At 34.2% G+C, this 69,019-nt stretch overlaps 10 protein-coding genes and 1 pseudogene across 12 annotated transcripts in view; 2 read left to right on the top strand and 9 right to left on the bottom strand.

Moving 5' to 3' along the window:
- The first annotated feature begins 103 nt into the window (after nt 1-103).
- Nucleotides 104-7,409, top strand: LOC125811420 (auxin response factor 6-like). 2 transcript variants are annotated; one of them, XM_049490898.1, is made up of 14 exons: nt 104-250; nt 396-511; nt 1,225-1,323; nt 1,417-1,473; nt 1,548-1,706; nt 1,840-1,924; nt 2,691-2,781; nt 3,380-3,544; nt 3,615-3,737; nt 4,392-4,467; nt 4,612-4,759; nt 4,857-5,950; nt 6,094-6,284; nt 6,899-7,409. In XM_049490898.1, the coding sequence occupies exons 1-14, from the start codon at nt 208-210 to the stop codon at nt 7,104-7,106; spliced, it is 2,655 nt and encodes an 884-aa protein (XP_049346855.1). In that variant the 5' UTR covers nt 104-207; the 3' UTR covers nt 7,107-7,409. The 2 variants fall into 2 exon arrangements, with proteins under 2 accessions (XP_049346855.1, XP_049346856.1); XM_049490899.1 differs by having other exon boundaries at nt 399-511.
- Nucleotides 7,410-8,711: 1,302 nt separating this feature from the next.
- LOC125811650 (protein DETOXIFICATION 41) lies at nt 8,712-12,639 on the top strand. The gene is made up of 8 exons (XM_049491175.1): nt 8,712-9,017; nt 9,359-9,903; nt 10,513-10,599; nt 10,694-10,750; nt 11,082-11,320; nt 11,676-11,794; nt 11,960-12,046; nt 12,555-12,639. The coding sequence occupies exons 1-8, from the start codon at nt 8,712-8,714 to the stop codon at nt 12,624-12,626; spliced, it is 1,512 nt and encodes a 503-aa protein (XP_049347132.1). The 3' UTR covers nt 12,627-12,639.
- Nucleotides 12,640-12,891: 252 nt separating this feature from the next.
- Nucleotides 12,892-34,866, bottom strand: LOC125811417 (polyamine oxidase 2-like). Of its 2 annotated transcripts, none has more exons than XM_049490894.1 (10): nt 18,450-18,950; nt 17,133-17,248; nt 16,937-17,025; nt 16,723-16,836; nt 16,430-16,517; nt 16,196-16,281; nt 15,987-16,089; nt 14,812-14,909; nt 14,283-14,712; nt 12,892-13,612 (listed from the first exon to the last, which is right to left on the bottom strand). In XM_049490894.1, the coding sequence occupies exons 1-10, from the start codon at nt 18,487-18,489 to the stop codon at nt 13,310-13,312; spliced, it is 1,467 nt and encodes a 488-aa protein (XP_049346851.1). In that variant the 5' UTR covers nt 18,490-18,950; the 3' UTR covers nt 12,892-13,309. The 2 variants fall into 2 exon arrangements, with proteins under 2 accessions (XP_049346851.1, XP_049346850.1); XM_049490893.1 differs by lacking the exon at nt 18,450-18,950 and adding an exon at nt 34,610-34,866 and having other exon boundaries at nt 12,997-13,612.
- LOC125811418 (1-aminocyclopropane-1-carboxylate oxidase homolog) lies at nt 20,120-22,256 on the bottom strand. The gene is made up of 3 exons (XM_049490895.1): nt 21,439-22,256; nt 20,743-21,064; nt 20,120-20,374 (listed from the first exon to the last, which is right to left on the bottom strand). Exons 1-3 carry the CDS (start codon nt 21,954-21,956, stop codon nt 20,120-20,122), a joined length of 1,095 nt encoding a protein of 364 aa, XP_049346852.1. The 5' UTR covers nt 21,957-22,256.
- On the bottom strand, nt 24,014-31,652 carry LOC125811539 (TMV resistance protein N-like; annotated as a pseudogene).
- Nucleotides 34,867-36,283: 1,417 nt separating the features above from the next.
- Nucleotides 36,284-38,770, bottom strand: LOC125811419 (1-aminocyclopropane-1-carboxylate oxidase homolog). The gene is made up of 3 exons (XM_049490897.1): nt 38,178-38,770; nt 37,477-37,798; nt 36,284-36,549 (listed from the first exon to the last, which is right to left on the bottom strand). The coding sequence occupies exons 1-3, from the start codon at nt 38,693-38,695 to the stop codon at nt 36,295-36,297; spliced, it is 1,095 nt and encodes a 364-aa protein (XP_049346854.1). The 5' UTR covers nt 38,696-38,770; the 3' UTR covers nt 36,284-36,294.
- A 2,771-nt stretch (nt 38,771-41,541) lies between these two features.
- LOC125811841 (1-aminocyclopropane-1-carboxylate oxidase homolog) lies at nt 41,542-43,990 on the bottom strand. Its single transcript, XM_049491391.1, has 3 exons — nt 43,476-43,990; nt 42,647-42,968; nt 41,542-41,793 (listed from the first exon to the last, which is right to left on the bottom strand). The coding sequence occupies exons 1-3, from the start codon at nt 43,988-43,990 to the stop codon at nt 41,542-41,544; spliced, it is 1,089 nt and encodes a 362-aa protein (XP_049347348.1).
- Nucleotides 43,991-52,919: 8,929 nt separating this feature from the next.
- Nucleotides 52,920-56,227, bottom strand: LOC125811424 (UDP-arabinose 4-epimerase 1-like). Its single transcript, XM_049490904.1, has 9 exons — nt 56,097-56,227; nt 55,668-55,781; nt 55,463-55,570; nt 55,117-55,208; nt 54,623-54,764; nt 54,298-54,392; nt 53,877-54,006; nt 53,311-53,455; nt 52,920-53,229 (listed from the first exon to the last, which is right to left on the bottom strand). The coding sequence occupies exons 1-9, from the start codon at nt 56,220-56,222 to the stop codon at nt 53,012-53,014; spliced, it is 1,170 nt and encodes a 389-aa protein (XP_049346861.1). The 5' UTR covers nt 56,223-56,227; the 3' UTR covers nt 52,920-53,011.
- Nucleotides 56,228-58,614: 2,387 nt separating this feature from the next.
- LOC125811842 (serine/threonine-protein phosphatase 7 long form homolog) lies at nt 58,615-59,735 on the bottom strand. The gene is made up of 3 exons (XM_049491393.1): nt 59,598-59,735; nt 59,058-59,495; nt 58,615-58,965 (listed from the first exon to the last, which is right to left on the bottom strand). Exons 2-3 carry the CDS (start codon nt 59,418-59,420, stop codon nt 58,615-58,617), a joined length of 714 nt encoding a protein of 237 aa, XP_049347350.1. The 5' UTR covers nt 59,421-59,495; nt 59,598-59,735.
- Nucleotides 59,688-62,760, bottom strand: LOC125811843 (protein MAIN-LIKE 2-like). The gene is made up of 3 exons (XM_049491394.1): nt 62,722-62,760; nt 59,872-60,665; nt 59,688-59,783 (listed from the first exon to the last, which is right to left on the bottom strand). Exons 2-3 carry the CDS (start codon nt 60,661-60,663, stop codon nt 59,688-59,690), a joined length of 888 nt encoding a protein of 295 aa, XP_049347351.1. The 5' UTR covers nt 60,664-60,665; nt 62,722-62,760.
- A 1,171-nt stretch (nt 62,761-63,931) lies between these two features.
- LOC125811423 (protein PAT1 homolog 2-like) overlaps nt 63,932-69,019 on the bottom strand; it is a 7,210-nt gene continuing 2,122 nt past the window's right edge. Inside the window, exons 3-5 of the mRNA XM_049490903.1 lie at nt 68,185-68,241; nt 67,462-67,537; nt 63,932-66,804 (exon numbers count right to left, since the gene is read on the bottom strand). Of these exons, the coding sequence (XP_049346860.1) occupies nt 64,712-66,804; nt 67,462-67,537; nt 68,185-68,241 (2,226 nt within the window). The 3' untranslated portion in view covers nt 63,932-64,711. The remainder of the gene's footprint in view (nt 66,805-67,461; nt 67,538-68,184; nt 68,242-69,019) is intronic.

Below are 69,019 nucleotides of genomic sequence, written 5' to 3' on the forward strand. Positions count from 1 at the left end.
TGAAGGAGCTGACATTGGTGGTGTTAAGTTGTGGAAGTGGGGTTGGATGAGAAATATGTTTGCCTGCTTCTTGGTTTTTGCTTAGGGTGGTGGTGGGGGGGCTAGACTAGTGCCAAAGTTTTCATCTTGGGCTTTCTTTTTGCTCTTTTATACATATTTGGGGCTTTTCCTTTTTAACTTTTTTTTTGAGTTAGTTGATTTGAGGGAATGAAGGTGTCTACTTCTGGCTTCAATTCTCAGCCTGAGGAAGGTGTGTTTTGTTTCTGTCTTATTTATTTTTGTCATTTTTTGTTTATTGAGCTTGAATTGAAGTATTCTTTGTAATGTATGATGAGTAATTTTTTTCCTTTATTAAAACTTGGGAGTAAACTTTTTTTGATGTTTGATTATGGCAGCAGGGGAGAAGAAATGCCTGAATTCAGAGCTGTGGCATGCTTGTGCAGGGCCACTGGTCTCTCTACCACATGTAGGAACCAGAGTAGTGTATTTTCCTCAAGGGCATAGTGAGCAGGTTAGTAGTAGAACTTATATTTTTATGAAATGGGGATAGAGGAAGGGAAAATGGAACCAACCTTAGTTTATGCCATAAACTCATTAAGTTAATTAAAGCATAGGTCTTTGACATGGTTGGTAGTAAATTCTTATGTTCTGGTTCTTCATGGTGATGCTCCATTTGAACTTTAAACTTCTTTTTTTCCTCTCATTTAATGGTGGGCTATGGGTATAAATAACCATCAAGATTTAACCTGTGCCTCATGAGGTATGCTACTATTTTTGCACTTCCAGGCATGTTGTGCTTATGTTATTCTGTCAGGGTGATGTCCATACGTGTCGGAAATAGGTATAGGACAGAAATCTTTCTTTCTAACTCTGGAGAACTAAGTAATTCCAGTGGCGATATTAATCTTGGTGAACAGAGCTGAGAAAAAAACATTATATGGTTGTTGGTATAGTTCTTTTTTATTAATTTGTGAGATTCTTTCGTTAAGCTATTTCCTAGATTTGATCTTTCTCTTGATATAAGTCTGCATTATTTGGAAATTAAGATGTTGTTTGGCTAATTTTCGATGCAACAAAGAATAGAATGATCCATTGGATTCCTAGAACTTCTCTTATTTATTGGTGAAATGACGTTAGTTGCAATATTTTGTACTGAATTTTTTTAGTTTTGTATAGCTTGTAGACTACTGGTTGGCGCCTTTAATCTTTATGAGAGTCTTACAGGTTGCTGCATCCACAAACAAGGAAATAAATGGTCATATCCCTAACTATCCTGGATTACCGCCTCAACTTATTTGTCAGCTTCACAATGTGACCATGGATGTAAGTTTGACCCTATACATTCTCTTTGTTGTGACAATCATATGTTTTGGAGTGTTACCAGTGGGTAGAGACTGAAGAATTTCTAAATTACAGGCAGATGTCGAGACTGATGAAGTATATGCTCAAATGACTTTGCAGCCACTAACTCCAGTATGTTACATTCATCAATTCATTTGTTTTGTTTCGAAATTATTTGTAAGTGTTAATTGACTATTTCTCCATAGCAAGAGCAAAAAGACGTGTGCCTTCTACCGGCTGAACTTGGGACCCTGAGTAAACAACCAAATAACTATTTCTGCAAAACATTGACTGCAAGTGATACCAGTACCCATGGTGGATTCTCTGTCCCTCGACGTGCTGCAGAAAAAGTTTTCCCTCCTCTTGTAGGTCCATCAGTTGCACTCATCAGCATCTTTTTCCTTTTTCTTTTTGCTTGAGGTGTTTCATGAGCATTTGGTTTTTCAATATCCTGCTAGTGGGTGTTTGACTGACTTAAATTTTATCTTTCTTTTGCAGGATTACTCGCAACAGCCTCCTGTGCAAGAGTTGATTGGTAAAGATCTTCATGGAAATGAATGGAAGTTCCGGCATATATTTCGCGGTGAGTTTCTGTTCAGAGAGTTGATAGAGTAGTATTACAGCGAAAGACTTTGTTACAATGTTGTCATGGTGGTTGGTACCTTGATTTAAATTGGCTATCTTGAAAGTTCTTAGGGATTTTATATACTCTGCATTATTGTATGAAGTTTGAATTCACTACATTGTGGCGGGAAGTTTATGATGCAACCAATATACTTGCTGACTTCTGATTCTTTCTAAAAACAAATTCTGAATGCCTTGTGTTACCATTCGAAAAACAAAAACAAATTCTGAATGCCAATTCCCAGCTATAAAACTGATCTTACTGTGATAAATGCAATGACTACACCAATGGGTGAGTGACCCAGTTCCCTGGCCGAATAAACCTTCTGCAGAGTGAACTAGTGACTATATAATACCTTGTACTGGCGGTTAAAACTTAAAACTCTGTTAACCTTTTTATATTTTAGAACTGAGAAGCTTCACTCTTTTCATTTAGCTTCTAAAGCACTGAAGATGACATAAAGAAAAAGTTGAAAATTGAGAATTCTTGTTTATCTCTTAAATTAAATGAAGAACCTAGTTCAGTAGTGTATGACTGTTTTGACTTAGGTTCTGTTGTCTCTTTCCTCTGACGTGGATTCATTATGGATGCAATCTGATCTTTTTCCTAGTTATTATCCTTTTGTTGTAAGGCAAGAGGTTCTGGATTCTAGTGTTGAAAATTTCTGATTGCAGTGCTATGATTTATGAAATTGGACACTAATGATCTAATTCCTCGTACTTAGGCCAACCAAAGAGGCATCTCCTGACGACAGGATGGAGTGTGTTTGTAAGTGCGAAGAGACTTGTTGCAGGCGACTCAGTTATCTTTATCTGGTAGATAAATATTATCCTAGCTATTGCAGTTCCTTTAGAAGTTTCTGTAAACCATTTAAGACTCACAGTTGATGTGTATATGTGTTTATAAATTGTATGTATCTGAGCTGCAGATGCGATATGACTGTTCTGTTGCTTGTCTTGTATACCCAATAAGGAGGCTGCCAATTAAATGGATTTGTTATTTGTCTTTCCTTAAAAGGTGCACATTGAGTAGGTGGTTCTGTGGGGTCTAATGCACAAACATTTGAAATCTCCACGTTTGTGTTGTATACTTGGGAAAGTTAAATATTTACTGCTTGAAAATTTTACAGCCAAGTATAATATATTAAGTTCATGAAGTTTAGGACTATTTAACAATTTTTACCTGTCAGCATGCAGTCTATATTGGGTGATGGGTGCTGATGTACTTCTTGGGTCATTTTGCAATTAAAAAACTCTCTTGTTTCACCCTCTCAATTTTTAAGATCAATTTTTTCTACCTTCACGAATGTAGGGGTAAGGTCTGTGTACACAGCAAACCCCACTTGTGGGATTACACTGGATATATTGTTATTGTTGTAATTTTATCTGGCTAAATTCTGTCATCTCCCATCAGGAATGAAAATAATCAATTGCTTTTGGGGATACGACGTGCCAATCGTCCGCAAACTGTTTTACCTTCCTCGGTATTGTCAAGTGATAGCATGCACATTGGTCTTCTAGCTGCAGCAGCTCACGCAACTGCAACAAATAGCCGGTTTACAATATTTTTCAATCCAAGGTAAAGGTTGCATTTCTAGTTAACTAATGGACTTAAGTTCACATTTGACATTTTAGCTTTGCAATTTCAGGGCTTGTCCATCAGAGTTTGTCATACCTCTCGCCAAGTATGCTAAAGCAGTGTATCATACACGAGTTTCTGTTGGCATGAGGTTCCGAATGCTATTTGAAACAGAAGAATCGAGCATCCGTAGGTAGGTATAATCTTCTAGAATTGTTTTGCAAGTATTCCAAATTACAAGGTCAGTTGGAGAATCAAATCTTTTATTGATAAAGAGGGACATTATATTGAAATGGGAGGGGGTGGACCAGGGGCTAGTACCAATTTCTCATTGAGTTTGGTGTGAAAGTATTTCAAGGGATCTTTGAAAATTAAGCCGATTTTGTCTAAAAATGTTCTTGTTAAAATCTTAGTTGCGCGGACTCTTCAGTTTTGATGCCGCACCCGTTTCGGATTCTTCAAAAATACACTACTTTTGGCGAATCCGACACGCACCCGTTGGCATTTTTGAAGAGTCCGAGCAACATAGGTTAAAATAAGGGAAACATTAGGAGTAGGAGATCATAATTTGGAGGGAGCTGCTGCCTAAATCTCTCCTCCTCAAAAACGTTGTGGGGAACTTATCTTGTTTGAAAGAAATGGAAATGCTTATTGTTAAATAAGTTTCAATCTAGGACGATATGAATTTCAGAGTTGTTTATGATTCAGTTTTTTCTGCCTTCTATTTTTGCCACAGTTCGTGATAATTTCCTAAGAGAAAGAAGATAACTGTCTTTTCTGTTTGCTATCCCCTTTTTCTCTCTAATTGATACAAATAGTTTAATCATGTGAATATCTTTGGTCTCAGGTATATGGGCACAATTACTGGCATTGGTGATCTAGATCCTGCTCGTTGGCCAAATTCTCATTGGCAGTCTGTAAAGGTTAGTTCATAGCAGGTGGTCATTTAGTATTAAATAATACATTGAAAGTATGGTTACTTAAATCCTTTTAATACTTGTGGATTTCTCAAGTGCATGATGTCCATTTTGGTTTAGAATTTCATCGTCGACCCTCTTAATATGCAGGTTGGATGGGATGAATCAACTGCAGGGGAGAGGCAGCCTAGAGTTTCACTGTGGGATATTGAACCTCTGACAACCTTTCCAATGTATCCATCTCCTTTCTCCCTTAGGTTGAAGCGGCCATGGCCACCTGGACTACCTTCATTTCCTGGTCTGATATATTTTTGCTGTTGTTACCGGGGATATCTGTATTCATCAATTTGATTCAGTTCTAATTTTAACTGTTCACTATCTTCTCATCCATTCAGGTCTATCAAATGGTGATATTACTATGAGTTCTCAACTTCCATGGCTGCACGGGGGCATGGGTGATCAGGGGATACAATCACTTAATTTCCAGGGATTTGGTGTTACTCCATTCGTGCAGCCAAGGTTTGATGCTTCTATGCTAGGTTTGCAGCCTGACATTTTGCAAGCAATGGCAACATTAGATTCTTCTAAGCTTGCAAATCAGCCACTTATGCAGTTCCAACATATCCCTAGTGGTTCAGCATCTTCGATTCAGAATCAGCTTTTGCATCCATCCAATTTGCAACATACTTTCCTCCAAGGCCTCCCGGAAAACCAACTAATATCTCAGGCACAGATGCTGCAGCAGCAATTGCAGTGCCACCAATCTTATAATGCTCAGCAGCAACAGTTGCAGCGCCAGCAATTGTATCATGATCAACAACTTCAGGAACCCCATCAAGTACACTTGCAGCGTCAAGATCAGCAGCAAACCAAGGCTCAACTGTGTTCAGCTACTCGGTCACAGCTATCTCATTTACAGGTCTTAGGTTCAACAGGTTCTCAACAAACATTTTCTGATTTAGTTGGTAATCATATTAATACATCTAACAACAGATCCACCATGCAAAGTCTCCTGAGTTCATTTTCCCGTAATGGAGCATCCACTTTCCTGAACATGCCTGAAACCAACTCTCTAGTGTCTCCTTCCTCATCATCAAAGCGAATTGCTCTAGAATCTCAGATCCCTTCACAAGCTCCATACATAGTGACACAGGCTGAAGTTTTGACGGTGCCTAATACTAAGGTCTCAGATTTTTCCACTTTGTTATCGCCAAATCCTGGCAGACAAGTTTTGGATTATCAAGCTGTAGCAGTTAGCCAAAACAATGCGCTATTTGGAGTTAATGGTATGTCAAACCTGAAGGGTAACGGTCCGGAGAACAGATCTTTACCTGTGCCTTATGCTACCTCTGCCTTCACAAGTACAGTAGGTAGCGAGTATCCCGTTAATTCAGACATGACGACATCAAGTTGTGTAGATGAATCAGGTGTCTTGCAGTCCTCAGAAAATGTGGATCAAGCAAACTCACTTACAGAAACCTTTGTTAAGGTGAGTGTAAAATTTGCTGGGAAAAATATGGCATCTTTTATTTACTGATGATTTAATGGCACATCTTTTTATATTAAAAAAATGTCTAGAAGTTGGGAATATTTGCCAATAATTTCTTGATTCACGTTTCTTGGTTCTGGCAGGTTTACAAATCTGAGTCCTTTGGACGATCACTGGATATCTCCAAATTTAGCAGCTATAATGAGCTGCGAAGTGAGCTTGCTCGCATGTTTGGCCTTGAAGGCCTGTTGGAGGATCCTGAGAGATCAGGCTGGCAGCTTGTATTCGTTGACCGTGAGAATGATGTTCTCCTCCTTGGTGATGACCCTTGGCAGTAAGTATGCAACCACTTGTTTTCTGTGGCAGGCTTGCTCCTACCACTAACATTTTTTGTGTGTGTTGGAGAGGGGGCAGGGTGGTTCTGTGTAGATTCCACTTAAGTCAAATTATTGTCCTCGCCAATAGTTCAATATGTGAGGTTTTTGGGATAGTCTTCTGATGTTTTCTTACAGCCTACGAAAAATCAGTTTGGATTGGACCACCTCTAAAATGACTCGGAGGAAAAAGCTACATAGGCAGGTGACATCTCCAGTAACTTCGTCTACGGAGAGACTCGTAGTCGCTTCCTCTTTGGTTTACACTTTTGAACTTCCACAGATTATTAGTTTCTGCTCCTCTTTAGACATTATGAGCAGCTTTTGGTCAAGTGGAAACCAATCGTAGTTTCCACTTGAAATACTACCGATTGCATTGATCAGCTACTTAAAGATATCAACTCTATCGTTTTATATCATCATATTTCCCACTTACACATTTTCAAGTATGCTTATTTTACTGTATACACCAACAATGTAGATTTGTTTTTGAACCGTTACTCTGTCAATGCTATTGCGTATTTGTTAAACCTTTTAGTTATCACATTTTTAACTAATCTCTGTCTTGCTGCAGTGAGTTTGTGAACAGTGTTTGGTACATCAAGATACTCTCTCCACTTGAAGTGCAGCAGATGGGCAAAGAGGGCCTCGACCTACCAAGTGCTGGCAAAACGCAGAGAATCACAAGCAATGGCAATGGCAATGGCTGCGATGATTTCATGAACCGGAACCACTCGTGTAATAATATGAACGGAATCCCCTTGGGGTCACTTGACTACTAATTTATGTTGCTTGGACACACTCAAAATGTTATTGCACCTGTGTTGGATCCTCTGAAAATGCACTACTTTTGGAGGAGGATACGACACACACTCGTTGGCAATTTTGACGAGTTTGAGCAACATAAACTACTAATGAACAAGAACAACCAAGTGATCCCTAAGGTAAATGTACCATGTAGCTGCTAATATCAGCAATTCTTTGTACCTTGTTCTATCAATGTTATTTTGTCATGTATCTCTTCTACCTAAAAAGTAATGGGGTCAAGTCTCATTTGAACCTTGTAAACCAGATAGTTTTCAATGTAAATTATTTAATGTTTATTGTTGTTATTTCTGTGGAACTACCTCAAGAGACATCTGTACAAATAGTGTTACTAGCTGAAGCAATGTTTTTTCTACCTGTTGTAATTAAGAATAGACTGAATATTTACAAGCTATTGTGCTCAAATTTTAAGACTGGTGAACTTTAATTTGTAAGTGCATGATAACATATAGCTCGGTCTTAATTTGTTTGTCTTACTTTTTTTTCTTCGGTCCGCTTAAAAAAAGGAAGTCTCGTTATTTCTTTTTGACAACTCTTTAGTTTAAGACTACCAAGATTAAAGAACATCTTGGATAATACATAGATAGACACTTCAATTTGACCTCAACTAACAACTAAACACTTTAACTTTGAGTATACACATTTAGAAATCTCAACTTGTGTCCATTGTGTGACACATTGTGTTAGTTGAACACTCTAATTTATGAACTAATCATCTATATACCTCTTAAAATTATGTGTCACGTTATTGTTGGGTGTCTACGAGACACAAGGAGACGAGTTTAATTGTTTAATTGCCCGTTGCAACTAAGATGAGATGTCCAAATGTGCACTTTTAAAGTAAGTGCTTACTTGTCAGTTGAAGCCAAGTTTGAGTTTCTATGTGTTATGCCTATATTCTACATTTCTGTAGTTTAAGACCATAAGATTAGAAAAATCCTTTTTATTTTCTTAAATTTCATGTCAAATCAAAATCAGATAAACAAATTGGAACATAGAGAGTATACTATAATTGTTGAGAGATTTAAACTTTATATACTGACAATTATTTGTACTAATAAACTAATATTGTACAAAACTCTAAGTTTTACTTTGCTAGAATTAGCCAAATACTAAAAACTAGGTGGAAAACCAGCCTAGGAGCAGATCCACAATGTAAGCGGTAGGTTCAACAGAACTCGGTAGCTTTGGTGTTGACCCTTTAATCTTTTATAAATTTTACTAAATATGTATAAATATTAAATTTTGAATCTAGTTATTAGCACTTGAGGTCACTAAAACAAAATTCCGAATTCATAAAGTTCAAATCTGGGATCCATTCCAAAACAATTCAGTTGCTACCTAACTTTTTCACCACTCAGTGATAACCACACCTAAGCTTCTTACTGATCTACAAAGCTACATAAACACTTAAGTCTAAACAAGGACTGGTAGTTGGACCTGTTCTGTTTACCTCATTGAATTTTGTACAAACATATTAACATCTACTCACATTTTGTTCCTCTCAATGCATATAAGGTTGCATTGTTGTTAAGAGACAAAAGATAGTGAGAAAAAGAACAATGGAGAACCAACATCCATTGCTACCTAGTATACTTCACTCAACAGCTAAGTTATCAGACATATCAGCGGATGAAATCGAAGAGTTCTTGGAACACAAGAATGTGTCTTTCAAGGTGTATCTCAAGTTGTTTGCTTGGGAATCAAGGCTACTTTGGCTGCTTTCTGGGGCTGTTATTATAGTCTTGATTTTTAACTATATGCTTGGCTTTGTCACACTTATGTTTGTTGGACATTTAGGTTCATTGGAGTTAGCTGGTGCTTCCATTGCTAGCGTGGGAATTCAAGGCCTTGCTTATGGTGTTATGGTATGAATTTAAGTTATATATACTAACAATGTAACGATTTTTACGAGTTTACCAATTAATACTTATCATAGGGATTTACTTATAATTACCTTATAAGTGATCTGATTTTGTTGATATAAGGGTCATCCTAGTGCATGAAGCATCCTGCATTCAGATAGGATCTAGGGAAGGGAAACACCTCAAGGGGTTGTGATGTTTTACATTGTCAATGATAGAACTTAAACTCATAAAAAGTTATAAAGATTGTTAAAGAGTTTCATATAAGTATTGATGATGCACTCGTTATTTCAAATCTTGGATTCGTCTGTATCATATCACTTTTGAACTTTTCTTGACAACAGTTGGGCATGGCAAGTGCTGTTGAGACAGTTTGTGGACAAGCATATGGAGCAAAAAGATATGCAGTTATGGGAGTGATATGCCAAAGAGCAATTTTACTTCACCTTGGAGCAGCTTTTCTCCTCTCATTTCCTTACTGGTTCTCAGGGCCATTGCTTAAAGCAATAGGACAATCAGAGACCATATCTGAGCAAGGGGAATTATTCGCCCGCGGATTGATCCTTCAGCTATATGCATTAGCTATAAGTTGTCCAATGCAGAGGTTTCTGCAGGCTCAGAACATTGTTAACCCTATGGCTTATATCGCGGTTTCTGTGTTCATTGTGCATGTTGTGATCACTTGGCTGGTGGTTGATGTCTTGGGATATGGTCTATTCGGAGCTGCGATGGCACAGAGCTTCTCGTGGTGGCTGTTGGTCATCACACAAGGTCTTTACGTCGTTTTTAGTCCTTGGTGTAAAGAGACTTGGACTGGTTTCTCCATGAATGCTTTCAATAGCATTTGGCCTTACTTCAAGCTAACTGTTGCCTCTGCTGTCATGTTATGGTAATTGGTTCATATCTCACAAACTCCCTTGACCCAGCCCATTTTCCTGTTTAAGTCGACCCTTAACCGGCCTGGCCCACCTGATGCATTAACCAATCCACTCCCTTTAAAAAAGAGGCCCAGACCGGATCCGGCCTGGGACTGCTTAGTGATCCATGGACAGCCCAACCCAGCCCAGCCCGGTCACCCGCCACTATCAATCAACAAATATCCCACAAACATACACTTGCATTTGCCAAAAATCTCTTCCCTCTAAACTACACCTAACAAGGGTCAGGGTCGATCCACAATCCGGCCCATTTAACCATTTTCGACATACCCCTTAATTGGCCCGGCACACCTCATGCATTAACCTATCCAATCCCTCTATATAATGGCATGGGCCAGTTTTGCGTATGTGACCTGTTAAGTAGACCAGGCCCGAGACCGTTTAGTGTCCCACAGCCACCCGGCCCGAAACCGGACAGCAGCCCGGCCCGTCTAGTTAAACTAAAAAAATCCCAATGATCAGCTGCTACTATCAACAAATATGCCCACAAACTAACACTGACTTTTGTAAAAATTAAGTTCTAAGTAATAATTTTTGATCTTTTTTCTTCTGAAATGTAGCTTGGAGATATGGTACTTCCAAGGCCTAGTGCTTGTATCAGGGCTACTTCCCTATGCTACAGTCTCACTGGACTCCATCTCTGTTTGGTAATGTAAAGAAAGATAAAAACCTCCTTTCTTTCTCTGTTACCATAAATGACTTTTTTCAGATGATACTCACAACTTATAGTGACAATAACAGCATGAATTACTGGAACTGGGATATGCAATTTATGTTGGGACTAGCAGCTGCAGCCAGGTACTTATACATCAGAAGGCCTACTTTCTTGATAAGCGATCGGAGTATGTATAATATATGTGTATATCGGTTAGGAAAAGTAAACAGTGAATCCGACTGGCTATTTGTGTAAACATCCCATAATAGTTTGCTAGTTGCACATGGGGAATCAGTTCATTTCAGAGCTAATAGAGACATTATTGTATCAATATTAACATATTGATTGCTGAGAGTCTATCAGAAACAGCCTCTCTACCTGCGTACATCCTACCCTCCCTAGACCCTACTTGTGGAATTACACTAGGTATATTGTTGCTGTTGTTAATGTATTGATTAATTCACGTACCTGCAGTGTTCGAGTTAGTAATGAGCTTGGAGCAGGACATCCGAGGGTAGCTAAAATGTCGGTTATTGTAGTGAACATGACAAGTATCATGTTCAGTACAATTATCTGCATTATTGTGCTGATATTCAGAGTTGGATTAAGTAAACTCTTTACAAGTGACTCTGAAGTCATTGAAGCTGTTTCTCATTTGACTCCATTACTTGCCATTTCTGTTTGGTTGAATGGCATTCAGCCTATTCTCTCTGGTAAACAAGTCCTTAACATGTTGGCTTTTCGTATAACTGTTTTGTTCTAGAGTTTAAGTTCTATGCACTAACAACGAAAAGAATATAGTACTTAAAAGACAGTTACATATAATCTTTATAATTACAGTCAAACCTCTTTATAACAACGCCGTTTGTTCAACTTAGCCGTTATACTAAAATATTGTTATAAAAGATGACTGTTATAGAAAAGTTTGACTGTATAGTGCTAAGATAACTTGAAACATGTTAAGCTATTCTAATACTACACGAAATATTTACACTGTCGGTGTATATAACTTAAATCGTTTATCAAATTCTTAAATTTTTCTTGAACCTAATTGCTTGCAAAGTTTAGGTGTGGCTGTTGGAAGTGGATGGCAAGCTGTGGTAGCATATGTCAATCTAGCTACTTACTATTGTATTGGTCTCCCAATTGGATGTATTCTTGGCTTCAAAACAAGTTTGCAAGCAGCAGTATGTTTTTTTTTCTATCCTCTTAACATAATTGGATATCCAGACGCGCAAGTCGATCCGAACACCATAATTATCAAAAACACAAAAAAACTACGCCTCAATTTCAAACAAGTCGGAGGCCAACACACATAGAAAATGAGTGGTTTTTTCCCTTCTTTTTGACAGGGAATATGGTGGGGGATGATTGTTGGAGTTGTCTTGCAAACATTCAGCTTGTTTATTTTAACAGCCAGAACAAACTGGAATACTGAGGTAACTTAGTAGCTGCTCCATTTTTATTACTACATTCTACGTTTATAAGTCGTAAGTTATATTCAAGCACAGACAAAGGTGGATCTAGAGCGGGTTCAATGAGTTTAGACAACAAACTCACTCACTACAAATCTTAGATTCGCCTCTATACTTTAGTAGGCATGCTTCAAATGATTCTTCTTCCAAACCATGTTAGAATTTATTTCATTGTTCCTAGATCGATATAAAAACAAACCATGTTAGAATTTATGGAGTAACGGAACGGAAGAAAGTGGACATACATAATACTAGAAGCGGATTCAGGATTTTAAGTATAAAAGGGTTCCTATAGAGACATCAACTCCTCAAAAACTCATATTCAAAAACATTTATAGATATTTAGTGATTCTCTTCACATATATACTCAGGATCTGAACAAAAGCTATTGAATTTTCGTAAATCCATATGTTGTACTCTAGATCTGCCTCTACTTGTAACGTACTTAAAACTCTCAACTTATATATTGCAGGTTGCAAAAGCTGCTGATCGTTTGAAGGAAGCTGGAAATAGAGTAAATGAAGATCTTGTAGACAGGCCTTGAAGAGAGTAACGAAGATGTAACAGAAGTGAAGAAGCCACGATAAAGCATTCTAAACAAAATAATACTATAATCGAAGTACAAGAAATAACATATAGTTACAGAAATCGAACAACAAGAAACTACTTACGACTACTAGCATGAAAGGATAACTGAGATAACTCTCAACTACCTTCTAACCATAATCCTTGTACTTCCCTAGCTTCCCATCTATGAAAAATTCTTTAAAAGGCAAACGAATAGCAAGCATTTCTAGTATTTGGTAGTTAAAAGGACACTAGAAGATCAACAAATCATACAGCTATGTGTTTTGTGTTGAGAAATGATTAGTGATGCATCTGCCAAAATAAAAAGAAAACAAAATACTCATCATTACGCGAAAATAAGGTAATTTATCAGATAATTTTTCTTAAACACAACAATTCGCCAAGGTATTATGAACCAGTATCACCAGAAGCTGCAATTTACAGCATTGTATTACAAGAAAAATGCCCTCTATTGCTCAATTCACCTGGAAATGCTAAATCTTCGACCAGGAATGGCTACCCAGTTTTAGCTGATGCTGAAAACACATTTAGAAACCTTGTGATTTCAACGATTCTTTGCTAAGCAACCAGCCAAACAGTGATGGCTCAGTCCAATGTATCGACTAAATTAAAATGTTTCTGTGTAAAGAAACCTAAGAGTTACATTCTGGATATCAAAATGGGAATAAGTGTTTCCTCATCCATGACTGGCTGGAAAATATCCAACTCTCCATGTCGCTCCAGGACACGCATCCTGCAGTCCTCAGCAGCCAGCAATCCGGTTGAATATGCACCATGTACAGAACCTGGGTAATCAGCACTCGTTGCCTCCCCAGCAAAGAATAGGTTATCTACTGGTATTCTAAGCTTTTCATATAGATCATGGGGCATCCCAACAGTATCATAACTATATGATCCCAGTGAGTTTATGTCTGAACCCCAGTGAGAAACAAGATGCTGAATCTGCATCAGGACCAGGAGAATAAGATAAAGAGTTAGATATCGGAATTATCATAAAAATATTAGTGAAACTGAAATGGTATATAACAGGGAAAGATGACTCAAAACTATAATTGCTTCCTAGAGTGTTGAAACCAATACTGTAACCTACCAAGTTACTTGAGTTATCAGTCAAATGAGCCAAATGCTATTCTTTTTGAAAAGGTCCCACTTATTGCCACAGGTAACATGAAAGCTGACACAGATCACAACAATTAAATAGACAATTTGTACTGATCTTGTTTAGATATTGGTGTACGACATAATTTCAAAAAAGTTAATGCAATTTGATTAAATACATCACGTTTGACAAACAAAACTAATGACCCAAGGAAATAAAGAAACAAAGACAGAAAGATAATGTAAAGAACTCTTCAGAGTCCAGACAATTAGTCAGGCTTCTTCAACTTTGAAGTTAAGAGAATAAAGAAACTAGAGGAAATTTGCATTACTTGAACTGTCAGCCACTAATATCTTGACGAAGAAGCAATCAACACGCATAACAAAGAGTTTATTCGCAGGATGATACTAAGCAGACAAAACAGAGAAGATAATTTCCAGAGCAACTCAATAAAGTAAAAACCAAGAGATATGGGAGCAAGAAATGTAAGCAAGAAAGGAAGTGTAGCATTACAGGAGCAGTCGCATTGGGAAGAATCCTCTTAAGTTGAGTAAATGCAAAATTAGCAGCAGCTTCATCAGACAGTTCTCCAATGTCACGGGCCAGTTGCCCAGCAGGCATATAAACAAGGACAGGATGGCCAGTAGCTTTGTGAAGATTAAGAAAGTAACTGCACTCATATGAGCTTTCTGCAACTACTCCCAAGAACTCAACATTTGGCCAGAACACGTCTTGAAAGTGCAGAACAATCTTGTTCTCAATTCCTACACCAAGTTCTTTAATGGCAGCCTCTTTCCACTCAGGTAATCTAGGTTCAAACTTGATACAATTTGATTTCAGAACACCAAGAGGAACAGCAATAATGGCAGCATCGGCTACAAAAGTACTCCCATCCTCAACTGTTATCTTCACACCATTATAACGTCTAACAATTTCTGTAACTCTGAGGAATGATTCCAAAAATAAATGAGGGAGTGTCCCTTGTTTCGGGGGAAAGGGGGGTGGGGAGGTGGGGGTGAGATGTCAGGAAGGTATTCCTTACCTGTGACCTAAGCGAATGTCAAGCCCTTTTGCTAGTGTATTGATGACAGGCTTATATCCCCGAACCATAAGACCATGTCCACCAGGAAGCAATTCTTCCTGTATAGCACAATCACACATCTTAAGGAGAAACTTCAAACAACATTTTCAAGGTCAATAAACTATAACTCTATTTGATGTTTTTCCTGTCAAACTTTACTTATAGGAAAGCAATTATTGCAATCACACATATTTTATACAAGGGCATTTTCAGAGCTTCAGACATCTTAGATGATCATTTTGACACAGGTATTAGCCTATTAGGAGATCTATACTTTCCTGAGCTGATGTAATCCCTTCACATATTCAAACCAGCTACAAGTAGAACTCAAATGTTAAATAAACAATCAATAGATAGTCTTTTGGCCTATTTTATGTGACATAATTTGATTAGGCATAGAGCTTACTAAAGTAACTTGACTTATTGTATTAGTAAAAATAGAAGAAAATACTACAATAGTTGATAAGTTAGTGTTATATGGAAACATCATACCATTTTTTAACTTAGTTCGAATCCATGAAAGAAGTGAGACTTGTATGGAACAGTACTATAAACATGAGCCAGACATCTTAAACATCCCAACATGACGAGTTTGTGGGATTGAAGGAGTATCTGGAATGAAAGCTTGTGAAAAAAGATAACACTGGCTAAAGGCATAAAACTGATGGCATAATTCTTCAGAGCTAGTAACCAGCCGAGTGCCTGGAACTGCAGATAATGCCTACGGCTGTTTTGGTACATTGAAATTATTTATTCTCTTGGCCTCATCTTTCTAACTAGTATCTTCTTCGTGAAAGTTGTATTGAATTTCTATATTGGCAACTTCAGTCTCTCAGCCAAGTGTCCTGCTCACCAACATTTTTTGTATCTCTATATTGTCAAGAGGTTTTTTTTCTCATTCCCAAGATCTCTTTACTTACTAAGTAATTAGACCTATACTAGACAAATGACAAAGATCCCATTTGGTAACAGGAAAGACAGACTGAGATTCTCTTTTTGAACAAGCTGTTGTTTCAGGTGTATACTATGGTGAGACCTAGAAACAGTCCAAATGTCTCTGGAAGACAATAGTCAACGAGAATATAAGCATTCTCCAACAAGTAAGCTCTGAAGTAAAAGAGTAAAAGGAAATTAACCTGGTCCCAACACTTGAGTGATATGGTATCTGCATCCGCAGCAAACCAGCCTTCCATTCTGCATAGGTACCACTGCAACACCTTATGACCAAGGCCATTCAACCTGTATTAACAGTTATTCTCTTAGTGAAAAAATATTCTCTTTTTTCCTCTTTAATTGATTCGGGGAGAGGTGGTCGATATATTGGAAAAACAGAATTAAGTAGGACCTTAAATCAGGTCTCCTTTCAAAAACCATTGATATAGCACGACCGATAGACATGTCTTCACTGTTTTCTTTCCTAATTAGATCAGTCTGCAGCCAAAGCAAGTCAGCTTATAGTCAGATAATGTCCAAAATACTACATACTATAAATACAGATCCTCTCCTTACAGAAAGAATCAGACATTTCACAAAAATGATTCACAGAGATTTAAGGTGGATAGAGAAAGGGAAAACATGCCTCCTTCAAAATGCTCTCAAAAGTCTCGCCAACCTTTGAGACTAAGTCCTGGGGAACTTGATTACCGTCCATGTCAAAAAGTCCATAACTGGACAATCAAAAGATAAGTTAATTAATTCTCTTACATGCTTAGAAAGGTCACTTCAGAGAACTAGCAATCTCTAATTTTTTCAAAATTCCACATAATGACATGCAGAAGCATATAAACTTGATATGTAAATTTTTATGCATTAATGTGATGCATTTTTTAGAAAGTGGACTTATGATAGGTAAGGACAACTTAGAATACAAACCTTTCCAGATCATGGTCGTACAAAACTGAATTGTCACCACTTGTACGATAGAGAGGCAGTCCTAGTTTTCCAATTAGAGGTGCCAAGGGATTCTCGTTGCCGACGCCATGCAACCTAAACCAGTTAAAACTTCAATATCCATTGGAAGCAAAATGCATCTGTTTACTGTATTATAAACACACAAGTATTGTTCCAAAAAGCAAAAATTCGCTACCATGATGCACCCAAGTCAACAGGAAAACCAAAAGAATAATCAGTGTGAACACGGCCTCCAATTCTATCTCGTGATTCTAGCACAACCACCTGCAAGAAATTATTAACTAGATGAAACATATCCACTGTCACCATTACAGCAAGTAAAAAGTTATAAGATGGTCATATTTTTACTAATACATATTTCCGGGGCATACCTGAAATGATGCATCATAAAGTGTCCGAGCAGCTGCAAGGCCTGCAAATCCACCACCTATTACAATGACAGATGGTGAAGCCGCATTCCTCCGTCCAACATTTGAGAAGCAAGGAGCTAGGGAGAAAACAACAACTCACTTCAGTAAAGTTTTTAACTTGAAAAAAATGATAAGAACCCATAACGTTAGACACGGAAATGTACAAAATCATGTCTGAAGTGATCATATAGACAGCCAAATCGCAAGGTGACAAAATTTTGTATCAATATGGGCAAAATACAAAATGGCCTAATCGCTTGCTTTTATTAACTCGCTCTATTTTTTTCTTCATGTGCTTCTCATTCCAAACACATGAAAGCACTGTGATTATCATTTATTGGGTGTCTTATCACTTGTTCCAATTATAATCAAGAACTCAGTTATACTAAAATTAGCAAACTTTGCCTCTTCGATAAGCAGGATAGCTGGTTATTATGGAAATAAAAAAAAAAACGCCTACTAAATGGCGGCTATCCAGTAAAAAGTTCAATTGATATGTTACCACTACCAGCATACACAATCTATTAGTAACCCATTATTATTCTTGATATAAACGACGAAAAATATGCAGTGTCACAATGACAGAAACCCATTTTAAAAGCATATTCTGTACAAGTTAAAAACTTCAAAGCAATTCTTATAATACCAAATTGCTGTTTGCTGACATGTTCCAAAAATTCTACTAATAACCTGTTATTGATATAGAGGACGAAAACAGGTAACATCACTGACAGTTGAAAAAACATATTCCTTGCAAGTTGAAAACTTTAAAAGTCTCTCTTTTTAATACAGTAATAAAATAAACCAAATGTCTCCATTATGATGCTGCAGTATACACATTTTATATGAACAACATAAAAATCAAACATCAATCACCTTAATTCAGCTCAAATAAATCCAAATTTAATTGATCATACAAACTAACGGACGACACCACTTGTGCGACTACACAGGGTATGTTGTTGTTGTGTAGTGTAGCCCGAAAGGTAGGAACAAGATTGCCTACACACTACCCTCCCCAGACCCACTTATGAGACTACACTCAATATGTTATGTTGTTATATTACATAGCCCGGAACACACTACCTCCTCATACCCCACTCGCGCGACTACACCCCATACTTGACCCGAAACACTATCCTCCGCAAACCCTACTTGTCAAACTACATTGGGTATGTTGTCGGTAACCGGGTCACAGGTCAAAATTGGTTAAAACCGTTAAGAAAAAGCTATATTTGAAGAGAATTGATCAAAAATTAAAACTTCCCGAAAACAAACCTCTCTGCACCTGGCGATTACTCCTGTTTTGAGAATCCATAGCTAAAATGCGATAATCCACAATAAACCCAATAAAAAGATAATCGAAATCAATGAAATTAACTAAGATTAATCGTTAATAATCTTAATCTTAACAACAATCTCAGTATCAATGAGTTAATACTGCAATTATTAGAATCAGAAAATGCGAAAATCCGAGGTGAAAAATGAAGAATAAATATCAAAAAACAAGTAATGAACAGATTTGAATTTGAAGAAAAACCCAGCTTGATCAATACACACATGCGTATTCCAAATCAACCCAGATGAACAAAAAGGGCAAAAATAGTCCAAAAAAATTGAAATTTTTTTTGGAAAAATTCTCTCTCCTGATCAGAATCGAACGAAATTCGTTTCTGGGAATTTCGTTTGAATGAATTTTGAATGAACAGATTGTTAGATCGGAGAGAGAATGAATTGGGAATTGAAATAAAAAATGAAGAAAAGGAGATGGGCTTTTATGGAGTTTTTGGTTATGGAGGTTGAGAAGAGGAAAAGGGTAGGAATATTCCAAGTATTAATTAATTATTTATATTTTTCAAAAAAATCGTCACGTTTATAAAAATTAGATATTTCAAGTTTAAATCTTGAAAAAGAAGTTTGGTGAAGGAGCGTTTTAACCGTTAAAAAACTTGAGTTTAACTTCACGAGGTAATTGTAACATCTGTGTACTTTCTATCTCCGTGGATATGTTGTACTCCTTCTATTGTTTGTTTTTTATTTGACATATTTATTGAGAAAATAATAATTGGAAAAATAAGAATATTTTGATATATTTTATATATCTTTAATTTAACTATCATAAGACTAAAATATGTTTTTTTATTTTTTATTTTTTTATGTCAAATCAAAATAAGACAAATAAATTAAAACTATAAAAATATGTTTTTTTTTCTTTTATATTTCAAGTCAAAGTAAGCATGCTAATAGTTTAGTTCTTGTGTGATAGCTACCTATGTTGTTTGAATTCTCTATGTATTTGGTCATGAAAATGATTTTTTTTAAAAACTTACTTTATTAAATTTTCAAAAAATTGAAATTGTGTTTAGCTATATTTTCTATGATAAATATTTAAAATTTAAAATTTATTTTCTTAAGTTAAGAGTTATTTTATTAAAATAATAAAATTAGAATTTTAAAAAGTGACCTTTGGAGTTTTCTCTATAATTGTGGAGGGACCATGAGATTGCCTCTTGGGATATTTTCTATTAGTATCTCTCATTAATTAATGGAAGAAAATATAATAACCACAAAAAGAAAAATGATATTTTCTAGTTAGTTTGGAATACTCTAGATCTTATGAAGACCAATTATTGAGAAAATTTACTTTTCATCGGTTCAAAGCGTGTTTAGACAAGGGTAATATTAAGATAGATAAATATTTCTCAAAAAATTTTAATATTACATTTTTTATTTCTCTCATTGTTATCATACGATATAAAATTATATCAAAATTAGAAAATTTCAATAAATCATAATAAATACTCTCACATTTTATTCAGAAATTTTTATCCTTATTTTTTATTATACCAAACAAATACAAAAGTACAAATGTAACATCTTTAATTCTTCAGGTAGATTATTTTTTTTGGTTCAAACAAAAAACATTATTTTAACTCCATATCAAAAATTTATATTATTTTGTAGTGAGACAAATTAGAATTGCCATCAAGTCCTTTCTTGTTAGAATATTCAAAGAAGTCCTTCATTGTTGTTGCTCTATACTTTGGAGGACTATCTTTAGATAATAACTCCTCAATTGGTCCATAAATTCTAGAAGTTGCAAATGGCCCTGTGCTGAAGAAACTTGCTATTGATATTCTTGGACCAATTTTATTTGCCAATACTCTGTGCACTATGCTCTTGTATTTGTCATTTGATATAAGCTGAGAAATCAAAAGTTGAATGAAACTTTATAAGTTTATAATGACTTGTTAAATTAAACTCGTTAAAAGGAGATTTATATTAATTCTAAGAATTTCATCGATGAGCATTCGATTTTTGTTGTTCCAACTCTTTCATTTAAGAACACCCATGAAAATTATGAAGAATTAACTTAAATAGCCGTCCACCCAACTAATTTAACTAAAAATAGTCGGCCAATATATAATATATATATATATAATCCATATATAATATGTGTATAATCATGTATAATGAGTGTATACTCTACGTATACTGACTAGAAAAAGTATATAGCAAATCTATCTGACTGTTCGTGTAAAGATCCAACAAGAATAAAATAACACTTTACCTGAAGAATGTCACCAATATTGACAACTAAAGCTCCATGAGTAGGAGGAACATCAACCCATTGATTCTTGTGAAAAACTTGAAGTCCACCAATATCATCTTGCAAAAGCACTGTGAAAAAATCATTATCAGCATGTCTACTTGTGCCAATTGCAACTTCTGGTTGTGGACATTTAGGATAGTAATTGCACAAAATGCCTAGTCCCTCAGCACATCCCATTTCTTTGAGATGGTTTGGTTTTAGACCAAGTCCTTGTGAAAATAATTCAAGCAATGTGTATCCCAAATTCATCACATAATTTGAGTACTCAATTGTAATTTCCCTACAAGAATGTAAAACTTGTTAAATTTAAAGTTGTACTATCAAATCTCTCTCTGTATAAACACGTCGTTTGTCTAGATGTTATTTGACTGATATAGTGAAATGATATTAAGATAACGTATAATATAATGTAACATTACATAAAAATCGATTCCAAAGATGAAATGTTATGTCATTGAAAACTCTCACTATGTATATTATTAACTAATGGTTGTAACTTGTAACATGTTATTATTCTATTCTCTTTGTCCTCTATGGTCAATAATGCTTTGGTCTTTTCAATAAAAAAGTATACTACTAACATTAAGTGTACCTAATAATATAATTTTTTTTTCGTTGTCAGTATATATAAGTTGAATTTTATAGAAAAAGTACCTGCATGTCTCGGGGATTTCCTCGGGATTAGCAGGATTAGGAGCCATGACAGAGTAAAGTGAGTCTCTCCAATTTGCTGCAAGAGATTTCTCACTAAATAGATCAAAATTGCAATTGTACATAACTTTCCTCGCAACATCTCGACTATAATATGGTTTTTTAACGTCGATATCTTGCTCGTGAAAACGTCGTGCCCCACGCAACATTTCGTCTAGGACGGGTACCGGAATACCATGATTGATCACTTGAAAGAAACCCCATGTCTTTGATGCTTCTTGAATTTGTTTCACTATTTCTTTATTGTTGATGTTGATGTTTTGGAGGTCTATTAATGGGAAAATGAAATGTGTATTTTTGGGATTTGTGGTTTCTTTTTCTAAAGCCTCTGGATGAATGAATATTTGAGGTACTTTAGTAATTCCACCATCAATAAGTCCTTTGACACCTGCTTTTGTGTCATCAAAGGCTTTTAGTTCACTAATTTTATCATAGTTTTGTTGTGTGTTGCAGGCTGCCATTAATACAGCGTGGTGAAATGATTGAAATCTCTCTGCTTTTTAATACCCTTTAGGAAGAGCAAAAACAAATGTATCACTTAAGTTGTATCTTAAAGTAGAGATCTCGAATTTTGAGCCGCTAAATCCTTATGGAAAGCACAATAGGAAAAGATGCGGTCTGTGTTGGTTGAAATCTCTCTCTATTTCTAAAGCAGAAATCACATAGAACTCAAACTCGAACTTTCGAGCGGAGAGAACAAACAAATATTTCAATTAAGATGTCTCAAAAAGGTAATAAAAAGATAAGAAACACAAATTTTGTTATGATAGTGGTGATTTAGATTTTAGTTTAGTATCAACATAATATAGTGACAATTTTCCTTGGAGACCAAGTATGGTCCTTTTATTTTTTTTAAAAATAAGCACAGTATAATATATGAGGGATCATGGGGTTGGTGGTACTTGGACATCAAGTATATATGGTCCAAGTCAAAAGTTTTTATTTTTAATAATATTAATTTTTAGTGTATGTGCTCCGCATGTGTATCAATAGCTTAAGTAATATTTAAAGAATATGTTTATGACATAATTAAATGTAATATCGATGTCTCTAATGGTATCAATATTGATTTGGCGGGAATAGGCATGGTGCTACGTGATCACTTGAGTCAATTTATTGCGGGGAAAACTTATTTCTTGGCCGTGTGGCTAGCCTGTTATTTGTCGAGATCATAAGGTGCATGAGGCTCTTAGTTGGCTAAAAGGAACGGTTCAGTAGAATGAGGTTGGTTGTGGAAACTGATAATTTATTTGTGAAGCAAATTTTGGAAGAAAATTTGGTGAATTACTCTTATTTTGATTCTTTAGTTTTTTATTGTAAAACTCTTATCAAAGAGGTACATTTTCTCTCTTTGTTGGCTGTTAAGAAATCAACAAATCAGGTTGCTCATCGTCTTGCTAGAGCATCTGTTTCTATGTTTGGTTCGATGGAGTGGGATACTAACTCTCCATCTCTCATTACCAATGTATTCGTTTTCGATTTGAATAATACAGAGAAAGAACCGTTTTTTTAAAAAAGGATATGTTTATGTATATAATTATAATATTTTCAAACTGATAAATAATTATGTTTAAGAGTCTAATAGCAAAACATATGTATGTTCATTTCTTTTGACAACTCTGATTCTAATTCACACAACTCCAGTGGAATACGTTTGATTTCTGGAAATAGTTCCCTTTGCTCTGTTAGCTTTGAGACGTAAGACGGCTTACTAATAGTTCCAATGCTCATCTGCAATTGGATTTTGGACAGGCAACTCATTAGCAAATGTTAAGATGATGTGATTTTATTTCATAATGAAACGTGGTATATATTTTGGTGTAAGAGAGATGTCGTGTCACCTTTACTAATATATAAGAGAACGGATTATTGCATACCCAAGTTCTTTCGCAAATCTCTTTTTCAGGCCAAGACTCTAGTTGTTCCGTTACAAACAGAAGAAACATGTGTCCTTCATAGGCAGAGTTACTGATGTTGTTCTCAGAGTACCGTGATCCCAGTTTGCACTGCAAAAGTATCAAAAACCAAAAGAGTGAAACCACATAATCAGTAATCGAGATATAGACGCTACTTATTACTTTCATAAAGATTGAAGTCAACAAGCTAAACAGCAGACAGTAAGATAATATTCCTAATCACAATGATTTCACAACATCTTATATTTCACATTTTCCTTCAAAAAGAATTACACGAGAACTGAAAGAGATCACGAGGGAGATGAACCTCAACTTCACCCCCAGTCTCACACTGTGCTGCACTTTGATTGTTTCATCTTAACTATTCCCAACTTCCCTGCCATAACAAGAGAGGTATTTACATTAAAAACAGAGATTTCTGAGAGAGCATCAAAATAAAAAACATACAACAAAGTAAAAATCGCGATACTCAGAAAAGCTGAATACTGGCTTTGCAGTAAATGAATACAGATTGAACTTTCCGTGTTTTACTTGGTACAAATATGTAAATGCCCCCGGCAAAAAGTGTATTACTAAAGTTAGAGCATGATCAAATACCTTGTAATGTTATCAGAGTATTCGACAGATTCTGGTCACGGAGTCATGGTGTTTATACAACAAACGAAGTCCACACTCCTTCACTTCTTCAGAAAAAGTTAACTTAATGCACCCATAGTCATTTGGTGTTTTTCCATTTGCCTTCAATTTATCCAATAAGCCAGTAAGAGGTACCAAGAAAAAATGAATAGCAGGTACAAAAAGATATTCTGAATAGTTGGATAAGGCAAGTTTCTGGGAGATACACGTCACCGGCCTCCCATGATAACAAAACAAGTGAGCTATGCCGTCAATAAATAGTCCAGAGAAACATACAGCAAATCCCAAGAAGTTTTCACTTACATACCAATTTTTAGGCAATTTGACAAATATACTTGTACCATCTTCCCGATGGTGGAACCATCTTGGGATATTATCCCCCTCAGTGGTGAACACTCTTAATGGTAAGGAATCTGAAGTACATATGTCATGCTGCAATGACGAGATACTCTGAAACAATGAATTACAAATCGAATCATTGCTCAAATCTGCCGCTAATGTATTTAGTTGTAGTGGAAATTCTGGCAGTTGTGTAAGCCTCATGCAATGTGATAAGTCCAAGGATTGAAGAGCACCAAGTTGGGCTATGCTTCGTGGCAAATGCTCAAAATTATTTCCACCGAGTTTCAACTCTTCCAAAGAGGATAAGGATCCAATGTCTTCCGGAAGTCCTCCATCTATTAAATTGCAGTAACTGAGATCCAGATATTCCAATGAGCGTAACCCTTTAGCCATTCTAACACCTAGAAACTCTTTAAGCCTCCTGCACTTTGATAAGTCCAAGGTTTGAAGAGCACCAAGTTGGGCTATGCTTCGTGGCAAATGCTCAAAATTATTTCCACCGAGTTTCAACTCTTCCAAAGAGGATAAGGATCCAATGTCTTCCGGAAGTCCTCCATCTATTATATTGCAGTAACTGAGATCCAGATATTCCAATGAGCGTAATCCTTCACTCACCTGAGGGAACACGAAGTTCACTATATCTTCTGATTTTTCTTTATAAAAAGTCAATGATTTAAGCTTGTTCAATCAGACGATGGAAGATGGAGGTCGTGAGATTAGAGTAAAGTGGGCATCAAGGCGCTTCAAGTTTTCTAAATCGCCTATCTCTTCTGGCAATCTTTCAAGTTTTACGCAGAAGGACACATCTATCCTCACCAAACCTTTCAACTTACAAATGCTGCTTGGAAGAGATACAAGGTTTTTTAAACCACGCAAATGTAGGTCTGTAAGATGAGCTTGGAGATGAATGATCGATAATGGCAGTTCCCTTATCCCAGAGTATGACATCGTAATCTTTAACTCAGGCTTCATTATTCCGAGGAATTCTGGAAATTTCTCTAAACTAGAGCAATATTTTAGATTCAGAGATTAAAGAGATTCTGCATTAACATATGGGAACCTCTCAAGGCTTTCACAATAAGACAAATCTAACCCAATGAGTTTTCTGGAACATCCCAGGGAATTTTGAACCTCTTCAAGACTCCTACATTCTCTTAGATCCAAATACTCTAAATTTGGCATCGCCTTGAAATCTGGTGTTCTCTTCAGGTTTTTGGAGCCCCTTAGATCTAGAAACCGTAGAGACGGCAATTGCTGCTATTCAAAACACATAAAGAATGAGTAAAGTAGTAAACGACATACTCAGCATGTGAAATTAAAAATTGTTTATTTACTTTATATGGAAATTACATGCTCAGAAACTAGATAAAAACCATGTTATTATTTGATGTACATTTGAATATTGCAATTGTACTCTTAAATGTCCCCCTATCTCCCTCTGGACGTTGATGTGGAAAAGAGTGTGAAAACACCTTTAATTTTTAGGTGTGTGAGGGTAAAGAAAATAGAAAAATTAGCTTCCAAGTGGGATATTTTGTAATGACCCTCATGGTCATTTCTGTGTCTTGCCTTCTGTGTGTCGTTTAGAGCGTTCCTATAGCGACCCCAAGTCATTTATGACTTGCTGAGACTGACAGTTCGGTCACCTGGTCGTTCGTTTGGTCTTGGTGCGAGTTTTTGTGTTTTGGAGCTTATGAATCTTGAACGATCATTTTCGATCAAAAGTTCAAGAAGATGACATCGGAATCCAATTCTGACGATTTCATCAGCTCCGGAAGGGTCATTTTAGGCTAGTAGCATGGTCGACATGACTCCCGAGGTTTTTAGTGTGAGTCGGTGCGATTAGGTGTTTTAGCCTTTGAAATTTGGCTTAAGTTTGACTTTGGTCAACATTCTGAGTAAACGCGCTCAGATGAGAATTTCGTCACGTGGTTAGCTCCAAAATGTCGAGTTTGGTCTAGATTGACCCTTCTTTTGTGTCTGGAGGTTTTCGATATCTTTCCGAGCCCTTTTGTGGGTTTTGACTTAAAATGGCTTTTGGAAGTGGGACCCACTTTTTATCGAAATGACCTCTGATGGAAATTTCGACTGCGCCGTTAAGTCTGGAATATCAATTTTGGTATGGTTGCATATCTCGTTTGCGTGCACGGGGTTTCGAACGAGATCGGAGCACCCCATCGGAATTTCAAGTTTTGGAAATGTTGCAGATTTTCTGCAATTATTGCAGAAAATCAGCAACATTTTCCAAACTTCAAACCCTCATCTCTCAACCGATATGGGTGATTCAAAAGGCTAAGTTGTGAGATTTTTCGAGGACAACGTGTTGGTGAGCTCAGATAGTGATTTGGAGTCCCCGTTTGAGGTAATTTTTGAAAAACACCTGCTGCCAGACCTCTTTTTGTGAGCTTGATTTTGGAAATTTTTGAGACTTGTTTTCTTAGCCATTTTAGATCCGATTTTGGTGATTTTTGAGGCTATCTTGAGTGGTTTTTCGAGGAGAACATTGTGGTGTTGTTAGATTTTACTGTAGATCGCCCGTTTTTGGTAAATACGCTGAATTAGCTGCTGTCCCATTTCTAATTTTTGAGAAAATTGGGTTTTAGTTGCTTGTGGATATTGTGTTGTTCCCGAGCCCCGAATTGTGTCCCATTTTGGGACATGAGCTGGGGAACTGGTTAGGACCCACTTTTGGGGTTAATTTCGGAATTTCCTGTGCGGGTCCCACGATTCCCGTTTTGACTCCAAAATTGACCCGTCTCTGTTTGTTGTGATTTTGGTGTCTAAACGACCGTATTAATGTTGTGATACTATTTTTGATAGCGGGGAAGCGTTTCGAGACCATTCATAAAGGGAAAGCTCCGAATGAGTGATTTTGGAGCGCGTGTGATCGGCCTACAGGTAGGCTACGGTTTTCCTCTCTTAGATTGAGCTCGAGAATGTGAATGCATGTTGATTAGTTGGGATTTGGGTTGGGTAGTTATTGAATCTTGCATAGGAGTTAAGAAATCATGTTTTCGGCCTATTTCCGGAATTATCGGGTAACTGTGAGCATGCTTTGTGTTATTAACGGACCCTCCTCGCTATGTGGAGTACTTGCATGTTTAATTATTGTTTATTTGAAGCATTTGGGCCTTAGTTTAGGTTTGACTAGGGTTTGCCTTAGAAATACATGATTCGAATCCGATAGGCCTTAGTTTTGCCCCGACGTCGCTCGACCGGCTTAGATCCCTGTAGACTGGTATAGCAGACTTGAGTCTGATAGTTTGGGCCTTAGTTAGGCAATACGCTTTCTCCGACTTTAGTTATCCTTATTTCCCCCGATGTTACGGCTTCACGAGTTACATCAGCGACACTAGTTCTACTTCGCGATTTGAATTTGATTTTTGATTTGGTTCCAAGGACTTACATTGATTGGCTAAGTATGGACGGCGTTCCATGGACATTTATGAGTGTGGATCGATTAGGACTCTTTCAGCAGCTACATTGGCACTTATATAGAGCATCCGGTTTAAGGTCCGGCCTCTATTTCCCAGATACTTATATAGAGCATCCGGTTTAAGGTCCGGCCTCTATTTCCCAGATACTTATATAGAGCATCCGGTTTAAGGTCCGGCCTCTATTTCCCAGATACTTATATAGAACATCCGGTTAGAGTTCCGGCCTCATATACTTGATATTTGTGATTGGTTACTTGGGTACTTCTGGTGAGCATCCGGTTAGAGGTCCGGCCTCCGTACTGTCAGATTTTACTAACTAGGGTTGAGGTTCTGATTCGTGTTCTTCGTTCTTGGGTTCTCATATGCAATTCTTTTTAGTTATAGTTATTTTGTGTACTCGTCGGGCTTATGGGGGTCCGTTCGGGTTTTTATTTAACTTGCGCACGAGTGTACCTTCTGGGCTTATGGGGGTCCAGTTAGGTGTAGTTAGCTTATAGATTACTTTAGTTAGTTTTTTGTACACTCATGTGCATTCCATTGTTACTTAGATTTCCGCTCTTGACCCTTGGTTTGTATTATTCCTTCTTTTCATATTGCCTTTACTTTTCAAGTTCAGTCGGCCTATGATGCCTACTGGGTACCTGTTGTTTTGGTACTCATGCTACGCTCTGCATCTACTTCGTGATACAGGTCCGGGCACTAGTAGCCAGCGCTGATCGAGCTTGGAGCAGACTGATCCGGGGACGGGAGTGAGCACACGACGTTTTGTACTATTTCAGTCTCCATCTGTATATATAGACTTTTCTTTTACCTTTCGAGACAGTCCAGTCTCTGTTGTCTACTTTTGGGACTTGTACTCATTTTTTGTTAGTAGCTCTGTACTAGTGACTTCCAGGTTCTGGGAGGGATCTTTATTTGTATATATGTTTTTGGTTTGCTTCCGCCTGTTTATATTGTTATTTGTCTACTCTTGTTTAGTTTCTACCCTCAGACCCATTACTTGTTGTTCCGGGTTACGGGTTGGCTTACCTACTGGTGGGTTATAGTAGGTGCCATCATGACTTGAGAAATCGGGTCGTGACATATTTTGATGTAAACTATTTATTCTCGCTTCTTCTTGATAGAATGCACATTTTATCAAGAACAATGGCCAAAAAACTTAACTAGAAAACAATAGCCGATGAGAAAAGTAGTGCCAACATATATTTCTTTTTGTTTCTTCTTTAGATGCAGAGGTTGGAAATGCAATTCACAGAGATGAGAACAACCCAAAATAATGTAAAATATCTACATTAATTTGATTTTATGACTTATTTTATTTAAACACAAGATTTATGATTTTAGGACAAGATAAATATAAAGCATCTCAAACAGAATGGTACCTTTGTTTCATTCCATAAATAATGCAATGAACTCCACCGGAGATCAAGATGAACGAGCCTTTTGGGATTAAAATTTTCTGGCAATAACTGCCAAGGATAATCATGCCAGACAAACCAACGCAAGTTGTTGGAAAGGTACTCAATGGAGCCATCATGACAATTGGAGTCGGATGAAAAGGAGGAGGCCTTCATCCTACTATATTCGTCTCCACTGTGTATGCATAATATCCTAAGCATTCTCATATTTTTCATTGCCTCTTTATTAAAGCTTAGTTCTTCAAAATAAGTAAACCAGATTGCTTCCACTGCCATGGTCCCCTAGTAAAAAGATCATCAGACAAATTATAACTTCAGATGTCATGTAAAATGCGCAAACCAATATCACTATTTTTCTTACTCCTTGCTACGACTAAAATGACATACCCGCAAAAATGCTCTCTCTGCCCCTAATTACTTATCCCATTTTTCATTTTTATTTGTCCATTTTGACAAATCAAGAAATGACAAAAAAATTTTTTTACATATTATACCCTCAATTAATTAATTTTGAAAAAGGTAGAACTTCTTGAAAATCTTAAATTTTTAATTCATCCCCTTCATAATTAATAGGGGTAAAATGGTAAACTCACTATGTCAATCATTGTTTTCTTAATAAGTGTGTCAATTCAAAAGTGGACAAGTAATATTTTATATGCTTTTGGAATATGAAAACTAAAATTGAATATTAATTATTGCATTATTTAGCCTACTTACCATATTGTTGTCTATCACTTCTTTGAAATCTTTAACATTCCATAATCTGCTATATTCTCCCGGATGCTTTTGCATTTTCACTATACATTTACCCATATCTTGTATTAAGTCATGCATTTCAATCTCATTATTTTCAGAGATGATCACAAGAGATTTGTTAACTAGAACACGCAATCCAATTTTTGGTCCATAATAACAGCTCTCAAGAACTTGCATGACTTTTTCTTTTTCAATTCCTCGAAAGAAACATGCTATATCTAGAAATATCTCTTGTTCTTCGGGCTCCAACCCATCATAACTTATTTTGAGATTTTCAGTAATTTCTACATCAGAGTTTTTCTTTATTCGGACCAAAGCACTTTCCCACTCAGTTATATCCATCCGGTGTAATGAAGAACCCCATACTTTCAGGGCTAAAGGAATGCCTTTAGCAAGACTTACAATCTCCAACGTTAGATTCTTAAAACACTCATTTGGAACTTTTTCTTTGAAAGCATATTGATTAAATAGTTTAATAGCATCACAGTCAAGTAGTGTTTCCACTTCAAATACTACATCATTTTCCCCTATCAAACACTGGTCTCTAGTGGTTGCAATAATTCTGCTACCCTTGCCAAACCAACTGAGATCCATTGCTAGGTAATCCAATTGGTCTATGTGATCTATGTCATCAAGCACAACTAAAACCTTCTTAAGCCGAAGCCTCTTAGCCAACATGCTCCTCCCCGCCTCCTTATCTTTCACGGAATTATCTTTCTCCCCTAATAGTTTAGAGAGAAGGATATTTTGCAGAGAGTCCATTTTGTGTTTGTTTTCCTTGATATTCTCAAGGAAACAAACAACTTCAAATTTGGACGAGAGCTTATAAAAAATTGTCTTTGCTATTGTCGTTTTACCGACGCCTCCCATACCCCAGATCCACACAATCCGAACATCATTGATTTCCATATTTAGTAGGGATTCTACTTTCTTCAATTGAGTATCTATACCCACAACTTCTTGCAAATAGGATACTGAAGTATTGCACTTAGACGAAATTTGATCAACAATACAATTAATACAGTCTGCATCTGACTCAAACCTGCAAAAAAAAAGAAGAATAAAATAATACTAATATAACTATGTGTAGCTAGTCTTCATTAAGTTATTCCATCAATTTAAATTTATGTGTTTTCGATTCACCCGTCACGAATATCATATCCTTTTAGATTTGCGGCAGCTGTTAGAGCAGTTCTCCATCCTTGCACCTTCTGCATCCCCTCAACATCATCCTTATACCTCGATTCATGATTGGCAAATGCTTCTGCAAAGCTCTCACTTTGGTATCGAACATGTGATGGATCCACATCATAGAAGATCGGTATGACTGTTTTTCCATTTTCTTCCTCCTTGCATTCCATGATCTTCACTAATTCATTCAAGCACCACCTCGATGTAGCATAATTCCTTGAGAAAACTATGAGTGCAACTTGAGACTCTTCGATAGCTTTCAAGAGTTCTTCTGAGATGGAATCGCCATCCTCTAGACTTTTATCATCTAGAAAGGTGAATATTCCTCTGCTTTTCAAACCTTCGTACAAGTGACCCGTAAATGTTCTCCGTGTATCGGCACCTCTAAAATTTAGAAAGACATCGTACTTCCATCGAGGACAGTATTGTGAATCACTCGCAAAAGAAGAAGAAGATACCATGGATTCGGTTAATTTGTTGAAATTTGACAAGAAAGATAAAAAGTGTGTGGATAGATAGAGTTGATGATATTTGGACAACAAATATGAAAAGTTTCCAGGAAGATGGGGTCTACTCCAGTTGTATTGAATTATTGCTATGTGGTCCAAAGTAATATGAACACAATGGAAGCTGTCAAGCTGCAAAGAAAGACTATATGAGTCAAAATTACTAGGTTTTTTCGAACGCGTCTCCTAGACATTATTTATGACCAACATTGCAAGTTGGAGCACTAGACAATTTTCTTTCAGAAGAGAATTACAAGGTAATTTACCTAAAGAGTATAGTTAGTAACAAATATTCTATTTTGCTTCTTCTTCTTCTTCAAAAACAAAAGAATCAAATTATGAATAGCAAAAAAAAAAAAAAAAAAAGAAGAAATTTGGTTACCTTGTAATTCTATTTAAAATCAAAAAGAAAATACTCATTTCGTTTCAATTTGTTTGTTTTATTTTTTTGTTTTTTAGTCCGCTTAAAAAAGAATATATCTTTCCTTTTATGTGGTATATAGAGATTAAATATTAGTTATTATAAGTATATATTTAATTATTTAGTATATATTTAATGTTTTACACCCTTAACATAACTGAGAAGAATATTTCCACACCCTTCGCTAAACTCCTAACTCGACCGCGGAATTTATTGCTCCACAAGTACAGACACCAACTTCCCTTTCTCTTCTCTACCAAAAGTCGATTGAAATTTGTCTTTAATTTCACAGAAAGTAGACTGTGAAATTGTATTGACTGGTTATCTATCTTCAATACAATGAAGTCTACTCTTCATGCTTGGCCAGTCACAAAGAAATTGCTAGGACACTACCTTATAGTTTCAAATAAACAAGACTCACAATTTGTTAAGTAAAGTTTCATTTTATATCTGTCTATTTAGATTATTTTTATTCATTTAATTTATTTTCGACTAAGAAATGTTTTGATCCTAAGGTTAGTTTTAATGGATATCAATAAAATCGGTATAATGTTTCAATTAAACTTTTATCTAAGGCAATATCTTATTTGGATTGGTAAGGTACGTATGCCTAGCCCCTCTAACTAGTAACTTATCCTTATTGATATCTTTTTATTTTTAATAAAAGACTACTAGACACTTTGTCTAGTGATAAATTTGCTATAAAAAAAGAGGTGATTTAGTTCCTTTTACCAGCAAGATGAATAATTAATAAACAGGAGAAAATTCAATATCATAATTCAATGTTTTTGATAGCAAAAGATATGTATGTTCATCTCTTTTGACAACTCTGATTCTAATTCACACAACTCCAGTAGAATATGTTTGATTCCTGGAAATAGTTCCCTTTGCTCCGTTAGCTGGTGTAAGAGAGATGTCGGTCACCTTTACTAATATATAAGAGAATGGATTATTGCATACACAAGTTCTTTCGCGAATCTCTTACTTAGGCAGAGGAAACATCATATGCAGTGTTACGCGAAACTCCAAGTTTGCACTGCATACAGTAAAACATAGACGTTACTTATTGCTTTCATAAAGATTGAATTCAACAAGCTGGAAAACAGACAGCTCCTTAGATTTGAGTAGTTAAATGTAATTAAATACTGAGAGTTGTGCACTCCTTACTGTATCGTTGCAGCTCGATGAGTCCCTTCTCTGTTGACAAAATCCACGCATCTAATGATATTCAAGACCTTCATATACATAAATTTTTGTCAGATAAAATATAATAAGAACTTGTTAGCTACCCTCACTGTCTCACTCTATGCTGCCTCTTTGAGACAGCATCAAAAGTTATATCGGTTATTGCATACCCAAGTTCTTCCATGAATCTCTCTCTCGGGCCAAGAGTCGAGTTGTTCTGTTCACAGGCAGAATCACCGGTTTTGTTCTCTGTTTCCCGGTCTGCTCTGCATAGGCAATCCAAAACCAGAATAAAACTTGTTACAACCACTTATAAGTAATCAAAATATAGATGTTAACAAGACAACAGGTAATCGCATATTCCTAATCCAAAATGATCACAACATGTCTAATCATGAAGTAGTGCATTTCGTCTTTTTGAGCAAAGGGCTTAAAAATCTAGCATTCAATGTTATACTAAAATTAGCAAACTTTGCCTCTTCGATAAGCAGGATAGCTGGTTATTATGGAAATAATTAAAAAAAAAAAAACGCCTACTAAATGGCGGCTAACCAGTAAAAAGTTCAATTGATATGTTACCACTACCAGCATACACAATCTATTAGTAACCCATTATTATTTTTTCTTGATATAAACGACGAAAAATATGCAGTGTCACAATGACAGAAACCCATTTTAAAAGTACAAGTTAAAAACTTCAAAGCGATTTTTATAAATACCAAATTGCTGTTTGCTGACATGTTCCAAAAATTCTACTAATAACCTGTTATTGATATAGAGGACGAAAACAGGTAACCTCACTGAAAGTTGAAAAAGCATATTCCTTGCAAGTTGAAAACTTTAAGTCTCTCTTTTTGATACAGTAATAAAATAAACCAAATGTCTCCATTATGATGCTGCAGTATACACATTTTATATTATATGAACGACATAAAAATCAAATATCAATCACCTTAATTCAGCTCAAATAAATCCAAATTTAATTGATCATACAAACTAATGTACGACACCACTTGTGCGACTAGGGTATGTTGTTGTTGTTGTGTAACGTAGCCTGAAAGGTAGGGATAAGATTGCCTACACACTACGCTCCTCAAACCCCACTTATGAGACTATACTCAATATGTTGTTTTGTTGTATTGCATAGCCTTGTAACACACTACCCTTCATACCCCACTCGCGGCCACAAATTATGTTGAGTCATCCCTGCTAGTCAGTAACCGGGTCACAGGTCAAAATTGGTTAAAACCGTTAAGAAAAAGCTATATTTGAAGAGAATTGATCAAAAATTATTACGAAAACAAACCTCTCTGCACCTGACGATTACTCTTGTTTTGAGAATCCATAGCTAAAATGCGATAATCCACAATAAACCCAATAAAAAGATAATCGAAATCAATGAAATTAACTAAGATTAATCGTTAATAATCTTAATCTTAACAACAATCTCAGTATCAATGAGTTAATACTGCAATTATTAGAATCAGAAAATGCGAAAATCCGAGGTGAAAAATGAAGAATAAATATAAAAAAAAAGTAATGAACAGATTTGAATTTGAAGAAAAACCCAGCTTGATCAATACACACATGCGTATTCCAAATCAACCCAGATGAACAAAAAGGGCAAAACTAGTCCAAAAAATTTGAATTTTTTTTTGGAAAAATTCTCTCTCCTGATCAGAATCGAACGAAATTCGTTTCTGGGAATTCCGTTTGAATGAATTTTGAATGAACAGATTGTTAGATCGGAGAGAGAATGAATTGGGAATTGAGAAAAAAAATGAAGAAAAGGAGATGGGCTTTTATGGAGTTTTTGGTTATGGAGGTTGAGAAGAGGAAAAGGGTAGGAATATTCCAAGTATTTATTAATTATTATTAATTTTTTTTAAAATCGACTCGTTTATAAAAATTAGATATTTCGAGTTTGAATCTTGAAAAAAAAAAGTTTGGTGAAGGAGCATTTTAACCGTTAAAAAACTTGAGTTTAACTTTACGAGGTAATTATAACGTCTGCGTACTCTCTATCTCTGTGGGTATGTTGTACTCCCTCTGATGTTTGTTTTTCATTTGACATATTTATTAAGAAAATAATTATTGGAAAAATAAGGATATTTTGATATATTTTATATATTTTTAATTTAAATATCATAAGACTAAAATATATATTTTATTTTAAATTTTTTTATGGCAAGTCAAAATAAGACAAATAAATTAAAACGAAGGAAATATGTTTTTTCTATTAAATTTCAAGTCAAAGTAAGCATGCTACTAGTTTAGTTCTTGTGTGATAGCTAGCTATGTTGTTTGAATTCTCTATGTATTTGATCATGAAAATTATTTTTTTAAAAAACTTACTTTATTAAAATTTTCAAAAAATTGAAATTTTGTTTAGCTATATTTTCTATGATAAATATTTAATATTTAAAATATTTATTTTCTTAAATTAAGAGTTATTTTATTAAAATAATAAAATTAGAAATTTAAAAAGTGACCTTTGGAATTTTCTCTATAATTGTGGAGGGACCATGAGATTGCCTCTTGGGATATTTTCTATTAGTATCTCTCATTAATTAGTGGAAGAAAATATAATAACCACAAAAAGAAAAATGATATTTTCTAGCTAGTTTGGAATACTCTAGATCTTACGAAGACCAATTATTGAGAAAATTTACTTTTCATCTATTCAAAGCGTGTTTAGACGAGAATAATATTAAGATAGATAAGTATTTCTCAAAAAATCTTAATATATATTACATTCTTTATTTCTCTCATTGTTATCATACATTGAATATGATATAAAATAATATCAAAATTATAAATTTTCAATAATTACGTAATAAACAATCTCACATTTTATTCAGAATTATTATCCATATTTCTTATACCAAACAAATACAAAAGTACAAATGTAACATCTTTTATTCTTAAGGTAGATAAATTATTATTTTTTTGGTTCAAACAAAAAACATTATTTTAACTCCATATCAAAATTCATATTATTTTGTAGCGAGACAAATTAGAATTGCCATCAAGTCCTTTCTTGTTAGAATATTCAAAGAAGTCCTTCATTGTTGTTGCTCTATACTTTGGAGGATTATCTTTAGATAATAACTCCTCAATTGGTCCATAAATTCTAGAAGTTGCAAATGGCCCTGTGCTGAAGAAACTTGCTATTGATATTCTTGGACCAATTTTATTTGCCAATACTCTGTGCACTATGCTCTTGTATTTGTCATTCGATATAAGCTGAAAAATAAAAAATTAAACGGAATTTTATAAGTTAATATTGACTACTTGTTAAGTTCATTAAAAAGGAGATTTATATTAATTATATGAATTTCATCGATGATCATTCAATTTTTTATTCATTGTACCAAAATTGTGATGGAAAAATCGCTCAATTAAGTCTATAAATTGCACAACATTAGAAAACATAAAAAAAAGTAAAGCTTAAATAAATCCTCAATAACACAAAGTAGGATGTCAAATATATAAATTTGTGACAGTCATGTCAACAATTCACCAAACCTAACTCATGTGATATATAGGGTGATTTTTTTGTTTCAAAAACCAGTATTACAATTTGGATGTAATAAATTAAAAATTAAATGAACACCCATGAAAAAAAAAAAAGGCAATTTAATATATGTAGCGTATCTCATTCAAATAAGATCCTAGGAAGGGATGGATCCTTGTAGAAATGTAATTTAAGTTATGTTGCTCAAACTCTTCAAAATGATTGTCATATTTGTGTTGATTCCTTAAAAGATACACGACTTTTAGAAGACTCGTCATGCAGCAGATAACATTTTGAAGATTCCATGAAACATATAATGTAACAACCTAACCTGGCATATTCATCAAGGATTGATTTCATGACTCAAACCCCTAACCTATAAATCACACATACGAAGACAACTTTACGGTTGCGCCGACTCAATCCTTTAATGAACACCCATGAAAATTATGAAGAATTATCTTAAATAGTTGTTCATCAAACTGGTAAAACTAAAAATAGTTGACCAATGTATAATATATGCATAATCCATATATAATATGTGTATAATCATGTATAATGAGTGTATACTCTACGTATACTGACTAGAAAAAGTATACAGTAAATCTATCTGACTGTTCGTGTAAAGATCCAACAAGAATAAAAGAACACTTTACCTGAAGAATGTCACCAATATTGACAACTAAAGCTCCATGAATAGGAGGAACATCAACCCATTGATTCTTGTGAAAAACTTGAAGTCCACCAATATCATCTTGCAAAAGCACTGTGAAAAAATCATTATCAACATGTCTACTTGTGCCAATTGCAACTTCTGGTTGTGGACATTTAGGATAGTAATTGCACAAAATGCCTAGTCCCTCAGCACATCCCATTTCTTTGAGATGGTTTGGTTTTAGACCAAGTCCTTGTGAAAATAATTCAAGCAATGTGTATCCCAAATTCATCACATAATTTGAGTACTCAATTGTAATTTCCCTACAAGAATGTAAAACTTGTTAAATTTAAAGTTGTACTATCAAATCTCTCTCTATATAAACACGTCGTTTGTCTAGATGTTATTTGACTGATATAGTGAAATGATATTAAGATAACGTATAATATAATGTAACATTACATAAAAATCGATTCCAAAGATGACTTGAAATGTTATGTCATTGAAAACTCTCAGTATGTATATTATTAACTAATGGTTGCAACTTGTAACATGTTACTAATCTATTCTCTTTGTCCTCTATGGTCAATAATGCTTTGGTCTTTTCAATAAAAAAGTATACTACTAACATTAAGTGTACCTAATAATATAATTTTTTTTTCGTTGTCAGTATATATAAGTTGAATTTTATAGAAAAAGTACCTGCATGTCTCGGGGATTTCCTCGGGATTAGCAGGATTAGGAGCCATGACAGAGTAAAGTGAGTCTCTCCAATTTGCTGCAAGAGATTTCTCACTAAATAGATCAAAATTGCAATTGTACATAACTTTCCTCGCAACATCTCGACTATAATATGGTTTTTTAACGTCGATATCTTGCTCGTGAAAACGTCGTGCCCCACGCAACATTTCGTCTAGGACGGGTACCGGAATACCATGATTGATCACTTGAAAGAAACCCCATGTCTCTGATGCTTCTTGAATTTGTTTCACTATTTCTTTATTGTTGATGTTGATGTTTTGGAGGTCTATTAATGGGAAAATGAAATGTGTATTTTTGGGATTTGTGGTTTCTTTTTCTAAAGCCTCTGGATGAATGAACATTTGAGGTACTTTAGTAATTCCACCATCACTAAGTCCTTTGACACCTGCTTTTGTGTCATCAAAGGCTTTTAATTCACTAATTTTGTCATAGTTTTGTTGGGTGTTGGAGGATGCCATTAGTACGACGTGGTGAAATGATTGAAATTTCTCTGCTTTTTAATACCTTTTAGGAAGAGCAAAAACAAATGTATCACTTAAGTTGTATCCTAAAGTAGAGATCTCGAATTTCGAGCCGCTAAATCCTTATGCAAAGCACCATAGGAAAAGATGTGGTCTGTGTTGGTTGAAATCTCTCTTTATTTATAAAGCAGAAATCACAGAGAACTCAAACTCGAACTTTCGAGCCGACCCTTTGTAGAGAACAAACAAATATTTCAATTAAGATGTCTCAAAAAGGTAATAAAAAGATAAGAAACACAAATTTTGTTATGATATAGGTGATTTAGATTTTAGTTTAGTATCAACATAATATAGTGACAATTTTTCTTGGAGACCAAGTATGGTCCTTTTATTTTTTAAAAATAAGCACAATATAATATATGAGGGACCATGGGATTGGTGGTACTTGGACATCAAGTATAAATGGTCCAAGTCAAAAGTTCTTATTTTTAATAATATTATTTTTTAGTTTATGTGCTCCGCATGTGTATCAATATAGCTTAACTAATATTTAGAGAATATGTTTATGACATAATTAAATGTAACATTGATGTCTCGTATGGTATTAATATCGATATGACGGGTATAGATATGGTGCTACGTGATCACTTGAGTTAATTTATTGCTGGGAAAACTTTATTTCTTGGTCGTGTGGCTAGCCCGTTGTTGGCTGAGATCATAAGGTGCGTGAGGCTCTTAGTTGGCTAAATGAACGGTTCAGTAGAACGAGGTTGGTTGTGGAAACTGATAATCTATTTGTGAAGCAAATTTTGGAAGAAAATTTGGTGAATTACTCTTATTTTGATTCTTTAGTTTTTTATTGTAAAACTCTTATCAAAGAGGTACATTTTCTCTCTTTGTCGGCTGTTAAGAAATCAACAAATCAGGTTGCTCGTCGTATTGCTAGAACATATGTTTCTATGTTTGGTTCGATGGAGTGAGATACTAACTCTCCATCTCTCATTACCAATGTATTCGTTTTCGATTTGAATAATATAGGAGAAAGAACCATTTTAAAAAAAAAGGATATGTTTATGTATATAATTATAATATGTTCAAACTGATAAATAATTATGTTTAAGAGTTTAATCCAATCCAGTATTTTTTTTCTTCCGTTCTTTTTTAATAATATTTGCTTTATTGAACAAAAGCTTTAAATTGTGGAAGAAAATATAATAACCACAAAAAGAGAAAGAAAAAAAATGGAAAGAGACATAAAAGTCAACAAATAAGAAGTATTAGAAGATATTTTTTAGGGATAAGGGTCTGAAAAATACCCCAACTTTGATTGGATTTGTTGTTGCGATACTAAACTTTCATAAGGACCTATTACCTCCCTAGACTATTTAATACCGTATTTTTTACCCCATGAGCTATTTAATTGTGTATTTTAAAGGTATACATGTGCCCACGTGGACACATTACTATTTATAATTTTACATTATTTTTTATGTCCACGTGGGCAAATATATATGTTTAAAATACAGTATTAAATAGTCTAGGGAGGTAATAGGTCCTCATGAAAGTTTAGTATCCCAACAGCAAATCCGACCAAAGTTGGGATATTTTTCAGACCCTTATCCCTATTTTTTAAGCTGATTTGGAATACTTTAAAAAGACAAATCATTGAGAAAACATATATATATATATATATATATATATATATATATATATATATATATATATGATGATGATGATGATGATAATTATATAATGTAGGGATTATTATATAGTCTCTATCCAACTGATGTGACACATTTCGTTTTTCGAGAGTCAAACCATTTTGAGTTTGATCGGTAATTTGTGCATGAAATCTTCATTTTTTAAATGAAAGTTTATATATTTATAAACTACGTAAATAAGTACTATAAGTTATAGTAATTGACAATTCAAAATATTTTAAAGATATATGAAAAATTTACGGTCAAAGACAGACTTGTTTGAATCTCGAAATCCAAAATATGTCACATAAATTAGAACAGAGGAAGTAGTACTTATAGTACTTAAGAAATAGCTATCTATGAATTATTTACTTTAACGATATTTTAGTTTTAATTTACATACTTTAACCCCCCTATTACTAATACACACATTTAATTAATTTCTTTTTTCGATTTTCCATTCTACATAAATAATATATAGATTTTTCACATAATCTAATTAGAGAATATTTAATATCATCAATCAAACGCGGCATAAAATAATTATTTTTCATAAGTTATTGCAACAAAAAAAAGTAAAATCCCTCTAACCTAACATAATATTGTCTAATCCATGATTTTGCGCTGGAATTATTTTTATTTATGAGCATGTTATAAAACTAAAATTATAATTTGGGATTAAATAATAATGATATTATTTAGTGAATATATAATTCTTGGTACATAGAGGTTATAAAACATGTAGTCATTTTTACACTACATACACTTTAACAAATTATTATTTCAATTTTAACTTTAATCTTAACAAAGACTTTGGAAAAAAGAGTTTCATGAAGAAGGGCATTTTTTGTCATTTGATTGTTTTACACCAAAGATTATCTAATCTCCATATTATTATCGTATAAAAATAACACCAAAATTATAATATACTAACCAATCTCGAAATTACTTATATCGAAATAAACGTTTCAACCAATATACAATAAATAATTTCACACTTTTATTCTGAAATTATTATCCTTACTCCTTATACTAACCGCAAAGTACAAATATGACATCTTTTCCTTAGAGTTAAATCACAAAATTTTAATTTTTTTTGGTTCTAACAAATTTAAAAACATTATTTCAATTTCACATATAAGTTTAAATTTTGTAGTGAGACAAATTAGAATTGTTATCAAATCCTTTTTTGCTAGAATATTCAAAGAAGTCCTTCAATGTTGTTGCTCTATACTTTGGAGGATTGTCTTTTGACAATAATTCCTCAATTGGTCCATAAATTCTAGAAGATTCCAATAGCCCTGTGCTGAAGAAACTTGCTACTGATATTCTTGGACCAATTTTATTTGCCAACACTCTATGGTCTACGCTTTTGTATTTATCATTCGATATAAGCTGAAAAAATAAAAATTGAACGAAACTTTATAAATTAATAATGACTTGTTATAGCTTATTCTAAGGAAATTTATTTATCAATAATGCTATGAATTTCATAATGATCATTCAATTTTTTATTAAGAGGAGGGAAGCGAACGAAAAACACTGAAAACATAAAAAACACACACACGCACAAAGTAGAATATCACAACTCACATGTATAAATTTGTTACATAGGCATATTTATGTGAAACAATTCACCTTACATTAACCCGTGTGAACACCACTTTAAATTATCCATGATCTATAAGATCATTTTTCCATTTAAAAAATTAGTATTATAATTTTAACGTAATATATTAAAGATTGAATGAACACACATAAAAATAGGACAGTTTAATGTACAAAGTATTATGTGTTCAAACAAAGACCTAATAAGAATGCACCCTTAATTAAAGAAGTGTCATGTAAGCTATATTACTTGGACGACTCTCCAAAAAAAATTACCGCACCTATATTGGATTCTCAAACTTAAGATGCATTATTTTTTAGGATCTGTCATATGCATCTGGTAACATAATACGCGTAGAACACCATGTAGGATGTAAAATGTCAGATAGGATATCACGTAGGACGTGTGTGTCTATTTGTACAACTTTATACAAATTTAAGTGTCTACTTGTGCACACTCAAAGTTGGAGGTCATAAATATGAGCTGAAACCAAGTTAAAGCGGACATATTTATGTGTTATGCCTTTTTTAAAAGCATGAGAAACATAAAATATAATCAATCAACTTTGACATATTCATCAATGATTGATTTTATAGCTCGAACCAGTAACTTATATAGGTCACACAAAGACAATTTTACCTGAAGAATGTCGCCGATATTGATTATTAAAGCTCCATGAATAGGAGGAACATCAACCCATTGATTCTTGTGAAGAACTTGAAGTCCACCAATATCATCTTGCAAAAGTACTGTGAAAAAATCACTATCAGCATGTCTACTTGAGCCTAAGGCAAGTTCTGGCTGTGGACATTTAGGATAGTAATTGCACAAAATGCCTAGTCCCTCAGCACATCCCATTTCTTTAAGATGGTTTGGTTTTAGACCAAGTCCTTTTGAAAATAATTCAACCAATGTGTATCCCAATTTCATCACATGATTTGAGTACTCAATTATAATTTCCCTGTAAAAATGAAAAAAAGAAGAAGAAAGAAGATAAATTAAAATGGATTTAAGTTATATACATTGATATAGGTTACTGGAAACAACTTCTTATATGTCCTAATCTTGTTGGACATGGTTAATTGTTTGGTAACGGCTTATTGCTGATAAAAGATGACAAATATCCCGTAGAATTAGTCAAAGTACGCGAAAGATGATCTAGACACCACAATTGTTTTAAACATTTCACTATAATGATGTAATTTTCTTTGGAACCGACTTTTATATGTATATTAATTAATTATGTAGCTACTAACATAAAAAAAAAAAAAGATATTTAGCAACAATTAATTAACGACAATAGATTAATTGCCGCTAAATATATTTTTTAGTGGGAATTAATGGTTTAACACTTTTTGGAACAGACTTTCATATGTATATAATTATATTGCCTCTATAACAACATTATCCCGCTATAACAATAAAAAAAAAATATTCAAACAAACAATGTTCGATATAATTAAATTACCTGCATGTTTCAGGCAATTCCTCAGGCTTAGCAGGATCAGGAGCCATGACAGAGTAAAGTGAGTCTCTCCAATCTGCTGCAAAAGATTTCTCACTAAACAACTCAAAATTACAATTATACATAACCTTCCTCGCAACATCTCGACTATAATATGGTTTTCTAACGTCGATATCTTGCTCGTGAAAACATCGTGTACCACGCAACATTTCGTCTAGGACGGGGACCGGAATACCATGATTGATCACTTGGAAAAAACCCCATGTCTCTGATGCTTCTTGAATTTGTTTCACTATTTCTTTGTTGTTAATGTTGATGTTTTGAAGGTCTATTAAAGGGAAAATGAAATTTGAATTTTTGGGAATTTTTTTTAAGGAATCATGTGGATGGATGAATATTTGGGGTAGTTTAGTAATTCCACCATCAATAAGTCCTTTCACACCTCCTTTTGTGTCATCAAAGGCTTTTAGTTCACTAATTTTATCATATTTTTGTTGTGTGTTATTGGAGGTTGCCATCTAGTTTTTGGAGGTAGTGCGGTGAGGTGATCGAAATCTCTCTACTTTAAATAGAGCAGAGATTTTAACTTTGAATTTCTGAATCTTTATAAAGATCTAAAACAAATACATTTTTTAAGTTATACTAAAAAAATAGGTGAAATAATTAAAAATTCTTTTTTTTAAAGTAGATTTCGGATTTCCAGTTGTGGAATCTATGGGAAAGTACAACGTGAGAAGGACCATGGAATTGCTAAAAGCTCTTAATTTCTATTTTATTAAAATATATGCTTGAAATTAATAAGCATATCTTATTTTTTTTAGTCATTATTTTCCCATAACTTTGTCTTATTCCTTAATTAATTAAGTAATGATTTTAAAAAAACTCATCGCTGAACTATCCTTTTTAATTTTTTTATTATTATTTATTATATTTTAAATTATCAACTATTTCATTTTTTTATTTGAATTATTACTATCTATGCATTAAAACACACCTAGCTAATTGAGTAGATGTAAATAGTTTAGGTATAATTTTTTTTTTATCATAATCAGTTTTGAGTTGTTTAATATATAAATTATGATAGCTCAGGTGGAAAAAAAAAAAAAACTAATAATTGGCATGCATAGTCAATTTCGATATTACTATATAAGAAGAGTGAATAAAATTCACTCTTCTTTCGACACGTGGCACCATGGCCCACCTACTTTTATTTTATTTAAATCATATATCATATATATTACTATATATAATATAATTAATAAATATAAGAAGAGTGAATAAAATTCACTCTTCTTTCGACACGTGGCACCAAGATGGCCCACCTACTTTTACATTTGGTTTTTGAAGATGGTCCACCTATCACAAATATGGCCCACCTACTTTTATACACTCCTCTTTCATTATATTTTAATTTTTTCCTTTTTAAATAGTACTAAAAAATAAATTTAAAATATCACAAATTCGATTAACTCTCAAAATTTTACGCGAATTGTATAATTAAGACGAAGGGAATAACATATATTATTTGAAAAATTACTATATAATTACTACTCTTCTTATATAGTAATATTTTAATTTTTTCCTTTTTAAATAGTACTAAAAAAAAAATTTAAAATATTACAAATTCGATTAACTCTCAAAATTTTACGCGAATTGTATAATTAAGACGAAGGGAATAAAATATATTATTTGAAAAATTACATTAAGAATACCATAAACCACAATACTTAACAACTTACAATATTTGAAAAACATATTAACTCTCAAAATTTCACATGTGTCACATAAATTGGGACAAATGGAGTAACATATATTATTTGAAATTACGTTAAGAATATTATTAATCACAACTTAAAGTATTTAAAAATACATAACATATATTATTTGAAAATAATGTAAAAAATATTATAAATCATAATAATTAACAATTTAACGGATATTGTGCCCGTGCTTCCATTTAGAAGTGAGAATGTTTAGGAGCTTAGGGTTAGTCAGTCAATTGACCGATTTGCCCTTCTTCTTCAACTTCCTCTATTTACTACAAAAATAGTACTAAAAATCAATTTAAAATATTGAAATTTTGGTTAATTCTTGAAATTTCACATGTATTGCATAATATAATAGAGTAAGTAACATATATTATTTGAAAATTATATAAATAGTACTAAAATAGAGTTTAAAATAGTACTAAGAATTTGATTAACTCTCGAAATTTCATATGTACTGCGTAATTGAGATTGAGTGAAAAATATATATTATTTGAAAAATAGAATAAATATGTGATATTATTAGAAAGAGCTTTAATATATATTTTAAAAATTATTTTGTCTTCCGTATATGATTTTCTGCATATATGTGGAGTTTTAAAGTTTTTAACATTTAAATATAGAAATATGATTATTTGAAAATTTTAGTACTTTCTTCATTTAAATTTTTCCTTGTTTTTCTTTTAATTTGTTCTAGATTTAAAAATTACATAAAAAGTACTTAAAATCACAATGTAATAATATAAGATATTAAAAAAACATAATTAAAAATCATAAAAGAAATTTTATTGACTCTTTAATTCCATATTGAAACAAAAGAAGTTTGTTTGAAAATAACATAAAAGTAACGTAAATTAAAGTAAAATAACAACTAAAAATATTTAAGAATCATATAAGAAATTTAGTTGAGTTTCGTAAAAGTACCTACGTCACATAAAATGGAACAGAAAGAGTAATATATATTACTTGAAAATGATATAAGAAGTGCTATAAATCACAATAAATTAACAACTTCAAAATATATTGAACAAAATCACATACAAAAAATTATATAACTCTCCAAATTTCATCGGTGTCACATAAATTGAAACAAAGAACTACTCCCAATTTATGTTATTTACTTTCCTTTTTAGTCAGTCCCAAAAGAATGTCACATTTCTATATTAAGTAACAATTTGATTATAAAATATTTATTTTACCCTTAATGAAATAATTTACAGTCATACAAATTTATATCATTCATTTTGGACCACAAAATTTAAAAGTCTTCATTTCTTTTTTAAACTCCGTGGTGAATCAAACTACCTCACATAAAATGAGACGGAGGAAGTAATATACATTGGGCCCGCGCTGGCGCGGGAACCTAATAACTAGTATGTATAGAGAGAGAGAGTTTTTAACTATTAATTAATCTTATTAATATTAAAATACATATATAGATGGTGATGGCTAGCTAATTCAACTAAAGAAAAGGAAATAACTAGTATTAAGGTATAAAACTCACAAAAATTAATTATTCAGATGTATTTTTAACTATTAATTAATCTTATTAATATTAATGAAGTAACTTCTTTCCTCTCTTTTTATAATAATAAAATCAAATATAATACTATCGTCAACTAGGCAATAAATCAAAGAATGTCACATGATAACATGACTATTGCAGATTCACAAATATATGAATCTGCAATATATAGTAATGCACATCCCATAAAATCTGCCTTAAAAGAGGATTTTGTTTAAATAATAATATTTATTATATTCTGATATCTTTGATAATTACAATGTTGATTTTTTTTTCTATAAAAATATAATGATATTGGATGATTCATAATTTTAGGAAAATAATTTTTGAGTAGAATAGGGATATTTAAGACAATTCAAATGATCTTTGTGATAGAACTATAATATAATCTAAGATAGTATATTTGAATACTTCTATAATTATTATAGTACTTATTTTAAATATACCATGATATTTCTATATCTATATATATAAAAAAGAATGTTATTATAAGAGTAAAACTAAATACTTAAAATTAAAGAATTTTCTAAAAAAAATGAAACTATGTCATTATAAGAACATAATTAAAAAAAAAAAAGTTATATAAAATGCAACAATAATTTTTCTTATTTTTTATGTTATTTTTTTAGAGCCATTGATTCATATAAATGGTTACCCTTTAATTAAGGGACTATTTTCTAAGAGAAACTCACAAAGTATAACCAACTTCTTTTTATATTCAACATTTTTTTTTTTCATTAATTCCAATTATTTCATATTCATCAATATATAAATGTTCTTTACTTTTTAAATTGAAATTGATATATTTTTTTGTAGATTATCAGAGTTTAAAAAAACAAAATGGCACAAATGGTAAAACCAGCTGATCAAAAGTTCCCACAACATGATCAAAACATGCAAGATGGCCATGTAAATAAAATACAAGTAAGATCCATTTTAATTCCATGTCGATTTACTCAAATCACGCTTATGAAATTACACCGAATCTTATTCATATTGTTGATCCCCCCCCTCCCCCACTCACCCTTGATAGTTAATTCTCAAAAAGAAGAAGATCTGGTATATAAATATTATGAATTTTGAATTTAACAATATAAAATATATTTAGTGAATTTCTTAATCTACACGTAATAGCATGATGCTTATGAAAATATTACGATAGGTTTCATTCATCTGAATAACTAAAAGATAGATCACATATTTAGAGGCTTGCATGTAGATATACTTTAGTTGACCGGATATAATAAAACAAATTATACAAAATGTATATTACTTAAACTCGATCTGATTTATTATATGTAAATTTAGCTTATATTTCTAAAATAGGTTTTTTTCGTGATTTTCGAATCACACACTGATATATTATAACTTTTACAACAAGAATTTTTTATACCATAAAGATCATCTGTCTTACTTTCAATATTACAACACTATATTTTAAGAAAACTTACATGTATGATTGTACATATTCTTTAGATGATCTAATAATGTAAATTTTTTGAATTTATATTTTTCAAATAAATTTCTTATGTTATGTCTTTAAATTCATGATATTTAGAATCACACGATATACGATACAATAACTTTTACTCTTATGTCGAAGCTATACTAATTATTATTATATGATAGGATGGTCAGATAAATCATGATCAACTATGTGATTACCTACATGATCAACAGCTGCAGCCCCAAGATGGAGCACAACTTGAAGGCAAAATTGTTGCACTTTCTTTGTCACCAAGACATGCCCAAAACCATGCCATGCACAAGTGATATATCATTTTGTCATAAATAAAATGCGTTGATTTTTCATATGGTCGATCAATCAAGTAGTAACTATTATTTCAAATGATTTTTTGAGATATATAATTATTATGAGTTGGTCAATGATCATTTGAGAAAATCAAAACTCGAAATAAAATTGAGGAAGTTGAAAAGGTGAAAATATTAATTTTCACCATATAGTTAATTAGTTATCTTGTTCGAATCAAAATATATTAGGGTAATTAGTATGCTTACTGCAATGGCGTATGCAAGATTTTGCTAAGCAGTGTTTGTCTATTGTCACAATTTGTATGTGATTTTAAGGTTGTGGTCATGACTTTAAGGTATTTACTTTATATCTTTTTTTTAAAATATATATTATTAGCTAAATGTTCTTTTCAGTTGGCATATTGTGTATCCATATTAATTTTCTTGAGAAATTATATTTACATGTCTATAAAAAGGAAATTTTTGATGATGCAATATGTTGGAAAAGTATTATTTGATATTCTCAGAATTTAAACTCGAGATTACTAATTAAAAATGGAAGAATCTTTTCGATTTCGCTTGATGATGTGACAGACTGCCTATGTAATTATTTGGTACTTTCCATAAATTTTCCAGCTCTCTGATAATTCAAAACATATTTTTAAGTATTCCATATTCGAAATTTACTCTCTCGATTAAGTTTAGATTCGTTTTTAAATAGATTCACTAAATGTCAGGACGGAGTTAAAGGTTTATATGAATCCTCTACGTCGGAAAATTATACTTTATATAAGAAGTTAATTGTTTATATATAAATTGTAGATATTGAATCTCCTTAGCTTTTTCGTATATTTATTTCCTTATATTTTGAGTTTCTTTAGTAAAAATTTTGACTTCGTCATTTGACGGTGAAAGAGGGCAACACATTTCTTGCCAAGAGGCTCTCCATTCCAAATTAAAATTTTAAATCCAAATCTTTTATTTGATGATAGAGGGATTCCAACCATTCTACGTACTCGATTAGTCATTTTTCAACTCTCAACATCAAGAAAAATATAGAAAAGAGATAGATTATAAGGGGTCACTTGGTACACAAAATGAGATAAGCAAGGATATTCCATAAGATTATTTTATTCCACCTTTTATGTAGGATAAAAATGAAATAAAATAATCTCGAAATTAGCTAATATCTCAAATCAAATATGAAAAAAGTTAATATCAAGTTACACCCCACAATTATTGTTCTTATCCCACCTAACAAACCAATCTAAATCATAGCTTGTGCATAGACATAATTGGTCATAGAGGATGCACCTTATTTGGCTTATTTTGAAACATTATGAGAAATATCCAAAGGTATTTACCTTGGAAGGATTTTAAAGCTAGTGATGTATTTATTTTTTACTCTTTATCTTTTTGCAATACTTTTTCGACTTGATGCTGCCCCTGAATCCACAAGTACCGACTTGAATACCCCTAAGATAAGATGTCACGATCCAAAAATGGACGTGATGGCACTCGTCTTATCCCACCAAGACAAGTCAGACTAAAACTCAACCATTACAATAAAATGCGGAAATTTCATAATCAACTCAAAAATATCCCCAAAATCTGGTTGTCACGTGTACAAGCCTCTAATGTGTTATAACAAAGTTGAAAGAAAATACATGTTTCAAATGACATTGTTGCTAGAATAGAACAAGATCATAATTAAGGAGAAAGAAGGTCCGCTAAGTTGACAAACAGCTACCTCACAAATCTCCAAGAAGCCTCGGAAAAGAAGAGAATATATCACAAAGATCTGGGCTAGTAACCTACAAAAAAATGTAGTAGCAAGGGGTGAGTACCAAACCACGCGGTACTCAGCAAGTAAACCTCTAAACACAAGCTAAGGGGATAGAATACGGGTACTCTTTACACCCCAACCGAACCTCCATAACTACAACATGCATAAAATCAGCCCAACCTAACAGTTCACAATTCACATAGCACATATCTCAACAACAACATTCTAACAATTACATATCCTCAACAACAAACTCAATATTCACCAATCAAAGTTCCACAGAAAGCACTCACAAGATCAGCAAAACACAATATCAAGTTCACTAATGATAAATATGTGCAATGCAATGGAATGCAATGTCAAGTATAGTGATGCATGTCTGACCTAGTGATACACACTTGCTGTCTCTCAGTCCGGGACCCATGGGGGACATATATGTCCATGCATCCATCGCGGCGCGCGATACGCCCCTCGAAATGGTACATCCTCTTATCACATAACACTTATCACAACCATGTCTCAGAACCAATGCAAATGACATGTTCACATAAATAATGAGGAGATGACCATTTTCATAACAATACACAATTCACAACAATACAATCGTGATACAACATCAACAATGATTCAACAAGCCTTTCAACCCAGTCTCAAACATCACACATCAACAATTAAACACATTGTCTTTTATTACCCCTTTTTCATCATTAGAAAATAATCAATATGTACAAATCAACCCATCACCAAGTCTCATTAGCCCAAACACATATCACAAGGAAATACACGAATTCCATACACTTAACAAGGGTTTAGAAATTCACTTGCCTCAAATAATCGAACATTCACTCCGGGACTTGAGCCTTTCCTTTTCGTTGAACTTCCAACTCAAAGCAATCTAGTCAAATAATTAACCACAATAAGATTTCAAAACTAACAACACCCATGTTACTATAGGTCTAACCTAGACCCAAAAACTCATCCCAAATCTATAACAAGCTCTTAATATTTTCCAAATTTCAAGGCTAAGGTTAAGTCTTAATTCCTCCATTTATTATAAATTTAAAGGTATTCAAATAATATAATACCCCTAATATTTAATTACTTATCTCAATATATTAAAACTAGAATAACAATGTAACCATAACAAAAAAATTAAAGCACGAAACAAAAATCCAATTTACCATCAAGTAACCAGACATTGACGTGAATTTGGGAAAACAAAGTAACCACGCATCTTATACTCCTAAAGACTATCTAATAATTTGTTAATTGTTACCCTTAATCATTATGCCATCACTATTGCCATGATTGTAGGTCAAACTTGTGGCTGTGCAAATTCTCAAGTGAAATTTTACTATTTCTATACAAATAATTTTAAGAAAGTGCACTACCTACTACAGCTATCAACAGTTAACCAATCAAAACTATTTAACTTTCTCACTTTTAATCCCATGAAATTGTTCCACCTATGCTGCCTAGGAGACCTTCCAAGTTCCAACTCCAATCTCTTTCAGCTAACGCACATAACCACAAAACATATAATTAAGACACGAATTAAGTTATTCCAATCCAATAATAAGACCTTAAATAAATTATTAAAATTGCCCCATTAATTGTATAACTATAATTAACTAATAGTCCAAAATACCCGTTGTAAAATTTTCGGAAATAGTCAAAATAATTCTAGTACTCAAAATGATCTAATGGATCATTACATAAGAGGAGGATAAAAAAGCAGATTTAGTTGTAGGTATGAGTGAGTGAGTGCAGTGAAGGACTCTCGCCTCCCCCGCCCATTTGACTTATGACATTATCGACTTGCTTAGAAAGACCTCTCTTTTGAAATCAGTCCCGTAATGTCCTACGTGTATTATGCCACGTAAGACTCATGTGTCTACTTGTTCAACTTTATACAAGTTTAAGTGCATCTACTTATGCACACCCAAAATTAGAGGACATATATGTAAAATGAGATCAAATTAAAAAGCACATTTATATATTATGCCCAATTAATATTACTTTAGTTTTGTATAGCAATTCTTGTTGTAAATGATGAACTTCCTTAAACAAATAAATAAATATTGTCTTCTGTGTACACATTGGATTACCATTCCTTTCAGAAGTAAAATGCAATACTCTCTCCGTCTCATATTAATTTTCCACGTTATTAAAAATATTTGTTCTAAATTACTTACAATTTTATAATTAATTTTTTTTTAAAGTATAAACAAGTTTGTAAAGTTACAAAACAAAGTTTCTAAGTCGTTAATAAGTAATCTTAAGAGACGTGTAAAAGAAAAAATAGACAACTATTATGGAACGTAAGGAATACATCTTATGACAATCAAGTGAATTGTTGAATGACTATTGATACACAACAATATGTTTAAAAAAAAACAAGGACTTGCCACAAGATGTTGCAGTTATAAACCTAGCAAACTATCAACTATGATATCATTGTTGTCCAACACACATGAATTTCCAGTGCCATTGCACCTCCTATAGGTGTGGGCGGAGCCAGGTTATCGCGAGGGGGTATACATATATATGGTCAAGAATCTCCTTGGCTTCTTCGTATGTTTTCCTTTTTTATATTATGGATTCCCTCGACAAATATCCTGACTCCACCACTGAGTCTGCTAGACGTATAATGTTACCTATTCAAAACAAAAAAAGTAATTCATGAGTTCAAATCTTAAACCTATCTACTTTAGTTGTAACCATTTCTATGTGCCTTTTGCCATCTCCATGCTATTGCTAAGCTCTCTTCAAGCGTGTATCTCGCGATCCAATTCAATTCGTGTCTAATTTTAGAAGGATCACTGTATACTTCAGCATAATCTCCTGGACGTCGAGTGAGGTATTCAACCCTTATGTTAACTCCTGTAGCTCTTTTACAAGCTTCAACGAATTGTTTCACCGAACTACCTGTAGTAGTAACAACAAGCATCATACAAATGTCAAGTGATTCCTTTTAACTTAGAAACAGAGAAAGCAGAGGAAGCAAACCTCTTCCTGTTCCGACGTTGTAGATACCAACTTTGCTAGGTCTTGCGTGCTCTAACGCTTTGACATGAGCATCGATTAGGTCAGTCACATCGATGTAGTCTCGTATACAAGTTCCATCTGGTGTGTTGTAATCTACTCCCCTTATCTGTAGTTAATTCACCATATAGAAGAAAAGAATACATTGGTACATATTAAGGACATTATAACAAATTGGAAAGCTTCAAAGGTATGTTGCTCGGACTTTCTGAAAATGTTGTCACACCTGTGTCATATCCTTAAAAAATGCACTACTACTTTTGAAGGATCCGACATGCACCCCAGTGAGCATTTTGGTGCACTCGTAGAAGAATATTACTCATACGTGATACGCATTTGACAATGTAATGAATTTTTTGCACTATCAATGTATTTTCGTCGCCTGTAGCAGATAACTTGTCTTATTTTCCAGGTTATTTACCCGTCATTATCTCAGGGGAGACTTGATAGTGAAGAAAATCGTTTTAACGTTGTCAGTGTAGCGTGTGGAAGTTAAATTCATAGTAGTACTAGTGTTATGTTCTTCTAACCTTCAGCCCTGGAATTATTCCCCTGGCTGCATCAAAACAAGCACCAGATATCCGTCCTTGCTCGCGCAATTCAGGTCGAGGAGCTTCTCCTAACCTTCCTTCAGGGTCTGATCCAATTACATTGAAATACCTGAATTATTTGATTCGAGAATCGTAAGAAATTGGAAACAAACAAACTTCTTTTCTAGAATACGACACTTCTGGAAAAGAGTTTAAGCTATGTGCACTGACAGTATATAGCTTTTCTTAAAACAGTAACCAACAACAGAAGGTAACTCTTTGTATCAAGTCTTCGAGAAATAGACTGAGATCTGTTATAACAAGTTAAATTGCATCGATAGTGTGAAAATTCTATACTGTCTGTATATATAATTTAAATCCCGTAGGCAAAATATAAGAAATCATTGATAGCACAAATTACCTTAATATCATGACAGCAACATCAGAAGTTTTTGAAAAGTCCAGTATGATATCTTCAGCCATTTTCTTTGCTTTTCCATAAGGATTTATCGGTGCCTGATTGTTCAAAGTTAAGTCAGTACACCGGAAAAACTAGAATGATCGACTACAATTATAATAACCAAACAATTACTCCACAAGTCCGCACCAGCAAAAGTGTCCAATTGAAAAAGAACTGGTTCCAAGTTAACATCAAAGGAAGTTTCTTAATAGACACATAAACTACTTATATCGAAAATCAATTTAGCGTAAATTGCTAAATAAGTAACTGGAACGCAGTTACTGACTTGCGGGCTTTCTTCTGTAATAGGCATTTTCTCAGGCTCTCCATATGTAGCACAGGTACTCGAGTAGATTAGTGTCTTTACACCATATGTTGCCATTGCCTTAACTAGTAGCAATGTATTCGATGTGATATTGTGATAATACCTGCAAAATACTCGAGAATATTACTATAACAGAATAACAAGGGTTTCTCATAATTTCGATCTTTCTGAATGTATGAAATGCACAAGCTCGGAAACAATAAGTACAAAAGAACACTATTTTCAGACAACTGCATTGGAAGATTAGCTCTTGAAATGAAATCTATGTTGCTCGGACTCTCCAAAAATGCTTCTATACCCATGTTTGATCCTCAAAAAATGCACCTGTTGACATTTTTGAAGAGTCCGAGCTACATAGAATGAAATCATTATTTTTGGTGGAAGTATAAAATGCGTCGAACTGAACGATTTTATACAGTCGATATGAGTTAGAGCTTCAGAATTTTGGGGAGTACCTTAGAGGCTCTTCTGTACTTTCACCAACATATGCAACAGCTGCAAAATGCATCACAGCATCAAATGCATTTCGTTTAAATATCTTGTTAACCTGAGTTACTGGTTAAGGATGAAAACGCCAGCCTATAATCAAGACCAGGGGCGGAGCTACAATATTAGGAAATCCATTAAATATGTATAAATATTTAATTGAGAACCAGTAACTCAATCGACCTATGGTTTTAACGGTAGGTTTAGACCATAAACTTCAAACCCTGACTCCGCCTTTGAATTAGATCAGTAAAAGAGGTGATGTGAAGCGATCAAGATAAATGAGGAAAGAATAAAAGCAAACGTTTTGGATACAGCTACTGCATCTCCTAAATCTGCATAAATAAACTGAAGTCGTCCTGGCTCAGGAAACAATTCTTGAAGAACTTTTACAGCGCCCATGTTTCCACGCGAAAGGTTGTCCTGTTCAAAAGAATCTCGGGATTATGCACAATGTCAAAACAAGTTCAAAACTTGATTCGTGAAGGGGGGGGACGGCTGAAATGATTAAGTAACTTACCACTATAGTTACACGGTATGAATCCTTTAGGAGTCGAACGGTAGCATGAGAACCTATGAAGCCAGCTCCTCCAGTAACTAAGACATGAGTTACACCAGGTTCGCGTTGAGCAAACTGAAAATTTTAAATGAAAAAATGACTATTAGATTTGTCGTTATCAAAACGAAAAAGAATCTAAAGGTAAAACATTTGCATAAGAAAAAATTGTATGTTTGAACTAGCCCTGCTTCAGCAAAATATAGTTTTGATATCACTAAGTAAATAGAAGTGCGTTAACATTCTCTCTTACCAGTTTAAATTTTTAGATGAGATGACCACACATTTAAACGACATTTAAACTGTTGTGGACCATAGATCACTTGAAATTCGGGGTTGAAGAAGTAAATGAGAATGCAATGCATAAGATGAAAACTTCGAGTAGAATTTAACCTTCATGAAACTACTAAAACCAGGTGATGTTCTGAATATAAGAAAACAAATTGCAGTAATGCCAGCGGCCAAGAGCAGTTTTCTAGTAATATTGTTCCTTCTCTTGGACACCACCAATATATCCATGCCTGAAAAAAGAAACGTGTAAGCGCCTTTAGCATTCCTAGAGTACTTTTCCACTTCAAACTTCATGATTTTTAGATGAGAAATTGGAGTGATTCATCTTATATCCATTTGAATCATACTATAAATGATAGTTCTTCCACATTACACTAATACTATTTAGGGATAAGGGTCTGAAAAATATCTCAACTTTGGTCGAATTTGTTGTTGCGATACTAAACTTTCATGAGGACCTATTACCTCCCTAGACTATTTAATACCATATTTTAAACATACATTTTTGCCCACGTGGACATAAAAAAATAATGCAAAATTATAAATAGTAATGTGTCCACGTGGGCACATATATACCTTTAAAATACACTATTAAATAGTTCAGGGTTAAAAAATACGGTATTAAATAGTCTCGGTAGGTAATAGGTCCTCATGAAAGTTTAGTATCGCAACAGCAAATTCGATCAAAGTTGAGGTATTTTTCAAACCCTTATCCCTACTATTTATGAAACTAGTGGTTAATGACCATGTATATGTATCATTTTGCAGCTATTGAATCTGTACTAGTACTTTAAAAGTCAAATTATTGCATTTAAGGCAAACTAGTTAGGAGGGCGTAGCAGTCACGAATTAGGATAGAAGGACAGAGGGTACTGGAGTGTTGTTGTCGTAGTAATATCCTTATTCTTGTAAGTTGTAGTTACTGCTTTTGATTTCCTTTATCATTTGTGCTTATTGTGCTTCAGTTATCGCACTATGTTGTTATTGTTCTTTTGACTAGTTGCTATGTTTTCCTCACTACTTTTTTTTTCTTCCATACCTACTTTGATTTGTTGTACTCGAGCCATGGGTCCTTCGGAAACAACCTCTCTAGTAAGGTCTGCGTATACTCCATCCACCCTAACTCCACTTGTGGGATTTCACTGGGAATGTTGTTGTTGTAAGGCAAACTAGTCTTAAAGAATACAAAGGCTATTAAAACTGAGGGAAAAGGCTCCAACTCCTAAACTCAAAACTAGCCAGAAATGCCCATTTTGAGCTTGTTCAGGCGGATGTTCCCATTGATCTTGACTTTACAAATTGTGCTTCTTTCTAATTGCCATACAAAGTCTATCCTATGTTATATTTATCATTAGCAAATTTTCTCGTATTTGCTCTTGACCCTATCCAATCCGAAGCATAATGGAGGATAATTTTAAACCATTATAAAAAGTAGAGAGGTAACGTTTGGACCTTCTATCCACCTGGTCCACACTCTGGACCTCAATTAGAGTCGAGCAAATACGAGACGATTTGCTAATGGTAATGCTATGAATAACATCAAACTATAACGAAAGGTAAAATTAAGAAATATCCATAGAGGAGTGAATCTGAACCTTTTTCCTAATATTAACCCAAAAGGCTCACAAGATTGACTCTAAATTAACAAAAAGACATAAAAGGAGAGAGCTCACTTACTTTTTTCACTAAAAAAAATAATTCTATTACTCAAAGCAATTGTTTTCCTATTGCAAAAATCATACTTGCAAAACTTCACTCACCTTCACCAAGAAAAACCATGTAAATACTTATTCTGACTCGATGTTTATATCAAACTAAGCAAATTGACCTTAGCGGTTAAAAATTAAAGCAAGAATATACATCACCACCTAACTATGGTTAAAAAAAATGAACGTATGTATGAAAAACACTTATCTTGCATTATTGATCTGGTGTAAACATAGAGTATGAGAAAGTTTTACGTAGTACTACCTCCATCATATTTTACACGATACACTTTGATTGGGCATGCATTTTAAGAAAGAATGAACAAACCTTTAAAACTTAGGATCTTTACAAACTAGAGATATTTGTAGGGATATAGTAAAATGAGAAATTTCATGCTAAATTATTCTAAATACATAATATATCTTCTTTTTTAAAAATGATCCAATAACTTCAAGAGAGAACGAAAGAACCTTAATTACCAGAAAGAAATGATAAACAAGAGAAGCGATTCAACAAATTTTATAAATATAAATTATAGAAAGCAAGAAAAAAAAGAGAAATGAAGATGAATAAATGGTGCAAAAATAGATCTAAAGCCTCAAAATAAGGGAATATTAATTATTTTACAACTTTGAATTGTCATAATGAAGTCCTGGTCTTCTGGGAATTGAAGTGTTTTATGACTATTATCTTTATTACAGTTAACATAAAATGAGGCATGTACAATTAACTCTTTTTTTTTAAAATAAGTCTTGCAATTTTATTTTATTTTAAAAAGTTAAAATGGCGAAAATCATGTAAGAGTTGATTTATTTTAGCATCTCATGAATGATTATAAGGAGGATCATTTCAATTTAAACAACAACGTGATTGTTATTATGTTGATACTCACTTATTATGGCAAAGTCACACATCAATATATAGGAGGTTCGCGCCATAAGGAAATGGATGTACACGTTTCATCAACCAATTGGTGATCAACACGACGTTGACCTCGGCCCCCTCGAGGTCCTCTACTGCGTACCTCATCCCTATGTACAGCTTGCCTTTGACGACGTCGAACAGGCACAATAGGCAGTTCCTCGTATTCAGTTGGTGGTGTATAATCTGGAGCAAAGCTCAACCGCGTCCCCAGGGAGGCAGCAGTCATAGACTCCACTGAAATGCGGCTGAACTTCTCTGCCAAAACCTTCTCTGCATCAGACGCGGTAGGATCATTCCCGACACTGAGAGCCAACTTATATGAATTTTGATGTCCTCGAGCCTAAAACAAATTAAAAGATAATACGTGTCCGTAGTCAATGGTCTAAGATACGTGTAAAATATCAAACAAGTACAATGATGTACGATACATACCAATGCCTCATGTCTGCCTGCCATGTGTTGATATCCCCTATCCACTTCATGAGTTGGATTTCCTATAAAAATCCGCGAGTGACGGTGATACCAATCAAAGTACTCTAATCGTGACCTTGAAGCTTCAATCAATAGCTCAGCACGAATTATGTTATCTCGACGATGTGCCCAAAAAGCAGCCATAAACTCAAAATAATGTATATCTTGTTGTGTTACCCTAAATCGCTTGTCACGCTTGAAATGAAGGTGGTCAAATGTAGTGCATGGTCCAGGAATATGTTGCTCCCTACCAAACTGTCTTAGGACACGGTCTACCATGTGCCACTCACGATAGATTCCACAAATTAAGGGTGTTTGTGCCATCCAAACATCTCGGCCACGCCGGCACCACTCAGGGAGCCCATTAATGATAGTCTCTGAATAAGGCTCCCAAACAAACTATAGCAGAAAAACATAAACATTCAATAAATTAAACAAATTCTACAATTCTATTCGAATAAATACTCAATCAAAAAGCAAACATAAATTACGATAAATCACCTGGCCATCATTTAGGTTGTCTAATACATCCCTGCAAATGGCAAGCACACCTCGCACCTCATTTTGGCGAACTCTACAACGAGTCCACTTTCATGCAAGTGCCGTAAGTGGCTCAGGTGGAGACATAGGTTCTCTTGGAGGACGCAATGATGGTTGCATCGGGATAAGTCGCTCCCAAACCCAGACCTACATTAAGAAAATTTTAAAACTATAAAGATTATAGCTATCAAAATAAGAGAGGCAAATAAAACCACATAAATGAAAAATCAAATACCTGCAACAAAGAAAGAAATCCACATACATCGCTAGCCGCGGACATTGAAGCACGACATAGACAATTGTACAGGTACGACAATGCGGATGCTCCCCAAGCTTGTGTTCCCATTGTGCTAAGGTCCCGCATATCTAGTAGAAAGTCTAAACTAAGTTTACAACCGGACTTATCAGGAAATATTGTGCCACCGCACAACCATAATAGATACAACCTAACTCTTTGTTGCACATTAACCTCGGCCGATTGGTCTGTAATAGCATCTAAGCCGTCCATATATGCAACTAAACTACTTACATACAACCTACTAACGCCAGTAAAGCAATTCTCAACAGGTGCCCAACCAGTAAGCTCATAGATCAACTGTTGCCACCCCTGAACAGAGATATCTCTAGCACCAGCTTGAAGCAAAGGGTCACCATCTACACACATGCCAAACATGAGCTCGACATCCTGCAATGTGATTGTTGCCTCACCTGTACGCATGTGGAAAGTATGTGTCTCTGGACGCCACCTCTCAATTAGTGCAGTAATGACTCCCCAATCATATGGAACACATCCTACCTCTACAACCCCCCTAAATCCACACCTACCAAAATAGTCAAGAATACGGGGATGCAAAGGACGATGCTTCAAATGTTGCCATAATTCATGATCTGTACGACGTGGATGTAGACATGCTTTCTCTCCCCTCAAGGTCCCATTCCACACACTTTGTGATCGATGTTCCGCCTGCAACGTTAGCACATCATAAACTTCTGGACCAGAATGTACAGTCACCTGTGGAGGATCCATACCTATAAACAAAAAAATTAAAGACACAATTATGAGTAGTATTTTAGAAAGAAATAATCACAAGAGAATACAAAACTCAATTACTTCTCTTACTCTTAAAAGTGAAGATATCTTTTTTACACATTCAACTCCATCAAAGAAAACGTTAATTTTGGGATTATAGTCAGTAAAGACAAGTACATAAATGAATGTATAGCATATTATAAATTTTCTTTAATTTTACCTAGTATATATTTTTTATTTGTTGTATATTTTCAATTTAGGTATTTTGCACTTAATCAAACACTTATTTCTTATTGTGCTTTAGACTTAAAGGTTTAACAAGGCCTCCTATATCCAATCCGTTCCATATTAGTTGATTGCTTTTCATTTTATACAGTGTTTAAGAAACCATAAATAAGATAATCATTTTTACTAATTTACCCTTTATCCATATTGATGGACATCAAAATAATTTATAAAAAAAGTAGGCCTAACCCATCGGTGGCCCCCTAAACTTGGCACGAAGTTTCACTTAGGCACCTCAAGTGGGCGATGTTCATTTTAGACACCTCATGTGGGGTCTCGCTGTGTCATTTTGACACTTTTTGCTGACTAAGCACAGTACGTGTGCTACACAAATTTTGAGCGCGTCAGAGACTTTTTTTGTAAATATTTTCTTCTCCTTCTTCTTCCTTGCTTTTTCCCTTCCATCTTCCCCACCTTCTACCATCCTCCATCACCACACAACTTTTTTAAAAAATTCTACAATATTTTACTAGGTTACACTCTTTGATTCTTTCATCTTCTTTGAAAATCAAATTTGCATTTGATACATATTCAAAAACAAAATTGATTTCAAGGGAACAAAAAAAGAAATCAACTTCTTTCAAATGGAAAAACTGATTTACATTCTTACCTTCTCCATTGAAAATTAAATTGATTTCAAGGAATAAAAAAGAAATAAAGAACAACCTCCAATGAAAAAAAAAATAATTTATTTTACATATCATTCATTGTAAATCCCAATCGTAGTAGCACAAGAAATCATCTTCTTTTAAATGTCATATAAAAACTTTTCGATTTGGTATGATTTCCCTTATTCTCCAAAACGTATTTTATTTTGTAAACTAACCTATGTTCTTGCCTTTTTGATGGAGAAGAACAGATGAAGGGGAAGGAGGCGCAAGAAGAAGAAGAAAAGAGGTGGGGGCATGGGGTTTGGGATCTAGAAGAAAGAAAAAAAAAAGTAAAATTGAGATTTTTAAAAATAAAATAAAATTTCCACGTGTCACATACCAATTCGTTTATTTTTCCACATAAGAGGCGTCTGGATGTACGCACTTAAAATGCGGTTTTGAAAATATAAAAAGTGTCAAAATAACACAATGAGGTTTGACATGAGGTGCTTAAAATGAACAAAACCTAGTTAAAGTGTCCAAGTGAAAGTTGGTGCCAAGTTTAGGAGGCCACCGATGAGTTAGCCCAAAAAAATATGCTCAATAGCATAGTAAGTATGAATAAATATCATTGGATAAATAGATATAAAGTAATTAATGAACTCTTATAAAAAGAAAATTTTCTAACATCTAAATTTGTTTAGCCTTCCAAATAGTATTAATTGTATGGGTAAAATGAATATTTTTTAATAAATTAATTTTACCTTAATTTACTAAGTGAAAAGCAATTTAAAAACAATATTTTTAATGAGATAATCAACTAATATATGACGGAGAGAGTATTGACTTTGTATTCTTTTTGGACTAATTACTAAATTTCACCAAAGCTTTAAGAACACCATCCCAACTCAGAAGCAAGTTAATAATTCCTTAAAAAATAAAAATTAATACACAAATTAATACTCAATTAGTTGAATAACTAAACGTTCACCTCTTATAAGAAGTAATCTTAAAGCAGAAAATTAAATTCTAAAGCAAACTAGGACCATGCATTTCAACTAAAAATCAAGCACAACCATAAAAAAAAAATCTACAAAAATCAGATATCATAGATCTACCCTAACTAAACGATATTACATGAAAAAAAATAATTAATAACAACTCGAGCTAGCAAAAATACCTTAAAAATCGATTTTATCCTGTAAAAAGCTTGAAATTTCAACTGAATTTTTTGCTGTGTTGAGAGTTGAGGCACCACAATCGTAGGGACGAACAATATTTCAACCAAAAAAAATGGTTTTTTTTTTTTTTGCTTAAACTGATTGTGAATGAGGAAGATGAAATTTGGGGAGAAAAATTTTCAGATAAAAAATGTCTTCAATGGAGGAAATGGGAAAGAAAGAGAAAGCTATTAAAAGCAAGGCGCACCGCTGTCTGCGACTCGCAGTTGTGGCAGCTTTTATTATTGTTTTCGTTTTGATTTGATATAAAGTTTTAAAAGATTAAAGAGGAGTTTTGAATGAATTGTTCGTTCTTAATATATTAGGTAAAAAGTTAAAATTAAAATGTTGTTAAAAAAGAAAAGGGATTGTTTTTAAGATAAATTAAATAGGAAGATAACGCAATTAAATTGAAAAGGAGGGAATGAACAATTGAACAACTCATTGCTTAGGGTGATTATTGTTTGGTCCAATTTTAGGTGTTATCAATTTTTTATTTGTAAACACCTTAAATCAATAATCAAATTAATAAGATATTGTTGGAATTGATGCTTTCTTGTCCAACTTTCGTCCCCCACCAAATTTTGAAGCAATGTTACAAGGGATCTATCAAACACAACTTCAAGTTTCAAAACTCACGAAACTACCATTCATAGGACTTTTAAGTTTTCTCAAATAAAATGTATGTCCAAACACAAACTTCAAATTTCAAAAATCACTACTTCGTAAACTTAAATTTTCAAATTCCAACTTCAAAATCTACGACCAAACGAAAGCTCAGAGAAAGTAACCTCATCTAAGATGGCAAAAGCTTTAGTCAAAAGTAAAGCTTTTTTCAGCCAACATATTAGTGTTGCTGATCTATACAGTTCTAGTATTCAAAGCAACAGGCCCCTGTTTTTTTTACATGCTGTGTACCATATAATAGACATGAATTGCTAAGAAGCAAAACATTACAGAGAAACACTGCTCTAACATACATAAACTATCGATTTCGATTGGCTGGGAAAAATTCAGCACTTACATCAAACGAGACATGTCATTATACCACTGAACTAGCACTGGTGTTGACATTCAGTCGCATACAGTGACGAGTGATTAGAATACACAACCCTTTTCATATTGCGACGACTGAAGAAGACAACATATACCTACAGTTTATCCAACATGTTAACACTGGTAAAAGCTATAATGTTCATTGCCATATCTGAACCATTGACGGGGGATGACAACTTTCAAATCAACTCGGTAAACAAAATGGGGAAATGTTACAGTAAAATAATAGTCGATGAACAAGAGCATGTAATTACTATTACAGTTATCATCCATGCTAAGCTTCAAGTCTAGCAAATGTATCCTATCAAACCTGCAGAGTTACCATTACGTCCTATGAGCCAACGTCACTTCAGGTGAACACCTTCTTCCCCGATAAAGAGAGGGGAGATAGCCAAGTCAGAGTGCTCCCTAAACTCCACATAAATGGCCTGTACATCCTATCTTTCCAGCTTTAATCCAAGTTTACAGAAGAGCAATGAAAAATAAGCTCTTTGGATGAGAAACACTAAAAGGAGAGACCAATAACCCCATCACTTTCTAACATTATACACAGTTACGTAAGATGAGACTTGTCACAAACGAGAAAGGAAAAAGGGAAAGAACAAAACTTTTACTTTAAAAAAAAATGAAGAAAAGTTGAGGGAAGGAAGGAGAAAGAAGCATGGAAAGAAAAGGCAGGGAGAAAGGAAAAAGAAGAAGAAAAAGAAACACAAGAAACACAAGTTAGAAGGGGAAGAGGAGCTTTATGCATTAAAATGACGCCCCACATACCCTTGCTTCTAGCCTTCAACATTTCTACTGGCATGGAGGTAAAGCACAACGTTGTGTTCTGAAAAAGGCAGCCAGATGGTGATCTTGAGAACTATATGCAGTTGTGGCATCTTAGCATCTCCACTAACAGCTTACAGATTCAGGATTTACTTGTTCACTGCTTTCACCATGAGCATTGAATCCAGTTACAGGCATGGACCTCTGAGCAAAATTCAACAACAGCTTCCTCTGGTGCTCATTTGTGTGTGGGAGACTAGCACGTAAGAGTTCGACTGGCATTTCTCTGCTTACAGCTCTTGCAGCTTCTGAACCAATCAGTTCTGTGTTTGACTGGGCTGGTGAAGCGAGCGATTGCATTATAGAGTCATACTTACTCAAACAATACTTAGTAAGTAAACCAAAAAAGGCATCAAACGATGCCTGCCAAAGGGCAGGGTTAGGCATGCTGAAGCTGTTAACAGCCTGAGGATCAGTCAAGAGATAAGTTGCCCTTTCAAGAACAGATTTAAGAATAACAGAGGCTCCATCTCCAGCAGGGCTTCCAAGAGGGCGAAGAGGTGGCTGCTCTGAGGAACAAACAACAGCAGCTAGACAAGCACTAAGCAAATTAAGGTCCATGCCACTTGTACATGCAGAGACTGTTTTTGCAAGTGCAGTGATAGTCTCAGCAGCTCCTAGATCAGGTGGAAGGCCGCCAAACAAAAACCTTAAATGGCGAAAAATTGTCATGCAAACTATTCTTGCAAGCTCACCACCAGGTACAAGAAGCTGAAGATACCTTGAAATGAGTTTCCGGCCTTTTGGTAGAGACACCAACCATAAGAACACAATGTCATCTTTAGGGGTCAGCCCAACTGAACTGCCACTTTTTCCAAGCGGGTCAACAAGCTGAAGTGAGGCAGCCATGCCTTCCAACAGAATCTGCCGCTTCCGCCTCAGCTGAACACCACCATCTTGCGGCTGACTAAACTGAAGTAGCCTATTGATGTCATCAACCTCAAGGAGAAGATAAAAACCATCCTCTACTGTAATTCTAGCAGCAAGCATTGGTTCCTGCTCCAAAGATTTCTCAGACATCTTCTGATCACCACTCCCATTACATACAAATCCCGGTGGATCATATTCAAGAAGAGGACGAGGCCTGCGGATGGAAGAAAATGAAATTTGCCCCTTAGCATCAACATGGAGGTGAGGCTGCGAGTCTGTACTATTGCGTGATCGTGAAGGTTGCTCCTTGTTTGGACAAAAACGATGTTTTGACCTCGACTCAGCTGCTTTCTTTGCAAGGCGAGCTTGGTAATAATAGTCGTCCGCATATGGATCATTGCCATGTGTTGCAGGATGCTGCATTTTCAGGATGCTCTCTATTTCATCACCAGTCATGTACTTAGATCTGAACTTGGGAACATTATTCTCACTTTTTTGGCTACCGCCTTCAGAGCCTAGTTTAGAAAAGCGCACATTCTGTCTACCTTTATGTGATGACTTAGATTTTGAATCTCTAAAATCAGCCAACCCATGCTTACCGAGGTGGGCAGGAGAAGGAAAGGAATTAAATTGGGAAGGCAGTGCAGAAAAATGAGCTAAAGATGGTTGAACTGAATGATGCAATCTTCGCTGCTGCAGTTGCTGGGAAGAGATTAACAGAGGAGATAACAAACCATTCTGAGGAAATTGATGCGGAGATAAACTATTTAATAGTCTAGAATGATCCCCATGGCTGAGACTCACGTGACTAGTCCAGTGATTTTGCAGACGGGTATCAAGAGAAAGACTGGGAGGTATCCATTGTGGCATGTTTCCACCATAATGAAGCCCATGAGACAAGCCTGGTAAATGGATATTAGGATTTGACAAAGTGGAGAGATTGGCATCTGAATAGGGAGACTGAGGTCCAGCAGCAAGAGATGGCATGCTTTGATGAGATGATAGACTGTATGGTGAGGCTTGTAGAGATCTGCCAACCGGAGGAGGGAGAGAAGTGAAAGATGACTTTGGCAATAAAATGGGTTCGCTTGAGAAGCGCTGAAGTTGTTGTGGTTGCTCAGGATTTGAGGATGTTCTATACAACGGTTTTGACTCTGACAGATGCACAGGAGAGAAATAAGACTGTGAAGACCATCTTTTGTTTTCCTGGTGACATTCAGTGTCAGACAAATGCTGATCAAAACAATCAGGAAAATCAGTTTCCTTTGCCCATTCAGCTGCCGACGAACCTGCAAACAATTTCGGTCAATCAAAGAGAGCTACATGGAAACTCATCATTAGAATGACAATCATTAACAATAGATCTAATCTGGAATATGTTTCAAAGGCAATCCAATTTTTCCTAGATAGTCTCACAGATTTCCTTTTAAAAAGACGAAAGATGGTAAGGAGATGATTTCAGCATAAGTCAATAACTTTTTGTATTCTCCCACTTAATGCTCAACACAACCATTTGATAAACAACAAAGCAGAGACATAACCACATGTCACACACATAAGCAGAGAAAAGGAGTACAAATGTGTAGAAGCCCCAAACTTAGATCCTATTACATTTCGTTATACACAAGTTGCCAATGAAAAATAATATGCAAGACAAATAAATATATAAATAAATGAGCAAGACAACAAAAAAAAAAGAGACTTTGGAGACAACAAAGAAAGAGAAACTTTATGATATTTCAGAAATTTACAGACTTGGACTAGTGGCCCAATATGCAGGAGAGCAGATAGTGTTAAAGGAATATGATTTCTATTACAAAGTAGCATCAGATAAAATTAGCAAGAAAATAGTGAATTTCATACAGCAGAAAGCCCAAGAGATTTTTTTCAATATAAAAAAGTAATATCAGATATTGACTCAAAGATGAATCCACATGTGCACTTACTTTCCCTCGAAAACGATCCTGATCCACGATCACCAATAATTCCTGGATGCCTAGGTCCTGAGACATTTCTGTTCAACTGGAGAAAAGAAAAAAATCATGTATGCTTTAAAAAATAATCATGTAAGCATACTTGACTTTGCAATATGCAGAAAAGATCGGAAGGTAAATCGAAGACGCATGCCATGCAAAACCAAGATCTTCAAATTTTAAGATATTAATGATCAAATCAAGTACATTTGAGACAGCCTTTCCTTTTAGTGCCCATTCAGAGTACTAGAAGACTATGTAAATCAGAAAAAGAAAATTATTAGTTCCAAGTGTGCTTAAAAAGCTCTGTTTCTCTTCACCTACGCCTCAAGTTCAATATTTTGCAACTATCCAATCATTATCCCCTTCAAAGACAGGACACTAATCAGATTGATACCACAGAATAGTTTCACATTTCTAAGAGAAGATGCTACAATAAAATTTACAAGCCACAGTTCCAACACCCTTACTAGTTAGTAGTAAGTTGTTTGACTTGCAAGCAAGTTATTCGGGATAAAATAATCCCAGATTGTTATCCTTATTGCTGATACCAAACGACCCCTTAGAGATCGACAAATTACATATGAGCAAAATTAACCGGATTTCTATTCAGAATCAAGAAGAGATAAAATAAAATAGCATAACCAGCTATTATAATGAACAGCAACACTTAATAAGGTACACTTGTGATCAAACCTTTGAAAATGTAGTTGCCAGATCATCTATGTCAGATAAAGACCCCAAAGCTGATCCCTGAAAATAAAGCAGTATATTAGTATAGGCAGCAAAAGAGGTATAACTACAAAGAAAAGTACAATACGTCAACAGTTTATCAAAGTAATAAAAAATATAGCATGCTCAAACCACCAAAGGCACAAATTCACAAGAGATGGCACCAAAAATTTTTAGGGATCAGACATAAGCTAAATGCAACTTAATGAGAGTGATATGAAACTCCTGAGCCAGAAGAGAAGAAAGTGGGTCAAATAAAAACAATAAGTACTCCAAATATAAAACTATTAATTGGCAACGAGACAGCACATCCGCCAGTTATAACAAGATAAACCCATTGATAAAATTCCAAAACCAAATTAAAAAAAAAAAAGGAAACTTGCACTCTTTTCCCTCAAGTTAGAGCTAAACGCCAATCTTAAAACTTGTACTAGCAATCAACATTTTTCAGCCTAAACTTTAGTGAACGAGGAAATATCGTTCATCGTGGGTACCGCAGACCTAATCAGAGTGAAGCTAAAAAAACCATGCCTTCTGCCACCCTTTGCTGATTACCTCACTACCACTTCTCCAAACCAGCACAAACCTTAATTGCAGCTCGGAAACTTGGACCAAAACTTTAAAACCACCATCCTAACCCTCCAAATAGCCTCATAGATCAATGATGAAAGGAAAGACTATAGTGGACTCCTGATTGTAGAGTACATGGGAAGGGTTTCAGGACTCTTAAGTGACAAAGCAAGAAAAGAACTGGGCAGAGGACAACAAAATGATAAAATTTCCATTTTTCTTTTTATTG

The sequence above is a fragment of the Solanum verrucosum genome, unplaced genomic scaffold (assembly GCF_900185275.1).
Source record: "Solanum verrucosum unplaced genomic scaffold, falcon-dt-bn FXZP01000238.1, whole genome shotgun sequence".
NCBI lineage: Eukaryota > Viridiplantae > Streptophyta > Magnoliopsida > Solanales > Solanaceae > Solanum > Solanum verrucosum.

What these genes read in the sequence shown, in the direction of transcription:
- LOC125811420 (XM_049490898.1), top strand. Translation starts at nt 208, where the DNA reads ATGAAGGTGTCTACTTCTGGCTTCAATTCTCAGCCTGAGGAAG. An exon ending in CTCAAGGGCATAGTGAGCAG is followed by an intron (nt 512 to 1,224) that starts GTTAGTAGTAGA and finishes AGAGTCTTACAG; the next exon opens with GTTGCTGCATCCACAAACAA. An exon ending in TGGACTACCTTCATTTCCTG is followed by an intron (nt 4,760 to 4,856) that starts GTCTGATATATT and finishes TCATCCATTCAG; the next exon opens with GTCTATCAAATGGTGATATT.
- LOC125811650 (XM_049491175.1), top strand. Translation starts at nt 8,712, where the DNA reads ATGGAGAACCAACATCCATTGCTACCTAGTATACTTCACTCAACAGCT. An exon ending in CATTCAGCCTATTCTCTCTG is followed by an intron (nt 11,321 to 11,675) that starts GTAAACAAGTCC and finishes TGCAAAGTTTAG; the next exon opens with GTGTGGCTGTTGGAAGTGGA. An exon ending in GAACAAACTGGAATACTGAG is followed by an intron (nt 12,047 to 12,554) that starts GTAACTTAGTAG and finishes TATATATTGCAG; the next exon opens with GTTGCAAAAGCTGCTGATCG.
- LOC125811417 (XM_049490894.1), bottom strand. Translation starts at nt 18,489, where the DNA reads ATGGATTCTCAAAACAGGAGTAATCGCCAGGTGCAGAGAG. An exon ending in TTGAGAGCATTTTGAAGGAG is followed by an intron (nt 16,282 to 16,429) that starts GCATGTTTTCCC and finishes CTTTGGCTGCAG; the next exon opens with ACTGATCTAATTAGGAAAGA. An exon ending in GACATTCGCTTAGGTCACAG is followed by an intron (nt 14,713 to 14,811) that starts GTAAGGAATACC and finishes ATCATTCCTCAG; the next exon opens with AGTTACAGAAATTGTTAGAC.
- LOC125811418 (XM_049490895.1), bottom strand. Translation starts at nt 21,956, where the DNA reads ATGGCAGCCTGCAACACACAACAAAACTATGATAAAATTAGTGAACTA. An exon ending in GAAATCCCCGAGACATGCAG is followed by an intron (nt 21,065 to 21,438) that starts GTACTTTTTCTA and finishes ACATTCTTGTAG; the next exon opens with GGAAATTACAATTGAGTACT. An exon ending in ATATTGGTGACATTCTTCAG is followed by an intron (nt 20,375 to 20,742) that starts GTAAAGTGTTAT and finishes TTGATTTCTCAG; the next exon opens with CTTATATCAAATGACAAATA.
- LOC125811419 (XM_049490897.1), bottom strand. Translation starts at nt 38,695, where the DNA reads ATGGCATCCTCCAACACCCAACAAAACTATGACAAAATTAGTGAATTA. An exon ending in GAAATCCCCGAGACATGCAG is followed by an intron (nt 37,799 to 38,177) that starts GTACTTTTTCTA and finishes ACATTCTTGTAG; the next exon opens with GGAAATTACAATTGAGTACT. An exon ending in ATATTGGTGACATTCTTCAG is followed by an intron (nt 36,550 to 37,476) that starts GTAAAGTGTTCT and finishes TTTATTTTTCAG; the next exon opens with CTTATATCGAATGACAAATA.
- LOC125811841 (XM_049491391.1), bottom strand. Translation starts at nt 43,990, where the DNA reads ATGGCAACCTCCAATAACACACAACAAAAATATGATAAAATTAGTGAA. An exon ending in GAATTGCCTGAAACATGCAG is followed by an intron (nt 42,969 to 43,475) that starts GTAATTTAATTA and finishes TCATTTTTACAG; the next exon opens with GGAAATTATAATTGAGTACT. An exon ending in ATATCGGCGACATTCTTCAG is followed by an intron (nt 41,794 to 42,646) that starts GTAAAATTGTCT and finishes TTATTTTTTCAG; the next exon opens with CTTATATCGAATGATAAATA.
- LOC125811424 (XM_049490904.1), bottom strand. Translation starts at nt 56,222, where the DNA reads ATGGATATATTGGTGGTGTCCAAGAGAAGGAACAATATTACTAGAAAA. An exon ending in GTTTTAGTAGTTTCATGAAG is followed by an intron (nt 55,782 to 56,096) that starts GTTAAATTCTAC and finishes TAAAATTTTCAG; the next exon opens with TTTGCTCAACGCGAACCTGG. An exon ending in ATTTAGGAGATGCAGTAGCT is followed by an intron (nt 55,209 to 55,462) that starts GTATCCAAAACG and finishes CCAGTAACTCAG; the next exon opens with GTTAACAAGATATTTAAACG.
- LOC125811842 (XM_049491393.1), bottom strand. Translation starts at nt 59,420, where the DNA reads ATGGCACAAACACCCTTAATTTGTGGAATCTATCGTGAGTGGCACATG. An exon ending in CAGGCAGACATGAGGCATTG is followed by an intron (nt 58,966 to 59,057) that starts GTATGTATCGTA and finishes AATTTGTTTTAG; the next exon opens with GCTCGAGGACATCAAAATTC.
- LOC125811843 (XM_049491394.1), bottom strand. Translation starts at nt 60,663, where the DNA reads ATGGATCCTCCACAGGTGACTGTACATTCTGGTCCAGAAGTTTATGAT. An exon ending in GATTTCTTTCTTTGTTGCAG is followed by an intron (nt 59,784 to 59,871) that starts GTATTTGATTTT and finishes TTCTTAATGTAG; the next exon opens with GTCTGGGTTTGGGAGCGACT.